General features: G+C 35.7%; 1 protein-coding gene across 1 annotated transcript; it reads left to right on the top strand.

Annotated features, from left to right (window-relative positions):
• The first annotated feature begins 12,416 nt into the window (after window positions 1-12,416).
• On the top strand, window positions 12,417-26,527 carry LOC138713009 (hemolymph lipopolysaccharide-binding protein-like). The gene is made up of 4 exons (XM_069844691.1): window positions 12,417-12,560; window positions 16,050-16,167; window positions 18,159-18,440; window positions 26,107-26,527. The coding sequence occupies exons 1-4, from the start codon at window positions 12,417-12,419 to the stop codon at window positions 26,256-26,258; spliced, it is 696 nt and encodes a 231-aa protein (XP_069700792.1). The 3' UTR covers window positions 26,259-26,527.
• Window positions 26,528-72,089: the final 45,562 nt, after the last annotated feature.

Genomic DNA, 72,089 nt, shown 5'->3' on the forward strand with positions numbered 1-72,089 from the left:
AAAACTAAGTCGCTAAAACACTGAAACGTATGCTGGCAAGAGAGAGTTGAACCATGAAAAAAATATTCCGAACCTTCGCTAGCACATTAATTTTATTAACCTCGTTGTCTGTAGCCTTTATGTCGAGGAGGTCTTAACAGCGACGTCACTACATAATAATCGTCCTACAGTAAGTTAAATAGATGTAATACTAAAAATTCCAGTTTTCTTTCCTACGTCGCAAATATTCATAATGCATTTGTCAGTATGCGACCTTAGAAAGCAATATATCAATACAACGAAATTAGTAAATTATAAAAGCGATATAAAATGTATGACGCTTTTACAGGGTTTCCCCAAGAACTGCCATGGCAGGTCACTTCAGTCCACTACAAATGGCAGCATTCAGAGGCAACACGGATGAGGTTTTGAACCTCATAAAAGATGGAGCTAGTCTCAGCAACTACATCGGAGGAAGCCCTATACATTGCGCCGTCGCCAGTGGGAATGTAGAGTCAGTTGTTATCTTCTTAAGAAGTGGAGTCAACGTTAACTGCCTTTCTACAGACACCATGGAAACCCCAGTCCACTGGGCGGCTCGTCTTGACGAAGAGAAATGCCTCGAACTTCTCTATTCTCATGGGGCCAGTCTCACTGAGATGGACTGCGAGGGTCGAACACCCATCCATACTGCTATCGCACAAGGTCATATTAGAATTGTACGTTGGCTCTTAAATAAAAACGTCCCAGTCGACTCCCTCTCAAGAAATGGAGAAACTGCACTGTTCCATGCTGTGAGGTACAAACATCTGCCTATTGTCAAGTTCCTTCTTGATAGAGGTGCAAATGTCAACGCTAGCATCGTAGATGAGTGTGCAACTCCATTGCATTTAGCTATCACCCAGAATGCAGACGACATAGCCACGTTGTTACTCCAAAGAAGGGCAAATATTGACACTTCCTTTAACGTCCTCGGTTATTCTGCAATGCACCATGCCGCCTACTTCAAAATGCTAGCTTTATTGCAACTCATGGTCTCTCATGGAGGCAGCTTATCTCGCCAGACAAACGACGACAATGGCGATACAGTTATTCACATAGCAGCCAGAGTAGGCGCTGTTGCAATTGTAGAATGGTTGATCAACAATAATTTCCCTGTTGACTGTAAAAACAGAAGAGGATTCACAGCTTTGTATATATCAGTTCTTGCAAGTAACTTTCATATAGCAAGACTGTTAATTGAGAAAGGTTCAAGGCTAGGATGTAACGATATGGATCGCTGGACTGTGAATCGCGTCGTATCGAGTCGCAACATAGACTTGATAGAATCTTTACTGAAAAGCGATACAAAGTTGGAGTTTAACAGAAAACAGCAAGAAATAATCGTACATTGCTGTGCCATGTCCAATAATGTTGATTGTCTGAATAGATTGTTGTATCATGGCGTTGATTTTCAAGTATTTAAGGAGAAGTGTGATGGCGGTGAAACACCAATTGTCACAGCTGTCAAGAATGATTCTGAAAACGTCGTCGAATTCTTGCTGAGATTAGGAATATCTATAAATATAAAGGACAAGAACGAGTTGACACTTCTACATCACGCTGCGAAGCACAATAGTCACAAAGTTCTCGGACGTCTTTTGAAAAAATCAACCAATGTTGACCCAAGGGACTTGAAAGAGAAGACGCCGCTTCATTATGCAGCAAGCCAAGGTTATTCAGAAGCAACGAAACTATTAATATCCGGTAATGCAGATCCATTCGTTAAGTCTACTGACAATTTTGATTCTTTCCACTACGCTGCTGTCAGTGGAAATTTAGAGTGTATGAAGGCATTGTTACATCTGAATGTAAAATCTCTGATGCCGACAGGGAACAAATATGGTGACTATCCCATCCACTTAGCCGCTTCTGCTGGACATCAAGGAATAGTAAATCTGTTGATAGACAGTAGACTGGATATCAATACTACCAACTATTTAGGAAACACAGCTTTAATCAATGCAGCATGGAGAGGACATCACAATGTGGTAGATACGTTGTTGAAAAGAGGTGCTAATGTGAACGCCAAAGTCAGTGATATGGACAGTAGGACAGCACTACATGCTGCAGCCCTCCAAGGCTACAAGCAGATCGTAGATCTTTTGTTGGCGAACGAAGCTGATGTTAATGCATGCACTAATGACAATTTTCGAACACCGCTGCATTGGGCAGCTCTGGCTGGACATATAGAAGTAGTGGAATCTCTTGTCAATAACGGAGCAGATATAAATTGTAAAGACTATTACGGGTGGAATCCCAGAGAACTCGCTGCAGCTAAGGGACATGCCGATGTCGTCCTGTTCCTCTGGAATAAAACTTGATATATACATATATTTTGTTAATTATTTAACTGAGATTTCTTCTTACATGTTTAAACAAACAAAAAGGCAATGGATTTAGTTTTGAGAACTCAACATTTAATTACGATGCACATTAATTGAGCTTGAATCATGTGTTAATATTTAAGTTTACTAATATTTCAGAACTATAGGTTTTTCCAAAAATAGGAAGTAATTTAACTGCTCATGTTTTCCTCACTTTTTAAACAATCTTAAAAATTCTGTCACTGGCATATTATTCAAGAAAAGGGATATTTTTATTAGCACCTATTGCTATAACTTCTTCGTAGATGTTGTATGTGTCCACCCTTCTGTTCTTGTACATACAACTGCCTCTCTTCAATGTTGTATACAATAGTTTTGAATTCGTGTTCTTGAATATCTGCTATAGTGTCTATCTATTATGCAGTCCTTCAACTCATCAATATTGTCATAGATTTGTTCAAGGACACTACTATCCTTCGGATAGCTACACAACCAATAATCTGCTTGATTAATATCTGGTGATCTTGCAGGCCAAGTTACAGGAAAGTGTCTACCGTTAAAACGACCACCAGAACAATTAAATATGACAAACTCGTTGTCAGATTGATGCAAAAAAGTCCCATTTTTTGCGTAATAAGTCAATGCTAGAATTTTTAACATGGTGTACAAAATAATGAAAGTATGAGCAGCTAAATTAGGTTTTTACTTTTGAAAAACCCTATACTTACAGATTGGCCCTGAGAATGTTATTACTAGAGTATAGAATCTGCAAGTCATTTCGAAACAATAAAAATAATTATGATGGGTACACGATTACAAGATCAAAAGTCTTATAAAATTAATTAATGTTCGAAAATAATTATTAAATGACAAGACAGTAGAGGTCATAAATAGGAAGCGTGGTATTTCATTGACACCATGCCAAATTGTGAGGTTCAAAGACTAGATTCTAACACATAGGCTACAGGCAAATAAAGCCAGTAAGAACTGTTCAGAATGCTGCAGTTAGATGTATTGATAATCAATCAGTTATAGTTTGAATTTTTCTCTGTGAGTGGCTAATATTACAGATTAGTTTATATGACTGTAGAATCGAATTTCCGGTTGTCATTTTAAATTTCTTTCTTTTTAGTTTAATTTGTTATAAAATGTTATTTTAGAATAATTATACTAACATTATTCTTAATGGTTACCTTATACTTAAATCCCGTGCTTGCATAATACCAAATACAACAATCTGTAGTTTAATACATGGAAGAAATGTACTGGTATTTGGATATTTTTTTTTACCAATGAAGTGTTATAAATAATGACAAAATAACCATGTTGTAGATATAAAATAAAATGGACGAAAATAGGAAATTTGAGAGATCCTATCGCAGGTTATCCTGCAACATTCGCCACTCTGATGAACTGAATATTGAGTGCAAGGTGCAGACTGATTCGTAGTCAAGAACTGTATCAGATATAATTTTTGTGATGTCTAATATCGATGCATACAACTAAAACTATGCTGCAGTTTGATCTTCAATTCCTACTTGCTAGACATGAATCTTTTTGTTCAAGACGTACCCAACAAATAGCAGAGACTGTTCAGCAATAACAAGATGTTCAATATTTCGATAATTCTCTTTATTCACTAAAATTATATAGGATTGAACTTTCTAATTTCTCATTTTCTCTGACATGATTTGTATTCTTGTGATAGTTAAAAACTTATTAGTACTATCCTAAATTACTATGGAGGGATTCTTATGAAACATATAAGCAACCCCAAAATCAATCTAACTTTCAGTTATACCTGTTTTTCTCGTCTAAGGAAAGGAACATATGATTTATAGGCTTTAAGATAATCTTTAAAGAAAAGTTTGTTTATTCCTTGAAAGAAATATTATGAATGAGAATTGAAGAGTCCACTGCAAGAATGATAGATGTCACTTTTTGTCGAAAATGAACCAAGTCTGTCAATGCATAACTTAAGACATATAGAATGTACATAGAGAGTTACATGGCATTAACACTGATAGTCATTATCCAGTAATGATCGGAAAATCACAGTTAAGCTTTGAGCGCTAAGCATTTCAAACTTTCACTCGCTTCTCTTGCAAAATGTATTCCAAATGACATCCATCATTCTTGCAGTGGACTCTTCAATTGCAAGTTTGTTTTGTATACTATTCAGTTTGTAACTTTTTTTTTTCTTAAAATGTTATCCACATATTTTTGTGTTCAGAAAAAATCATGTAAAGGTGTAATTCATTTCACACATTGCATAATAAAGCAACAAGTAATAGTATATTACGATACAAGGTGGGTAAGTGGTTCTTACAAAATCAGGGAAAAGTTTGAAAAACCAGCAGAGCGAGTGTTTTTCAGTTTCCGAGATTTTGTAATGCACTTCACAAACGTCTATTGTACAGTATTTTTTACATAATAGTATATTTTGAAAACAATATTTTTTAAAATCTTGATATACAGTACGTATATTACACTATGAACAGATGACTGAAGGTTAGTTGTCTGGCCAACGTACAAACGTCATCATCAACTTCAATGTGAAGGAGTAAAGATAATTCAGATACTTCTAATACTTCGTGTTCAGTTGGAATAATTTTGATATCTTTTTGTTAAATAAAGTTTGAATTTGGAATTATGCAAATCTAGTTTTTCAGGTAAAGCTCCCTGTAAAGCAGATTTGAATAATTTCATGAGAAACATTGTTCCGAAGCCGTATATAGATCCCGGGACCTCTGGTTGAACGTACCAGCGCTCCAGCAACTGAGCTACCCAGAAACTCTACCCGACACCGTCTCAATTTTTTTGAATTGTTTAAATAAACTTCAGTACATTTCAAATGCAGTGATTTGTTTCATATAATGTATATTAATTATCACTGTATTTTACGTACCGGTATGAATTTTACATGCATTGTAGGTTTGTAGCATACATAGAAGGCAGTGGCTTTCTTTACAACTCTATAGGAGTTATTTCTAAGATTTCAACATACTTATCTAGGTTGGCAACTCTGAATTCAGTAAAATCAACTTTTAGTCTTGGCGGTCGTTTGCTATAACGATAACAAAAAAACACTATAATGCAAACATAAAACCACCGCCGTCTGGATACCTTCGCCTAGTGTCTCGTTGTTAACTGCCTGCTCTATGCTGCCGATTTTGCGTATCGTAGATGGCAGCAGCTAACACACCCTTCACGCAATCACGTAGAGTACAAGAGTTGTATGAATTATCCGGTAACACAACTTTTTTGTTTTGAATATTATTTTTATGAGCATGCAAGAAAATTAAATTTTAACTAACACACATCCTGTTGGCATAATTCACAGTTTCAGGACCTTCCTAGACAGCGGTTTACTGTAGCAAACATATCGGAACACATTTTCTGTTTCTTTTTTTTTCCGATATTTGATAACAATGGTCTAACAAATTTCACAATGAGTATTTCGCTAACCATCTTTTGATGACCTGAGACACTACACTTCAGTAAATCACACTGAGAAAGGCGTGAAATCAAGTATTTATGCATTGTTTTCAGTATGTGGCTCGATTTCTTACAGTATGGCACAGCAGCTTCAACAAATTCTTGCACATGTTTTATTAGCCCTACAAAGGACTGTTTAGGATAGCGAAGGCCTCCTCTATCTTGATTATGGATTAGTTCCATGAGTGGTGTTGAATTTGACATTGAAATGTTGCTAACACATATGTCACAACTTAATTTTTCATCCACCACACGAATCAAATATCCACAAACCAATGCTTGAGTGGCTGTTTGCAGGTTTATGAAAACCGTAATTTCAGGCTCTCGAATTCTATCGAGGACAGTTACGTAATCTGGAAGAATATTTTCATCAACAGATCCAGCACTGGTAAGCTTTCGCCACAGTAATTTTGATTTCTGCTAACAACGTTGGCACTTTTAGAAGAAATCATGATGCCAGATTTTAGCATTCTTTTTATGGCACATGCTGCTCTACGTGCATCTGTAATGTCATTAGATCCACCTCCCATTCTGACTGCGCTAAATACAGCCTCCTCGGGATCTCCGGAAAATCTCCTAGTAAGGACATAAAAGAACCCGTTTTGCAGCAGGAAAGTCACACATTCTACTGTAGATTTCACTGTAAACAAGAGCGCTTCTACGGTCTCATTGGTTAGGCCCTTCATTTTCGCACGCTTTGAGTCAGTTTGAATTTTCATAATATATTCACTGAAATCTTCGTTTAGCTATTGTAGCCTTTCATCAGCTACGCAATAGAAATGCATGCAGTCTTCATTATTTTGTCTAAGATGCTGAGTTCTGTCTGTGATATCATGAAACGTAAAAAATCTGTAAATTGACTTCATAAATTGGATTGTTGAATCTGCTTCTGAAAAATCGATCTTACAGTTTAACTGGGACTGATTGTTCTTTATGAATCCTATTGTGGCCGTTACATCAGGAGAGAATATCTGAACAGCGGACAGGGCATTCATCTTTTCCAAGTTGGTGGGTTCAACATGTTTTTTTGTTAAATAGCGAACTGGCTTCACAGTCAGATCTCTCTGTAATCGATAAATTTCCTTTAGATATTTAGAACTAATTACACCATTGCCGTCTGTGAGTTCTCTATCCAGGAACTGAGACCTGATATTCTTAAGTACATGGCAATAATCAAAACTGAAGTAAAGTTTACGATTATGATCGCATGGATGAGGGACACACGTCTTGAATTCTCCGCCTCCATATTGCTTAAACATAGAAACATTAGCCCTGTGATTATCTGTCACTATCCTAAGTACATAGAAACCACAGTCTTCTACAGCATTGATCACTTGCTTAACTAAAAGGTGAAGGTCGGAGCCCTGCAGACCTCTAACTAGGAAATAAGCCGCGGGAATAGTGTGCTTTGTAGACAAACCGTTTACCACAAAACAGAGTAGCTTGTTTGCTAACACAGGATATTTTCCTATGCTTGCGTCATACACCCCGTCAGCATTGACTGCTCCAATGAATTTATCAATTGTCCTGTCATAGATAAGGCGTTCCTTTATTGCCATTTCATCAACGATAACTGAGACAATCTTCTCTATTGATTGCAGGTTCTCACACTCAGTTTTAAGTCTGTCCTTTACCAACTGTGAAATTCCCACATCACAGTCAATATGACCCATGTACCTGTCTAGAGTACTTCGTGAAGGAGCTGAAATAAATCCTGAAGTTCTACCGTGCTCATAACCTTTAGGGATGCTATTCTCCACGCAACACAGTATCGAATAGATTGTTCTGACCACTCCGGTTTTTTTCCTTTCGCAATTGTTAATTTGGTCCAATAGGTACACAGCTTTCTGTTTCTTTTCGTTTGCAGCCTCTTTTATCATATTGATTTTCTTTATTTATGGACACTCGTCGAGCTTCTTCTGCGCACTTTCAAGTTCAGATTTTACGTCCGCCAATTGGTTTTGCAGTCTCTGTATTCTGGATCGAAGCCTGCTATTATCTTCTGGTAAACATTATTTCTTGTCGGAAAATCAACTTGAATTCCGATGCCACTCTCTACATGCCTTTCATTTCCACTATTTTCTATTGATGGACCCACTTCATTGTTGATTATTTGTCGTTCTTCTCGATGTATCCTTTCTCGTATTTTCCGAGGAGTATTCTTGCTTTTCTGAACATAGCTTGGATAATCAAGAAATATAGTTGGTACAACACCAGGCTTTAAAATCTTTCTTTTACAATTTTCCCTATAGTCTTCTTCTTGGAAATGAAGGCTACAAACACGTGCATAATCGGATGGAATCCACTTACTTCCTTTGGTATCACCTTGTCTTCTTATAACAGCTAGCCATTTTTCTCGAAGTTCTTCGGCCGAAGGAATTTCATGAAATCTTATTCCTACCGAACTAGATTTTCCCTGTTTGGATTTACAAAAAGGCACACAACAATTAACCATTTTCAATTATTACTACGTTTGCGACTATGTAAATCTGTGCTCAAACACCGACATGTATAGATACACACTGCTATACACCACACCATTGTACTGATACGTGTGCGTTGGGTGGCGCCGATAACGGAGAATTATGTCAATACATGTGTACGGCGGGTTCCATGTTAAACTATAGCATAGAGCAGGCAGTTAACAACGAGACGCTAGGCGAAGGTATCCAGACGGCGGTGCATAAAACATTATTACATTTGGAAGATTTAATTATTTCATGTATTATTGGTTAATTATTAAAGCTTCTTTGAAATTATTGTTTTGGAAATAAGATGTATGTTTTATTTAAGTACACAGACAAATTATATATCTTCAATTATAATAAAAAATCTACCAGCAGCTGATCATTCAAACTTCCAATCAACATTTATTTGTCTATTTATTTATTTGTTTACTTAATTCTTTACTTATTTATTCACTTGCTTACTCATTTATTGATTTATTCACTTGCATATTTATTTATTTATTTATTTATATGTTTGTATATTCATTTACTTTATTATTTATTTTCGTATCCATTAACTTATTCACTTACTTATTTAATGGTTACTTATTTACTGACTTATTCATTGACTTATTTATTCATCTTTATATTGTATCTATGTATTCATCCATCCATCCGTCCGTCCGTTCGTCTTTATTCTACATATATATATATATATATATATATATATATATATATATATATATAATTACTGGATGCATATAGCCTATTTTTACAACATGAGTCTCTCTTTCTATCTAGCTGTCTGTATTTTGTCTCCCTCTGCATCTATCTAGATAGCTGTCTGCCTCTTTATCCGTTTGACTGCCTATCCGTCTGTTTCTGTACAGAGAGGTTCCTGATTTTCAGATGTAATGGAGAGCACATTATGAAACATTTCTTCGTAATAAAATGCAGTCCGGAAATGTTTCCCTTTCAATATACAGTGTGTATCAAAAGGTAAGGTCAAAGAGGTAAGGTTAAAGAGGTAATAGAGGACCTGATTTGGTGCAAAAAATGTTAATACCATTTTACCGATTTCGTACCCATTTTTTAATTGCACGATAACAATTTTTTCTTTGACTGTCGTATTCCATGGCTCCATTTATCGTTTTATTTTTCTGCCGTGTTCAGTGTACTGTACTTTTATAGCCTACATTCGGTTTCTACAACTGGTAGTGATTAGGAACCGTCTAGTTTCTTGGCTATTGCAGTCGCCAGACTTGAAATAACAGAAGGAACATGTGTACAGTTCTCACATTCGCAAAGATCCATAAAACTATAGCGGAGAAAGACAACAGACGACATGGAACTTGCAATGCAAAATAGACTGAACGCTGAATTATTGTGTAGGCCCTATGCTGGAATGGGCTATATTTTGTCCTGAGAGAATTTAATGAAATACCAGAATAGGTTATGCTTATCCATGTACTTACCAAGATTAGGGAAATAAAATACTAAATGTGTCCACAGAGTTTGACATTCATAGGCAAGTTGATCTTCGTGCTACTCAAAAAACGAGCTCGAATTCGGAAAAATTGTATTAACATATTTTGCAGCAAATCATATCCTCTACCACTTCCTTATGGATTGACCTTACCTTTTAATACACCCTGTATAATGATATGAAAGTTATGAAGATTTTTAGGAATCCCAAGGTGAAAAGTGACTTATTTAACTTTGATGATTATAGGCCTATAATAAATTATTGAAATACTATGAAAATGTTCTTGAAAATATTATAAAATGCCTCCTCAAAATTACGACCACATTAACATTGCAATAAGTTGCTGCATATGCCATATGCATGTCTGCTAATTCAAATATTTTTGTAAACCGATGCATTTGTAATAATTGAAAATTTATAAACAGATCTGACAGAAGTTATTTTGGAACTTACAATGAAAACATAACTTCAATTATTTCCATGGTGACGGGAGTAGCTAAAACAGAATGAATACAGCCATAGCCCATAATAAGGTCAATTAAGATTGTTGACTATTACCACATTACCGCGATACGTAAACATTTCCTGATACTACATTATTAAGAAGAAATGATTAATTACTGTACATGCCTTCTATCACATTTGAAAATTAGGAATAGGCATTTTGAAATACCTTGCAGGCCTGTATCTATATCTAAATTCGTGTGTGCTTTTTTCCATTTTTATAAATCTCTATTTATACAAGGTGAACCGTAAATAATGCCATTAATTTCAGGAGGTTATTCTTTGAGATATTTTATATAAAAATATTAATAGAATTGTCTTCCTTTTCGAGAAAAAAATTGTTTTATATGAAACATTTTATAGCGTGTTTTCGGGAAGCCATTGATTTAATTTCCAATATGCTCGGTCAATTTAAGAGAGCATTTTACTGTATTATGATAATAAATTATTGAAATAATTTTAGTTTACTTCTTTAGGCTAAATGTCCAGAAATTTGATCCGAACAAATATATAATATTTTAAAATTCCTTTTCAAAACGAAAAGTTACATTTGTTCAGATCATATTCTGCACATTTAAAGGACAAAACTAAAATTCTTTCAATCATTTATTATCACTGCTCTCTTAAATTGACCTAGTATATTGGGAATTAAATTAATACTTTCCCAAAATACTCTATGAAAAGTTTCATTTAACAAACTTTTTATCTCGAAAAGAAAGCTAAAACGAAAAAAATTCTACTAAACGTTTTACTGAAATATCTCAAAGAATAATCCCCTGAAATTAATGACATTACTTACGGCTCACTTTGTATATCTATATGCTATATATACCAGCCCTGGGCGTAAAGGAGAAGGAAAAAGGAAAGAAGATACCCCCGTTCATGTCCTCTCCGCTTCGCCGCTTTAAAAACGAACACATAGTAAAGCACTGTGCATCAGTGGTGGATTTTAGGCGACCAGCGAGAGCTGGAAACTATGATACGCTACTTGTACAATCCGTCACTCAGTAATGTTTGCGTTCAGATCTACTCGTATTGGTCCGATACATAATTGTCTCTGCGGTAGAATGTGAAGTCGGAAGTTAAGTGGTAGTCTCCAGTACCTCAAATGAGCTACTTACGCCCAAGATTATGAATTTATTTAAAGTTTCTCAGTCACATCATTTATCATTTATTGCAAATTAACATTTGCTGATACATCTTACTAAAGAAAATATATGAACGTTTTCGCCTATACGGCATCATCAGATATTAAAATGTTATAACGACATCTAAAACGTAAATCGAATATAGTATTCACAGTGATAAACATAACAATAAATTAAAATAATTAATATAATGAATTATATGTAATAAGAGTCTAATATCGTAGTAACAAATGTGTTCAGTTTGACTGATTTGTATATGGTTTTGCTGATTTGCCGAAAATGTAATATGTAAAAATAAAATGTAAATATAAAATACATAGAACTTATGTTCCATATTTTGTGTTTGTTAAATAACACTATTAATATTTAAAATTGATAAAAAATGTAAAATATGTATCTGAAAAATCAAATTTAATTGTAAGATATTTACGAAATAGCCTGATATGTACAGTACAAACATGTCTGTTTAGCCATAAACGAACTCATCCTGTCAACCTCACCTCGTGTTTTTGTTTCCCTGACCATCTGTCTACTTGTTTACACTCGCATCTCACCACCTAGATACGTAACTTGCATCTGCATGCTTATCTATATCTATATCTATATCTGCTGACAAACCTACACCTATCCAATCACTCATAACAATTTTCTACTTCTCTATCTTGTTCGCCATAGAGTCATTTTATGAATTTTGAATGTCACACCAACTTAACTAGACTCAAACCAGCGACTATGTCTTCCGCGATGTGACGAATCTCCAATTGGTGTTGAAGATATTTTGAGTGAGGTTGTGTCTGTGACGTATAAGTAATCTCACATCATTAACACACATGTGCTGTGGTAAGTGATCTCGATTGCTGATGTTAATCTGGCCACGTAGGTATTTGCAACATATTTTATCCTCTAAGCGTCGTATAAGCCGCATGACGAGCAGCCTTTGGTACTATATAACCCGCGGGTCCCATGCGCTGATTCAGAAAGCTTCAGGATGAAGTACTCTGCGATTCTATTCTGTTGCCTGTTGTACTGGGTGAGGAACTGCGAAGGGTCATCCTGCAACTCATCACGGTCCTCGGCCTTCAAGTTCACCATCCGAAGTCTCCGAAATGAAACAGGACATTGGGTTGCTCAGGTGAGACATAGGTCTATGTACCTGCTGCCTTGTAATAGGGTAGGATGCAGGAGAATTGACATCTCAGATTTTTTTTGGATCGCTGCCATCAAAGGTGACTTTTCCAAAACCGTTATCCAGCAGCTTTTAGATTTCAAGGAAGATATGGTGTTTTTGTGAAACATACAGCATCTATGGAATGGTATTTTTGTTTTTGACGCTATACTAACAGTTATCTAGATAGAATTAGTGATAGTGATAGCCTATGGTACTTGGCGATATGAGGCGAGAATTCGCCATAGATTATCTGACATTCGCCTTATTGGGGAAAACCTCAGAAAACGCCAACCAGGTAATCGACCCAAGCTGGAATCAAACCCACACCCCAGCGCAACTTCGGATCGGCAGGAAAGCGCCTCAGCCAATAGAGCTACGTGGGTGGTTCTGTGAAAGTTACGACGAGATGAATATATTGTATTATATGTGTGATCTGTTATTTACTAAAACAGAGTGTTGATTTCCGTACATAATTCCGAATCCAGTAGAATACCCCGAATGATGATTTTGCCGAATGACAATATCCCGATTTCCTTGTGTAAGGGTGCAATTTCCCGACAGCTCATTTTCGGAATATAAGTAAATAAATCTTTATTGGGGACATGTATTTCATTATTAATTATAATATAATTACTTACATACGTATGGCTTTCATTGCTGCCCTCACATAAGCCCGCCGTCGGTCCCTATCCTGTGCAAGATTAATCCAGTCTCTATCATCATATCCTACCCTCTCATATATATTTTAATATTATCCTCCCATCTACGTCGCGGCCTCCCCAAAGGTCTTTTTCCCTCCGGTCTCCCAACTAACACTCTATATGCACTTCTGGATTCACCCATAAGTGCTACATACCCTGCCCATCTCAAGCGTCTGGATTTAATGTTCCTAATTATGTCAGGTGAAGAAAACAATGCGTGCAGTTCTCATTGTGTAACTTTCTCCATTCTCCTGTAACTTCATCCCTCTTAGTCACAAATATTTCCCTAAGAATCTTATTCTCAAACACCCTTAATCTCTGTTCCTCTCTCAAAGTGAGAGTCCAAGTTTCACAACCATACAGAACAACCGGTAATATAACTGTTTTATAAATTCTAACTTTTAAGATTGTTTGAAAGCAGACTAGATGACAAAAGCTTCTCAACTAAGTAATAACACGCATTTTCCATATTTATTCTGCGTTTAATTTCCTCCCGAGTGTCATTTACATTTGTTACTGTTGCTTCAAGATATTTGAATTTTTTCTCCTCTTCGAAGGCTATATCTCCAATTTTAATATAATTACGTACTACAATGCAAAATTACATCTAACGCATCTTTTGGTTTGTTTCTTGCAAGTTTGATACTATAAAATAATAATAATAATAATAATAATAATAATAATAATAATAATAATAATACTTTATTGTCAGAACAAAGATAGCCTACATATTGATTTTTTTAACATAAGAACTCTCTAGCACTCCCAGAAAGAGTAAGTTACATACTCATGCTCAGGGGGCATTTCACATACGTTAATGTTAAGACATTTTATAGAATAAGAGAGTAAAAAGTAATAGAAGAAAAGAAGAAGAAGAAGAAGAAACACAGATATCACAATTTTCTCTGTTAACAGCAATTTTAATAATTTTTTTAAAATAAGGGGCATTAGCAAATTGTATGTTTGGGAATTTATCTATTATCATGTTATAAACCCGAAGTTGCTACTGTTGTCTGATCTTTTGGTTTTATATTTATGTAAATATAAATTAAATATATTTCAGTTTTTATGTACGAAATTCAGTAATGTTATAAATTTCATGGAAGTCAAATACTTTAAATTCTGAATACAGCACAAGGATAATAAAGAGGTTTATTAAGGCATATTTTTATTATTCTTTTCTGTAGCAGAGTTATTGGCATGGGGAGGTTCGACTCATTCAAAAGAAACTTAGAAATAAAACTAAGGGAACACAAGGGTGATCCTAGAAGTAATGAACAAACTTATTTCATTGACACGAATTTTATTTTTTCATTCCACTAACATCAAGAACGTTCAAAATAGTCCCCATTCAGCGTTGTGACTACTTCCCAACATTGTGGTAGCTTTTGAGATGCCGCATAATTCTCATTTGAAGTTTATGCGTTGGATAACAGTTGTATTCAGATCTTTTAACATTATAAAAAGTTGACTCCGAAGTGGATTGTTTATTTTCGGGAAAAGATCATAGTCAGGTGGATTCATGTCCGGACTGTAGGCTGGCTGAAGGTTTGTTTCCCCACTTGTAATCGGTCGTAAAGCATTCACTGGCTCTGCGATTTGTGGTCTTGCATTATTGTAGACAAAAGCACACCAAACTTCCAATAGCTGTAGCTGGATCTGACGAATTTTTGGGCTCAGTTTCCTACGGGCTACGTCTAAACAAGTGATCAGTCTGTCTTCTTCCAAAAAATTGGCAACAAAAATTATGTCCGATGATGGTTTCAGTCTTCGAGTGCGTTGGTTGTCTTCTGTAGAAATATGACCACAGATACGTCGAGACTATCGGGAAATGGTACTACGGTGTGCTGTATAGTCACTACACATTTCTATCGAAGCAAATCGTAAATTTCAGGCTCATATCCATGGATATGGGAGCAGATACACAGTGTGCATTACTTCTGAGATTTCCCTCTATTTTTAAAACAATTCTCGTTAACAATAATGATTATAATAAAATAATAATAATTGTTTCAAGTTTCTCAATATATAATAATATTATATATGTTACAAAATAAATATTTAAATTATAAAATTATCATTATTATTATTATTATTATTATTATTATTATTATTACTACTACTACTACTACTACTACTACTACTACTACTACTACTACTGCTACTATTTGTTTGTTATTGTCTCACTAATTATACTTATATATAGTGACTAGATTAACATCGATAAAAAAGAGGACACAAACCTTAAAAAACGAGGATAGTTTTCGAAAAAAAAAAGGAAGAAAAATATATATATTTCTTCCTTACATTTAGGTTTAGGCCTATATTATACTTTAAATTACGTCAATATCTATTTTTAATAATTTCAAGGGAAAAATTGTTCCGCGGCCGGGTATCGATCCCGGGACCTCTGGTTGAACGTACCAGCGCTCTGCCAACTGAGCTACCCGGGAACTCCATCCGACACCGTCTCAACTTTTAACTTTATATCCACACAACTCGCGTGGGCTGACGAAACGCCAGAGACCCACATCGAGTGCACACAAACTCTGTGTGACTTGGAATTGTGGTTTTCTGTTAACGTACATAGTGACGTATATATTATCTAGTCTTTCAGGTAAAGCTTCCTGTAAAGCAGATCTCTGGCGTTTCATAAGTACCTATACTTCAGTCTGGTGGTGATGGTAGTGGTGATAGTGTTGGTGATGGTGATGGTGATCGTAGTGTCAGTAGCTATCTTCTTATCTTACAGGTGCACCTAGGTCATCATGCGCAACAAAAAGACGTCGGCCCGTGGCAAGTTGATATCGACCATTCCACAGAGAAATGTGAAGATACAGAGGCCATAGACATATACGCCACCATTACAGGTGCCGTCCAACATTATAAATGAAACTGTAACAAATACTCAGCGGGGCACCAGTCAAGTGGGCGAGAGTATTTCTTTCTGTGGAATTTGTGGCGAACAGATTTACAGTGGATCTGTGTTCCCTCTCAGTACTTGAATGTCCCCTGCTATTTTAATTCCACCATTACTCCATTATCTGAATAGGTTTTGTACTAACCAGGAATTGTAGAAATGTTAATATATCCTTACTGAACCAAATGTTTTTTACATGCTGGTAATGAAAACAGCACCAAACAAATTAACATGTTTTTATAATCAGTTAGTACACTTTAGGTTGAAATTGGCAGCCCTTCCTTTATCTTCTACCAGCAAAGGGAATTGTTTTTGGCGGTGTTACTTATCTTCTTCGGCTCTGCGACAATTAATCTTATTGCCCAGTCATTTAACGGTCTTGCTAGTTTACGAGTTTTTTTCGCCCCACCCTCCCTGAAAAATTTACTCAAGTCCCATAAGTGAACGAAGTGAGATAAGCGACCTTTAGGCAAGGAGCTCACGTAGAAGTTAAGATGAGTCCCAAGTACCCTTGCAACGACGCAAACTCGTGTATCTTTTAGTTTACTCCTTATTTTACATGGTTATTTAGCGACGCTGTATCAGCTACTAGATTATTTAGCGTCGATGGAATTGGAGGTAGCGAGACGGTATTTGGCAAGATGATGCCGAGGATTCGCTATAGATTACCTGACATTTTCCTTACGATTGGGAAAAATCTAACCAGGTAACCAGTCAAAGTGGGAATCGAATCCATGCCCAAACATACTCCTTCCTCCCTCATCGATCGATCGATCGATTGATTGATTGATTGATTGATTGATTGATTCTTTTGCGGTGACTATGTTCAGAAGCAGAATTTTGGATATTCCACCCAGTCCTGGAACTTAACATGTGTAACGTTTCGGAACTGTATACAGATTCCATCTTCAGTACAAATAAGTAATACCTGAAGAGTCATCTACAAGTTCGTTCCAATAAGCGGTTCATAGATCAGTTCATGTACGGTTCCTGTACCATCTTATGCGCATGCGCTAGTCGAGCATCTGCTATGGGATTGAAACTGGACTTGACGTTGTTGGAACGCTTTCGCGGATCGTTATGTACTAAATCCAGAGATGCTATAACTGTAATCATCTTTGCTAAGAACGGGAATTTTTAATTATTATCGTTTCGCAGATAATTCTAATTGCAGAAAATATAATTTCGATCATTTTCTATAAAAAGATGAAAAAAATTATGGAAGGCAAAAATTGCGCTAATTCAATGCCGTGTACTTGGGGATTCTCATCTAAAAATAGTTTTTTTTTTAATTAATAATTTATCTACGTTATTTATTATACTTTTAATTAAAGCTACATGTTGAAATTGTGATTAGCTATTTCAATACCCAGATAATTGTCATTCCCTTTCTTTTTGTTGAAAATTTAAATTAAATCTCTAGTTTAATTATTCGTCTGCACTGTCACTTTTCATCTTAACCTCATTGATGTGAACAGTCGATCATGTATTTCTTCAGTATCCAGGAGACGTTGGTGACCTTATGCGCATGCGCGTCTCGCGTACTCTTCCGTACATGCCTCAATCCGCGGACTACTTCTGACAGTTCAGAACCCGTGTCAAAAGTTTGTTGGAACGCCCGACTGCAGTACATGTTTCCGGTTCAGGACTGGTTCGGATTGTGTTGGAACGCTTTTTCTGTATTGCGCATGCTCACGATAGTTACGGACGGTTCCTGACTGTTGTTGGAACGAACCTTACAATACACTGCTGGACCCACTATGTCTTTGTGCTTGGCCCATTTGTTTGGAGTAGCCAGACACAGCAGCATTACGGGCCCAACATAATAGGTGACTCTTCAGTTCGCGCTGTATTGACAGCATGGCAGATGTTTTGTTATATTTGTCTGTCTGCTATGGAGACCTGTGTTCAGAATATGAGGGGAGATTTCAATTTCTACAGCACCCACTTCTGCCCGACAAGCGCCCAGGGCTCCGGGATACGAATTGGTTCCCGGGCTTGGATACTACAAACTGAACCCCGAGGTGAGAAGGTGGCACGAGGCCCTCGATGCCTGCAAAGAGGAGGGCACACATCTCCTAATCCTCAACTCCGAAGAGGAAGCCAGAGCCATGAACTACTTCTTTCAGAAGTATCCTAATTACGCCGGTGCCACAACGCAGAACTGGGCGTGGATCGGCTTCCACGACCAGTACAAAGAAGGGGAATACGTCACTGTTTTCAGTAAGTGTGAGTCATTTATTAACTCGTGCATTATTTAAGACAGAGCTTCACAGAGTGCACTGCACTGCGCAATGCACTTTGCACGTGCAATAACAAGACAATACTGAGGGAGTGTCAGTGCAAACTGTATATTTTTTTAGTAGGTTATTTTACGGCGCTTTATCAACAGCTCAGGTTATTTAGTGTCTGAATGAAATGAAGGTGATAATGCCAGTGAAATGAGTCCGGGGTCCAACACCGAAAGTTACCCAGCATTTGCTCATATTGGGTTGAGGGAAAACTTCGGAAAAATCCTCAGCCAGGTAACTTGCCCCGATAGGGAATCGAAGCAAACTGTATACGTGACGGCGAAATAAATAAATGTAAGTCACATATATATTTACAATTTTTGTTTTTATTAAAGTAATATCTGACAGGAAGTGTGTTCAGATAACTTGAATTTTTTTATGGACAGAAACATAACACTTGACATAAAACGTAGCCTATTGATGTTTCTTTCCCTGTTTTTTTTTTTTTTTTTGCGATGGTACCAGTTATATCAGGAGCAATAGTAGACTGACAGAAACCCTGATAATATGGTTTAAATTAACATCTGAAATACTCGACCGCAATTTTGTTTTGTACACTTGAGGACAGAAAAAAATCGTTCACATTTACGAGTTGAGTAAAACTTAAAGTAAACAAAGTTCAGTGATCGATACCACACAATTATCTTTACATGTTGTCACAACCTAAGAGTAACGGTCAGCGAGTCTGGCCGCGAAACCAGATGGTCCGGGTTGAGATTTTTCCACAACCCAATATGATCAAATTAGAGATGAACAACGATCGAGAAAGTGAGACTAACAGCGCCCGCAAAACCGAAAACCCGCACGACAATGTTTTATTACTTCGCGTTCTTGACGTAAAGACTACCGAGTCTTCCGAGACTCGATATTGATCATCCTCCGAAGTCCCGAAGCAGCCTTGAATCGCCACAGTTGTTTATATTTATCTACTTTGGCAACTGTTATACGGGCTCGTACATGTATAAACAATCAAGTAGCCTATTTGAAACATCTCTGCCTTTCAGTGTATACTAATCCGTTCTCCAGTCTTTATTTGATTACTAGGCCTTTATTGAAAGGCTAGGAATTTTCTTTTCATATGTTTGAGATCAAGTGTGCAATCTCAAGTAAAAAGATATTAATGTCATGTTTTATGTTTCTTAAAAATACAAATTTATTTGAGATTTTTTTTCTATTTATATAACCATAGGTAATATATAATAGAACCAGAACATTTTGATAACTAAATACTGTTCTGTTTTGTCTTTTTGTCTCGTTTAAACATTAATGTTATTTATTTCAATGATGTACGAGTATGTTATTCAAAGGTACGTAATCTTTTCAAGCCGACCAAATGCTATTTCGAAAATGACGAGCGAGACTCGAAAGACAAATCGTTGCTTAAGTTTTTAACTGTGCTAACTCCACAAATCTTGATTCTGAGAAAATAGTGATTGTAGGTTATGAATGCTATAATAATTTTTATAGTGAAGATATAGAAAAATAAAATACACAACAATTTGATATTAGTTACGAAATATTTATTGAGCACTTAAACAATTATTTTCACTGGTACATAATGGCTATATTGTAAACAAATGTATTGGAGATAGAACCTATGACAATATAAATGTCAAAATCCTTTAACTACTAGATGGTGTATATCCAAAACACTACTAATGTCTATTTTTAACATGTTTTAAACACATTTTTGTAAAATTGTACATCAACTGTCGGCATATAGGGATACATTGACATAAGATCTTTCACTTTTGCAGAAGGAATACTCACGTGACTGGCACAAGGGGAAACACTGGGCATGGTTAAATTCATATTATTCCCTTCAGAAGATGTCACAAAATGTGTTCTTGTTGATTTTTCTTTAAAAAGCTTTACATCAACAAATTCACTGTTATAGCAAACCTATAGACCTACTTGATTACAAAAATATTTTCTTTATTGTAAACAATATGTTTAAATTTACAGTAAGGTATAGTAGAGAAATTCATGGCTTTCCAAATAGCCATCTTATAGTTAAAGTAGTCTTTCGTCATCATTTCATGTACAATTAGGTGCACTTTGTGAGTTTGAATTGTTTTAATGTTTCTTATTAATGATACTGGGCTGAATATTTCTGTAAATTTTAGTTTGTTTTCAATGACACTGTGCACTGCATCAAACTCTTGCACAAGAATAGACCGGGTTCCGAAAACCTTTGTTCTATGCTGATAATTGTCTGATTGTTACTTAAAAAGTGCAAGAGGGCTATTGACATGATACTGTTTCTATTTTACGGAACACATGAGTCGGACCAACGTTTAATCTTGTAACCTTGGGATTGTTTATTCAGATTTTATTGAGAATTGAAACCAGAGCACTAACAATATCATTCCCGGCTCTCCCGGACTGAGATTCATTCCAAATTGAGCAGTACGTTTTTCTATCCACAAAACAAAAAGCTGTTAAATTATAACAATTTATTTTTCTTTTATAGAAAAAATTTGATACGCTTGCTTTAGGTAATGCAAAAGCATTTTCTAGGTCATAACAAACTAATGCTGTGGTTTGATCTCCTGTCTTAAAATCCTCTTTATCCCTATCTTTTTCTTGCTTCCCTTCATTTTTTCTAAAAACATGGTATGTGTTACATTTGACTTCATCATCAGTAGATTTTACATTACATTTTAAATGCCTCACAATGATCACACCTATCTGCTTTAGGCTTAAAGAAACTGACGTTAAACTCTGTACAAAAAAACCTTTCTACAGGGACATCATTTTATTTTTACTTGCATTTTTATTGTACCTGCATTTCTGAATGTACTTCACTCCCACCCCTTCACTAATGTCCTTGCTCCCGTCAGACACACAAACTTACGGCCGCTGTTGCATTCAAAGTCTCCAAGCAGTGAAGTAAACACTGCAGTGTATAGTGTGTTTCAGAAATATGGTTGCGTTTTCTATAGAAGAAAGAACCTATATTAATAATATCGTACTAAAAAATTATATTCAAGAAACGATAAATTCAATTTCAGAGAATATGCTTCAAAATGTTTTTAATAATATGCGTAAAGAATTGAAGCCTGCATTGTAATGAACGGCAACCATTTTCAGCAACTTGTTCAAAAATTCAGATTAGCTTTTTTTGAATTGAGGTGGCTAGAAGCAAAGGAATGCTAGTGACATTTGTAATAACATGAGTTAAGTGCATCCAGTGTAAGCTAAAGTATCTAAAATTTTAGTGGCAAAGGGATATTTTAATCGCATCACACATTAAAATTTAAATAAAAAATTCACCGATTTTACGAAAGCTTAAATATTTAAACCCCATTTTCTCAAAAGTAGCTTAAGTGCACTTACAGCCCTTTACTTATGAGCTCAACAATTTAAATGCACTCTCTAAATTGTATGTTAACACCAATAATAAAATTAATATGCTAAATAAAGTAGACATTACATAATGAACATAGCCGCCTGAAAAGTTGAGTTTTTGAAAAAAAATGTTACTACTCAACTGTATTTTGATAAATTCCATAAAAGTGATGATCAAACTGAAAATCGTAATATCGTATTTCCCTACAACATAAATGGATACACTACTTTTCTCTCCTCCTATACCTAGTAAAATGATTTGTTTACATATTGCACTAACAACATCAAACTCCTGTAATGGAAGGGGGCAACAGTGTTTCCGAGTATAGCCAGGTTAATGTTAAAAATGTTGGTAAAAATAAAGTGATGTCCCTGTGTAAATATTCTCTTTAACAGGTTGGCTTGAAAACTCTTTGTACAATGAATACATGCGTGATATATTCAAATTTTAATCCAGATAATGACGACTTGATAAGACTCGACGGTAATGAGAATCAATTACTGGAAATGACTTTATATGCTCTCGAACTTTATCAAGTTGTTTTTGTGGAATACCTCTGTTAGTGTGTTTTCCTTCGGTGGTGGAACGAGGAACACCAGTTTCTGTATTTATTACATTATAAAAACTATGATAAAGCCTTTTCTGGTTAATATCAAGGGTGCTTAGGAAATATTCTTTATACACTCTCAGTAACTCCTCATTCACTTCAAAATACATAATCACATGACTGTAGTCTGTACTATGATTGGCGTTTGGAGATACATCCATTAAGAATTCAAATTACTCTTACGTTGGGAGTTAGACCTAAAACGAATTGTAAATTTAAACTTTGTTTTACTACATTTTCATGCTTTTATAAAAAATATATATTCTTTGTGTCCATAAGTCTCGCACGGATACAATAATTAATTTTTTTAATTGGACTTAGAACCATTAAGAACTCGGGCGACGAAATGCAGCGAACACAGCGAGCTAGAGCGGCATTTAGTTTTGTTCATCTCTAGAGCAACTATCTAGAGTAACTATCGGTGCTGGACCCCGGACTCATTTCACCGGTATTATCACCTTAATCTCATTCAGACGTTAAATAACCTAAGTTGTTTATAAAGCGCCGTAAAATAACCTACTAAAATATATATAGCTCGATCGCTTAACTGCGTAACCTATTCACTCAGGTTCCGCCGTCTAGTTCTGCCCCCTAGACTTAACTGCAATAATCGCGGAAGATGTATTTGGGTACCCCACAGCAGTACGCTGTGCCTCGTTGCACCATGCATTGCGCGCGTGCAATTTTGAGCATTTGTGAAGCCCTGATTTAAGGCATTATTATTTATATGTGCTGGTATGGTAATTCATATTATAGTGAAGAGACTTACATGGAAATGCACAGTATCAAAGCTGAATATCTCAATGAAACTTGCTAATTAAATATTTCAAATTTCATTGAGATAATTGACGCATTATTGTTCGATCATTATACAGTATATGCATATTTTGGAGTTTGTGCATATTTTGATATTAAAATCATTTATTTCATGCATATTTTTATTTATTTGGCGAAAACTGTTCTCTGTTTTTATATTCTTTAGTTAAACATGTAGTAATTATTTACTTTAGCTTACGACGCGTTTTCTCCACAAAATTTATTCATGGCTCCTTGATTTGACTTGGAGGAAACGCACAAACTACTAAAATAGAGCGGAAAGCAATAATTCTCATTAAAATTATTTACTTGGTGCTTATGATTTTAAGGTATGCATTATTAATAGACTTCAGTGTACGGTGTAGTTGACAGTGGGGCGACTCAAGTTTGTATGTTTGTTTTTGATGTTCCTTGATATTTTAATCCAGTAGTTCCCAAACTTTTTTGACTAACGACACACTTTACCGAACGTCCACGATATCGCGCACACTTATTTATTTTTTTATTTGTAATAATATTAATATAATAATAACAATCAGTGCTTTCACCTGGAAAAAAGATAATTAGTTGAACTCTGTGTAGAATATTTTGTAGCGGACAGGGAAATGATTACTGTTCACTGCACGGAAATTTTGTCTTTTTCGTCCAACTAAGGCTTTTAAGGTCTAAGCGGAATTAAAAATAAAAATTATATTGAAAACATAGTTATTCACATATATTTTGTTCCATGATAAAAAAAAATTCAACAAAAAGGTGCCGGAGCGTCGTTCCAGCGCGTTCCACTAGAAAAAAGCACTGATAACTTCTATGTGGTGTCGGACAGTCAGTGTTCTAGATATGTCGATGTTAACACGCAATCAAAAATTCTAAGAAAAACAAGCAGCAACTTGAGTGGCATTAAAAAAAACAAAGGTATGTGTCAAAAATCCTAGCCTATTTATGCTGGATGCCCGATAAAAGATTTTTATTATCGTTTTTGAAAACTCATCTTTTTAAATTAATGTGAGGTCTGTACTTGGTGGGTTGCACAGAGTTTCCCTATACGTGGCCTTATAGTTGACAGGCCAACACGTAAATCATCTTCGGTCTGTTCTTTTGTTTAGATTTCATATTTTCATGGTAGAAAATGCTGATACAAAATGATTTCGAAAACGGCAGTTCTAAATGTGTTTTCAGTGTAAGACACTCAGGAGTTTGTTTATATTCATCTCCATGCCACGAAAAACCGTATTGCAAGTATTCATCACTTTATTTACGAAAAGCGGTACGTTTTTGTGAACCCTGAGGGAATTCTCGCTCACATTATTTGAATTAGCATCGCAGTCATCTAATCCAGAACTCGATTCAGATTGTCTTTTTCGAATTCAAAATTTGTCCATGATAAAATCTAAATAGTGCGACGGTTTTATCAAAACTGTTTTATCATCCGCTCACAAATACTAGGATACTGAAACTGACCAATATGTTCTGACGATTCTGAACTCTGTTTATTATTAAGTGGGAAGAATAAACGAATTACTAAGCATTGTTGCAGGTGTTCACATTTCATTCGTAAAGTCTGTCTCAGAATAAAATATACCATATCGAAGACTTCGTTGTAAATAAAAAATGAGTTGTAAAGAGACTTTCTGGATGGCATAAAATTTATTTCTCAATTCCAAAATTTCGCGGCACACCGGTTGGGAACCCCTGTATTAATGAGTTGGTCTCTACTATTTTGTCTTTTCTGTTTAATTTCCGTAGTTTGTACGTATTCCGCAAGTGAAATCAAGGAGTTCTAAATAAATTTTGTCAAGAAAACACGTCGTCAGGTAAAGTAAAGAATGTCAAGTCTGTAGATGAGGGAAATTAGCGAAGTGCTTCAAGGATACGATAGCGAAGTGGATGTTAATCCTGTCGTGTTACCAGATTATAAGCGTTGTCCCCTCACGTCATGTCATCTATCTATCCACAAGTTTATTTTTGCTGACTGGAGAAACAAATTAGTTTTTGAAAACATGGGAAAGATAATTGTGTCACAAAATTTTATGCAGCCATTAAAGAAATGAATTGTCTATATCATATTTATTTTAATGAAATTAGCAATAGCCAGTAAGGCAATAACTAAAAAATTGAAGTACCTCTGTTTTTGTTTATACCCAATAGTTTGAATATTTCCCATTAATGGCTAGTGTTTTATTTTTCGTAATATCTATATTATTGTACGTTCGCCGGCTGTTTTGAGTTTTTAGTGCACATATAAGTGCATATTCCGGTATCTTTAGCTGATATTTCCATGTATATTTTAGGATTATTAGTGCATGTAATAGAAGGGGAGAATGAGATAAGTTCTAAGCCACACAGGCAAAATTCTACAGGAGAGCGTGTTAAATTTTAGAATACAATGCGATTAGGTGCGGTATCATAATTTCTTCGGCATATACTTCAGTATTTTTTTTTTTTTTTTATATTTTAATAGTAGCTTTCTCGTATGTAGAAAATTAACTCGCACAAAAACCATTTTTGTTAGAAGTATCTCTTTGGACTACCTCATTCTCACCCCTTCAATTCCGATGTCACTAAAAGGTCGATTCACAAAATTATTGCCATGTACGTTCATTTTGCGTAAAATACTATTTTTGTAATTCTATATTGTCTTTCTTTTCAAGTAAATATATTAGTTCTTAAGTAAAATGTTTACATGTAATGTGCATCACGCTGGGATGAAGTGTCTCATACACAAAGAAAATTCAAAAACAGATCCGTCGAGCAGTGCTAATGACTCAGTTGCTAATTACTGCCCTTTATCGGAAAGCAACTAACATTACTTTACTACGTTTTCAGATGATCCTCTTGCAACCACCGGGTTCATGAAATGGAGCCCTACCGAACCTAATGGAAAGAATCAAGATTGCGGGCTCTTGGGTAAAAATTTCTTGCTCGCTGACTTCGCTTGTGAAAATAAACAGCCATTTTTCTGCGAGAAGGAAATATAGGGGGGGAGAACAAGTCACAGTTGTGAATGTATTTTCATTACACATACATAGACTACTTAAGTATATATACCTACTCTGTGTGTTATTTTTTTAAAGTAAGATAATTGAAATTACGGTACGTACCTACATCTCAGTCAAATTTTATGGAATGTTATGTACCAGAATGTTTAGTGTAGTATTTAAGAATTTGACAGGGGATTTATGGAAATCTCATTATTTTATTCTATGAAATGTGTGTACTCGATTTAGAGTAATAAAATAAACAATATACTCTATATTTCATTTAACATTTGTATGTGGATTCTTCCTTCACGTAAAAAAAATTGCGATTATTTTGTATATTCCTGTTTCTAAAAGAAACGTAAAAACCATATATTATTGAAATAGTCATTGAAAACCTGAATTGGGTAACACTCTAAGTCCAGTGAAGTAAATTTTTAGGAACGCTAAAGAGCTGTAGGTATACGTTTCATAAATAAGAATTTAGAATAAATATTTGCAAGATTAAAAAACACAGGCTTAGTGTCGGACTTCAGACAAACCTATTCTTTTTTACAGAATGGTAACCTATGCAACACACAACATACATCGGAAAATTTAGTTGGAATGTTTATCAATTCAGCTTTGCACTTATTTAAAAGTCATATTGAGGTTAATATTTCAGATAAGTTTAAAGTAGGCCTGTATAATAAGAAAGACACTCTTTCAGCTTTCCCAATAACGGGACTGCCTCATTGGACAAAGCATAACAAAGACACAGAGCGAAAAAAAAAACAGACCACAAAAGAGAAATGTGGGGAATGAACAAAAAAGGGAAATTAAGTACAGGAAAAATAATAACATACATATAACAGGCCTAAACATAGTAAACAAACAGATTAGACGTTCAAACAAAAGTTCTTCCGTTTTAGGAAACAAAGTACAGGTGGCATTTTAAAATGACAAGTGATCCTCTGATAGCAGTAAGGGAAACATCACGAATGAAGTCGTTGTTCAGCTGGAACGTCTTGCAGAAACTGGCAAAGAGGCGAGGTATTGTGCCATTAGCCCAACTACTTCAGTGGAGGTGAGATGATATTTCTCCGAATAGAATAGAACTGTGGGCTCATAAATTCTGCATTTTTCTGCGTAGACTTCAGCGGGCTGTTGTTTCTGTGCCTCGAACCTGACTGTCGGGTCGATAATGTACAGAATCGTTTTATAATTTCAGTCAACATCTTATCAATTAATACAGAAAACAAATTTCTGTTTTTAAGTTTCACATCACAAGGTTATATATCCACAAATATTTTAGATTTTTTAAAAATCATCTTCAGGTAGAGAGACATAAATTGACAAATTGAGCATCTGATTAGTTAGGAATTTTATAAAATATTTTATCATATAGAAATGACTTGGAAACAAATTTTTTGTCATGATATTTTTAATCAGTTTTATTAATAATGTGTACATATATATGTGTGTGTGCGCGCGCGCGTGCGTGCGTGTGTGAATCTAATTGTGTATCTCGCGTGTCCATAATATTAAACCCATAACATTGTTTTCAATAAATTGTTCCATTTCTATTGTAATGACAGCTAGGAAATTCGTATCGTAATTCTGATGTTAAATGAACTTGGCCTGTAATGCAATCGAATGCGTAACAGTACGAGACGTCAACATTTAACGAAGAATAATCGGGGAAAAGTGAAACGTATTACACTCCTGTTTGCATATTTATTTAATAACAGATGAATTTACTTTTTACTTCATGCATAATATTAACATTTAGTGTATGTGTATATGTAATGCCTACCCACTTCACTTAACGTGGTTCGGGTTCCACATACTGCGGATAGATGGCAGGACTGTGACATATTTTTAAGTTGCACACCACTTCGGCGATGTACTAGGATGAGTGTATGTGGAAGTGTTCGTGTAACTGTACTGTAGGGAATGGATGAGGATGATAATGAATGTGAGGAAGGGAGAAGGGAAAACTCAGTGCCGGCACGTAGCCTACTATCGAATAGCACCAAGAGGGCCGCGAGGCTGTAATATAATAACAGAATAGTTCACTTTGTTCATAATATTAATATAAAGTAACAATATTCTTCAAACTATTCACGACTGTACACAGCTCCACAAAATCATACTGTGCGTTGTTTATATGAACATACTGTGTATCGTCTGTAGCGAGCGGGAGCAGGGCGAGGCGCGTTTGAGATCTATACTCCTCGCTGTATTCAACTGAAATCTATTGTTTTGGCGCAAACTTCCTACCTGTGATTATTATTATTCAAGAGAGAGAGAGAGAGAGAGAGAGAGAGAGAGAAGGGCTCCTATTTCATTATTATTATTATTATTATTATTATTATTATTATTATTATTATTATTATCATCATCACGGAATTTACTGTTCAACCAGCTGCTAAAAGAGACGAACTAACTGTATACGACAGTAACGCATTGTAATTTAGTATTATTTCCAACATACATTAATTATAGGCTAATTATAAAATTATAGCATTTCCAGTACCGATGTTACATGTGGTTATTGTAAGAAGATTGGCCAGAAAGATCAGACAATAAAGGATGTAGTCGTTCATCCAAAACCCCCACAGAAACATTCCGTTATTATAAACTGCTATAATTTTGTAACTATGCGTATTACGAAATTCATACCGGTACCACTAGAAAGAACGGCCCAAAGAATTTCAGGGGATGTGTAAGTTTAATTGTTGACGAAAAACACCATAAGAAAAAAAATACACTGTTATCGCTCTTTCGCTTGTCATTGTGGCATTGTTGGATAGAAACAAATTGTGTCAAATCGTGTGAATGTTTACATTTCAACTTCGTTAGAATTCTGCAGCATTGGGAGAGTTATTGCGAACCCAAAGGAGCGTAGTTTATGTATATTGGTTAACATTCGGCAGGTCTTTGAAATTTAATTGTATTATTGTTTTCAATTTCTTGTGTCGCCACTCCAATCACTCGCCTCAATTTCATTGTTGCAACCAATAAGCTGCTTCCATTATAAAATGACACCTACTTGTCTAATCCATGTGGACTAAAACCGAGGTTGCAATGTCTTGTGCTAAGGACGAATATTCATGTATGTGATTAAAAATTATTATTAAAGAGATATTAAGAGTTAAGAATGTCAACGTACTCGTATATGAAATAATAATAATAATAATAATAATAATAATAATAATAATAATAATAATAATAATAATAATAATAATAATAATAATAATACCCATTTAACAATATGTTTTAAAAGCACACCGCACGTTATTGTATGATGCCGGCATGTTATAGGCATCCAACAAGGAAAATTCAGTGCGCAGAAACTAGCGAGCGTGACTGTCTCGCGCAGATGACGTATGCTCCCGTTGCCGGCATGCTCTCAAGCCTACTGCAGGGGGTAAGAGGGATGTAGCATGCGCTCCGAGAGGAGTTCGAGCTGAGTTTTGCTTGTAGGACACCTGTAAGTATGAGGCCGTGGCGATAATATATTGTATTTTTTTTATATTTTTGATGATTGGCTAATTGATATTAACCCAACACACTCACATTCATACAAATTTCCAGACTCTAGACACCCAGGTAATTTTTCTTTTTCAAGAAAAATTCACAGAGTCGAACCCGGGACCTCCAGATCTGGAAGCCATCATACTGACCAACACACCACTGAGGCAGTCTCACATTGAGTTGGAACGTAAACATTTACACAATTTAACACAATTTACTTATATCCAACAATGCCACAAGAGCGTTTCTTTTCTTATGGTGCCATCTATTGTTTTCTGTCAACAATTACAATTATACATCCACTGAAATTCTTTGAGCCTTTCTTTCTAATGGCACCAGTATGAATTTCGTAATATGCGTAATTACAAATTAAATTATAGCAGTTTATAATAACGAAATGTTTCTCTAGACACGCTGTGTATATACTGTTATTGCAAGTTACCTTGAACTTCATGAGCGGGGACAGAGCAGAGGGAAGGAAGCTCCTAACGTGGGTGGAGTCAAATGAGTTGTTTGTGCATGCTCCGCATCATAATCTCTTGTAAAGAAACATAGAACTATTTCCTTCACTGCGTACCAGTGGCATATACTGGTAAAGGGTTTGGGCTACCACTGACCCTATTATTACATAAAATATCCCTATAATAAAATTCCTATCATATTTATGTGAATTCCAGACGTCTTGATTGGGACGAAAATACGTTGATGACTTCGTCCTTGAAATTACAGTTGGGCCACTTGCAAAGTTTATGTAGAAATGACTTTTCAGTGGATATTAGTGCCAAGCCGGATAAACGTTCTTGTGTATGAGTTGATCTACAGTAGGATTTTATTCTCTTCAACGCAGAAAATGTTCTTTCTACCTATACTGACGTAGCTGGTATTGTCACAATTAATGTTGCCAATTTAAGGACTTCAGGAATAACTTGGTTCAGCTGGTTTTCATATATGGCAGATAATATTTCATGGATAGGTTTGTTCGAAAAATCAATGACTTCTGCTGAATATATTACACTTAATTCGTTTTTCAAACGTATTTGATCAAAGTGACTGTTATAGGACTGAAATAATTTGTTTAGTGCCTCATTCGGGAAGTTTTTTCTATAAGCAGAAAATTTTTGAGAATCTAGAAGATGTGTGAACTGAAGCTTTCCATAATCAGAAAATCTGTCAGTAATTTCCATGTGCATACGATCTAGTATGCTGTAATACAGCTGCCTGTATTTCAATTCATCATCTCCTTTTCTTCGCTTTAATGGTGGTTCCATTGTATTGGCTGAAGAATTTTCATTTTCCATATTACTCCATATGGACGGAAACCCACTACGTCTGAACTCGGATATAGTATTTTTTTTTTTTAACTTTGATACTTCTTGCAAGTAGTATGCTATGTCTAGACTTTTTGTCTGAAGAATATTGTGGAGCACATCTGTATGTGCGAACACTCTAGCATAGACTTCAAGAAGAAATATATTCTGAAACTGTGTGAAAAAATTCAAATATCCTTGAGCCTGCACATTTACAGCATCATCCCAGTTTTCTTCAGAGTCATTACAAATGATATTTTTAAAGAAAGCAGTCCGTTTTTCTCTGTATTCCTTTACTGTATTTACAAGCCGAGATGTAAAATTCAATCTAGTTGGTGCTACTTTTGGGAGTCTCTTGTTCATAAATTCCTTGAGTTTTCTGATCTTTTAGGAGATGATGAGAAAAATGCAGCTAAACTCGACAGTGTTTTGAAAAAATGCGGCATTCTGGAATGGTTGAAGTAGTTTGTTGCAAAACTAAATTGAGAACATGGCTGTAACAATGGACAAATAGCGCTTGAGGATACTTTTCTTGAACTTTTGTTTCTAAGCCATTAATATTTCCCGCCATAACTGAAGCACCATCGTATGTCTGTGCAATTAACTTATTGCCGACATTGTATTCTGCTATAACACCTTCCACATGCTGAAACCAAGCAGCAGCAGTTTTGCCCGAACTGACATTTGTGAATCCTATAAACCGTTCTTGAACATTGGCAGTACTGTCGACGTATCTTAAAACAGTGGACAATATACTCTGATTAGAGCAGTAACTTGTTTCATCAACAACAATGGCCACAAAAGGTTTTATGTTCATTATCATAACCCCACTTATAGCAAATATTAAGTCATTCTGAATTGCGGGGGAAGTACCACGAAATACTGTTGAACTCTCAAGATGATTGGCCAGTAAATGGTCAAATTCACTTAAAGAACTTAAATATTCAATATAATTTCCTATATTGTCTGATTCCACACTCTCGTTATGACCCCGAAAAGCCAATTCTTGTTTTCCTAGAAAGCAGACTGCGTTAATAAGATGCAGTAAAATCTCCCGATTTTTTTTTTTTCACAAGATCATTGTGTTGGTTGATGTGTAGAGCTTTTTGCTTATCTAGCTGTAAATTAATTCTTGTCTTCCCAAAGTTTGCAAAGTTCATGCTACTACAAATATGAGCTTTTGATTTGTCGTATTCTAGGACTGCCGTTCGAATGGAGTTCATATTAGAAAACCCCTCTTTTGACCACACATTAGTTTCGCGGCTAAATAACAAACATAGCCAGCAAAATAGTTTAGACAGTTTAGAAGTACCACACAACCAATTCCACTTACTATATGATGTTGAAGTGAAATGGCGTGTGTACTCTCGCTGTTTTTCTTTTACGTCCATGGACAAATTTAACTCAGGAGTTGGTCTTTCCATTTTCACTATTTCAACTTTCTCGTTGTTATGTACGACGGTTAAAAGCCACTTTTAATAAACCTTCTATTGCACAGTCATTTTCAACACAAACCTCTCCAGAAACTTGTTCTGCCATATTTTTCACAATATCACTTAATTGGGAAATTAAAAACTTAATAATTCACAATTAATATAACTCTTAGACACTCAAACAAATCACAGATTTAAAATAATGCACTGCAAGAACATAACCACATTCAATTGCTAGCGTATTAAGCGTATTGCTGCTTCGCGCCTGCGAAGAAACCGATCACGAGAGCGGCAACTCGCCCGGCCTACACTGCACGATGGTAACGGTAGGGAGCGGTGGGGGGGGGGGACGGGCAGTTGTGCGACAGGACAGCGTGAGCGAAACGGTCACAGGCTACCTCACGTAGCAAGCGGTTTCTCCAGCGATGCCGCCTTGACAACTTGTTTCTTTTCGAGAGCAGAGAGCGCATATAAATCTAACAATTACTTTAATTTTAATTACTGTGGTAAAACTAATAACACAAAATTATTACATTATGTTATATTATAAACTTTTTCTTTTGTAATTTCCTTGGGCTACCGCCGGTAGCCCCGGTAGTCCGCAAAATACGCCCCTGCGTACCAGTAATGTTAACATGTAGCAGCAACCAGAATAGTAATTATGGTGAAATCACACCACCACCGCGGAGAAAAAGTAACTCTGTTATCCACAGCGGAGAAAGAGAAATTATCGCAAGTATAATTAAGTGTTGCGAGGAGGAAAAATTAAGCAAATATTGCTGAAACCTCTTGATAAGGAATATGAGAGAGCAGCTAAATACTCTGGCAAAAGTATTAGTTCCGTGAAGAGAATTAAGAATAATATTGAATTACAACCGAATGAACCTCACATTACTCCGGGAAAGAATAGATACGTAATGTTTAGAAATTATTGCTATAATAGTTATCTACAATAGTGTGTGTACTGTGAGAGACATAATGAATTACTGTAGTAAGTTATTGTTTTGTTATAGTTCTACGAAACATATTATTTCATTCCAGAATTAGGATTTTTGTAAGGTTGAAGTGGACGACTTCGATCAACATGTCATTCGGGACACAATCGAAGAATTCTATCTTGTTCAGAAAGTAGTACCTACGATTAAGAAGATAATTCCGAATAGATTATACCATTGACGAAATAATAATTAATTTTGGACTAAGCCATGAAGACGACGACGATGATGATGATGATGATGATGGCAGCAATGATAGGGATATGGATTGTATATAATTGTAAATTAATGTAAATTCGAACAATAAGCCTATAAAATATTGTTATAAAAATATGTACATATCAGCTGTAGGTAAGTCCTGTAGGCCTATGTAATGTATAGAAATAGCTGTAGTAATTCCGCCATTGCCGGTCCCCAGCCTGGATGAGAGAGTAGGAGTGTACACACGATTATATTTAAATACTTACTCATTACAGGTTAATTAAGACTTGCTACGAAACCATGTTCTCCTCTCAAAACCGGGGTGCTGTGAGATGATTTCTGTATTGAACCAAGTTCTTTTACAGTAAAGTGAGCAGTTCGAAAGAGAGACTTACGGGATGTAAGGTTCAAGATAACTTGCAATAACAGTATATACATATAATAAATAAATAAATTTAGCTTCCCTTATGAAAAGGTTGCCAGATTTGACAAAGCGTGTTACATATAATTTGGAAACACACCCTAAAAGGTAAAATGATATACTTTTGAAATCGAATATACAAAATGTCAGAAAAATTTACTCATATTGGGACGAAAAATCTGTGTGGTCGTGTGGATAAACAAATGATCAGATGAAACATTAAACAACATTTTTATTTATGTTGGAAATTAAGGGCTAATAATACATAACAGTGAAACAGAAAATATCTTAATCAGCGTAATTGTTGCAGGTTATGTAACCTAAGTTATGAATGTTTAATTGTAATAAATTTAAGAACCTCTGTAGTAGAAAATAGGTTTTTCTTTAATAAGAATATGAATTCAGTTTTACATTTACTGTCTTTCTTATTAATCCCCCTTGCTTAACTAATTAGTTTTCCGATTTCAAAATCAGACGAATCAATTTCTTGTGCAATATAGAAGTCAGATATTTAAAATATTTTACATCTTATTGAAATTACATCCTATTCATCTGAAGTTATTGTGAATGGTCTGTCCTAAATATTATGTACTGTTATAAATTAAGTTAAATAGATTGTGTACAAACAAATTATCAGTACTACTACGCCTATGTATAAAGAGCAATGGTATCAAACCAATTTTGTCCACACCTGTGGAGTAACGGTCAGCGCGTCTGGCTGCGAAACAAGGTGGCCCGGGTTCGAATCCCGGTCGGGGCAAGTTATCTGGTTGAGGTTTTTCCCGGGGTTTTCCCTCAATCCAATACGAGCAAATGCTGGGTAACTTTCGGTGCTGGACCCCGGACTCATTTCACGGGCATTATCACCTTCATATCATTCAGACGCTAAAAAACCTAGATGTTGATACAGCGTCGTAAAATAACCCAATAAAAAAAACAATTTATAGTCTACTAACAATTCCTCCTAACGAGATATTAAACTGATTTACGAATAAATATTGGAAGGCAATTTCCAAGAAAAGTCCAGTGTCTTCGCCTATCAGCTGTTCTACAGTCTGCTATCCCTGCTTCATTACCTATTGCGATCAAAATACAGAAAAGTACGCCACATGCTGACGGTGAAGCATGAGTTTGAGGCAGTCGTATGTGGTTACGAAGGACGTTGATAGAATTCGGGAATGGCTTATTGATCACTTTCCACATAGGTTATTTGAAGAGGTCGTCCGAAACGTTTCCAGCCAACACTCGATCGTCGTACTGCAAAACAGCTGTTCAGTGCTTTAATCAACATGTGATGTTATACAAAGGTAAGAGTACAGTATTTTTGGGGAACATCGACACACAAAAGGTATAATTGAGGGGTTAGCTGGAAGAAGGGTGTAACTCAGAAAACATAGTTTTAAGATAAGCAACAAAAACTATCTGTACCCTGCATCTCTTGCGGGATTATGCCACTATTAATATATATTGTAGGTTAATACGTTCTCCTGTAATTACAATGAGTTACATTATTAATGTTTAAATATTGTACGAGAACGAACCATTCAACCTTTTTAATTACGCCCTTCTTCCATAGAAGAGGATTGAAAATACTGTAATACTGTTAATTTTTCTATATTCCTAATATTTCTATAGGAAAGGCTAGATATAGGTCTACACCAAAATAATGAAGATAATTACAATGTACTGTATGTTCTACAAAAAATACATATAGCCTGTAATATGTTCGTTTACTAAAATATTTATCACAAAAATAATTAATCCCACTTATTTCACTTTATCATTTTAACTGAAAGTACCTCTAGAATATACCACTTTAAGTGATCTAATAACCTAACATAAACAACATCTAGAATCTTGTGAGGCCTATTGGAGTGTTCGCCTCTCATATCTGTCATTACAGTATCACCTAGTTTCACTATATTTTGTACAGTTATCACTCGTTTCTTAGATATTTTAAACAATGACAGAATAAAGGACGTGCATAAAAATTGTTCTCAGTCATGTTACTGTATACCCAAGAACATTCTCGGTGCTGTGGTTTTACAGTTGTCTGACGTTGCTTAATGGTCCTCCTCTCCAAATATTCCATAAGAAATGCATCCTGTTGGTTTTTTATTCCATTTCCCCAAAATCCTCAATGAAAAATGGCTTGTTCCTCTGTAGACATCTCATATTTCTTCTGGCAGCAACTGGGTAAATGTTTTGCTACTAACCTGTCAGAAATATGGTCGTTCCTAAATGACTGACTGCTAGCCTGGATCTATCATTTTATAGCACTGCTTACGCCTACATTATTAGTACAGTACTTCATATTCATTCTCCATTAACAAAAATAAATAGTGATTATTGTTTCCTTTCCCATAATATAACAAGTAATCTCCTATTGGTAATATGCCATTCTCATCTAACCTAACCGCCTGTACTTCCACAAAGTCTATTCTATATCTAGCTAGTTCTTTTGGTACTAATGTTACCCCTCCTATTCTATGAAGACTTGTAACATTTCCAGCACTATATCTCATAACCTCATTCCTTTGCTGTGGTAGTGTCAAAGAGTTAGTCCCATTCCGAGGTTTAAGGTTGAGTTTCGTAACAAGCTCCTTCTTACTTCGCACTTCGCCCAATCTTCAAGCTGGAGGACCACCCCCTATCGGCTGTCCGCGTTTGCTCATTCCTACTGTAATTGGAACATATGTTCTGTAATAGTGATGAAATAAATAAATAAATAGATGGATGGATGGATGGATGGATGGATAAATGAATAAATAAGAAAGCAAATAAATAAATTAATTATATATTGATAAGTAAATAAATTAAATAAATAAATATTCGCAGCTATCCTCCATATCTGGAGGCCGTCTTCTCTATCCGCAACCTGAGGACGCGCCATACCGTGGTGATAGGGACCCACAATGAATGGTTTCAAAGGGGCCATTGTTGAATATTGAAAGTTGCGATCTTTTGTGTTAAGACATTTTATATTATCTGCTTATTCTGTTTATGGAAATTGTGGAATAAGTGAGATTTTGTAAAATCGAGGATCAGTGACAGGCTAGATTTGGTACATTTCTCGGTAGACAGATACAGTAGAAAACGGGTTTTCGTAAGGTCGAGGATTACTGACAGGTTAGGTTTGGTTTGTTCAGGTTTTCTGGTACTTGTCTTGCATTTACGATTTTTTGTAGATAGGTACACAAATATAAGCATAATGTGTTACATTTGTAATAAGTAAGTCATTTTGCCTTAATTCCCTAGAAAAAGTTAAAATTATGTTTTGTTTAACGACGCTAGCAACTGCCGAGGTTATATCAGCGTCACCGGTGTGCCGGAATTTTGTCTCACAGGAGTTCTTTTACATGAGCACTAGTAAATCTATTGACATGAGCCTGTCGCATTTAAACACGCTTAAGTGTCATCGACCTGGGCCGGGATCGATATTTTCATAGAATTAACCATTTTCGGCATTATTTAAATTTAGGGTTTATAATATTTCATGAGATTTTAGACATGTTTACGGTGTTTTACTCGTTTTCCAGTAATTTTCGTTTCTGAAAACCATGAAATATGGTAATTTTAAAAAGAAAAATAACAAAAAGAGGCCATCATGACGGGCTACATTTTTACTTTGACATGATCTGCAAAACAAACCACATTTCGTGAACGAATTTGATCGGAAAAACTCTCAGAAGCATCCAGTCCCAATAAACTTCACACAATTTCATCTGCCGTCGCACACTGTATCGGGTCGGGACGGACCGGAGGGGATCGCGCGCTAAAATTCGTTTGTCAACCGATACGGCTATGCGACTTGTTCCCCCCGTCATCAAAGTGCAATAATTTAGTTCATATATGGTACACCAGCGATCCGTGTGGATTTTTGCAATGCAATGGGATGCCGTCCGTCCTAATGTGCATTTATCTGTAGATTATTTAATTCATATAGGTCTACTCTATTTATTTGGTATATTTTCACTATTTAACTTATCACTTGACCTTTACATTGATTTTTACGACATTAGATACCTAACGTTTTCGCTCTAGTTTTGAGCATCTTCAGGTCTATCAGCTGCAGATCGTTCCAAGTTACAATTACCATTAGCGATATGTTTATTTCATCTCGTGTCAATAAACTTGAGATACGGCAACGGTGTTTCGTACTCCACGTGGAACTGGTATCGGTAGGGACTATATCAATTAAAAATGCTAATGCATAATTGGTAGTCGTATGTTACCGCTTATTGTCAATGGAGTGGCATCTGGGAAGGCCTAAGTAACAAAAAAAAAACTCTTATCTTATCTCTTGAAAGGAAAGTGTCATCTTTGATACTGGCTGGGTATTAATAAAACGCGGGCACTATACTTGAACACATGTAATAAAATAAAAATTATATATAGGCCTACACGATATAAAATTTTTAAAATGGTGATAGAATTACAATAAATACAAACAGATTATAACAGGTTATGTTATGCCATATAGACCTATTTAGTGGCTAGAGTACTGGACTGGTAATTCTGTGGTCCCGGGTTCGATCCCCGGCGTACTCCCGATTTATAATTTGTGTTGGGTAAGCCCCTGATCCAGGTAGCACAAGGATTTCTCCGGGAGATCCGGTTTCCCTGCTGCATCCCAACAAATTTCCATCATCTCATCTCATCGCGGGTGTAGCCAGGGCCTGATTTAGGCAGGAGCCTATGGTGCCTCTACTCGGGGCCTCAGGATTCACGAACAATCTTTTTAAGTGATCAATAAAAGTTGAAACAGATAAGAACTCTGTCAACTGAAAATCAAAATTGAGGAAATAAGTATGTCTAATTATTAACAGATAATTACGTAATTAATTAGACTGTTATGTTAGAAACAGGGTCAAAACTTACTTTATTGCTTTAAGTTTACAGTGATAAGCTGACTACAGAGTTTACTGTGTTCAACTTGTAACAGTGTAACAGATCATAAATGTAGCAGTCAAAGTCAACAACATTGCCTGTTCTCTTTGCAAAGAGTTTTGAACCAAGTGCCTAGTGCTTGTGTTCCTTGCAGGTTAACTGATTTTTGTTGGTATAGGATCATTTACGGTGTATAGTGGTAGTGTAAAAGTGTATTTATAGGAATGACCATAACTAAAAATTGAATTCTCAACCAAATTTGAGTTAGGGTCCAATAAAAGAAAATGGAAAGTTACTGAAATATAAGAGGAAAAACAACGTTGATCACTCAGCAAGTATGTTTCTTCAGATGTTACCAGCAGTAACTCTCCTTTACCCACAGAGATTTTCAGTTACAAAAGTTAAGAATATTTTAACATAAACTAATGAAGAAGATTTTGGCATACAAGGACAACAATCTACCACAGCTACTAAACTGTGGAGAGCCAAAGTAAGCCTAACTCTGAATATAGGAAAAATGAAAATTCCTCTCAAATTTCTGAATTTCACTACAAGAAACAACCAAAGCAATCAGCCTTGACCTTGCCTTTTGGCACAATTAATCACTGATACCTTATGGGACCACTTTCTTTTTAATCCTTCTCCTCAAAATCGAGAATGTATATAAACCTCGGAGAAAGGAGATAAGTGATAAGTGATATAATCACTCTTATATCTTAGTATTAGTGTAAAGTAATTTCAAGACTGACTCATTTATTCGCTTAAAATGGCAGTCTTGAGTATATACTGTTACATTTGCAAACCCTTTAGTAATAATGGTGTAGTCTTAAGTAAAAATGGCTTTTCAAATTGGAATCAAGCTATTATCAGATTAAAAAAGCATGAAATTTCTTTTTCTCATACATAGACTGTTTTCTCTGCTATATTAGAAAAAAAACAGTCGTATTGGCTATGCTATGATTTCAGATTATGATGAAGAATGTACCTAAATATTGGAGGGACGTTTTAAAAAGGGTTATGGCTGTGATTAATTAGTAGTAGTGTGACTTCGTTCTGTCAAAGCCCTTAGTTATGTTTAAATTAAGTAGGTAATATAGGCCTAATCGTCACATGTGAAAAGAAGAGGCCACATGAAGAAAATTATGCTCCAGGCCCCTGAAACTGTAAATCAGGCCCTGGGTGTAGCGTAGACCAGCCTCCCATGGCGCACCCTGGGTAACGACTGTAAATTGGTCTGCACAGCTGGATTCGATTGAGTGAATGACGAACAGTTAAATACACGTCATTATAAAAATAGACATATTGTAACTCCTTTTTTTTCTCAAGTTTTTCCATAATATATTTAATATTTAGCCTCTATCTACTACTACTACGTCGCTACATCCGATATCGTGCCTTGACCTTCCGAATGAAGTCCCCTCAATTCCTCACTCCTAAAATCTAATTCTCATCCTCTTCCATCAGCATCAATCCATCTATTCTTTGGTCTTCTACTCGCCTCTTACCTCCAATATTGATGTATAAGATTTTCCTTGGGATGCATTCATTTCCTATTCGATGAATAAACCCAGTCCATTGTAGTCTTTTGAGCTTACTATTATGTAGGTACAGCTGTCAAAACAAAAAGTGGGCGCTCTCTGGAAACTAAGTTCCCTTCGGGTATCTCCGCTACAATTCGGAGACAGCGATGTTACATGTTGATGGACCACGTTTCCTGATATATACAGTTATAATTAAAGTGTTCTCCGTGTAACTGTTACAGCGTAATGGTAGCGTTTTGGGCTGGTGTTCGTGAGGTCGTGCGTTCAAGCCCACCCAAGTTTTTTTTTTTTTTTGTTTTTAAGAGACAGAGAAAGAACAATTGTTCGTATGCATCTGTAGTTTGACTAGTATAATATGAAGCTAATCGGCGATGTTGCAATGGAGGGGGAAAGGAACTGGCCACCCTACCCCATTACCTCCTGGCCTAGTTGCCTCATAAGTGGTGTCTTTATGGTGAGGTTCAGATGTCTTCGGACAGTTGACTAAACAACAACAATAACAGTAACAACAACAGTGTTATTATTGAAGTTGTTTCAAATATTCCGTAGCAAAGAATCCAACGGTGAGGAAAATAGGTTTTCTGTAACAATTTATCATCAATTATTGATTCGTTATTTACATTCTTACTCCATTTTAGAATTGATTTATTATTTGAGGTACAGTATGGTTCGAAATCTGAAATAACAATTACAGAATTAAAAAATATCAGTTTAATGTATAAACTAATAAAGTTCAGTTATATTAAAGAAAACTGTTATCGGATATTGTAAGAAAAGGTAACGTGACGATTAATACTGGTAAATTCGTACCACAATTCATCCCAAGAAACATATTTGTCCTACGAATCATATTCGTCCCTCCATAATTCGTCTGACCACAATTCGTCCCACCAGAATTAGTTGTAATTTTAAGGAAAGATCAATATTACTGTATTTGTAGGAACAAGGCAGAAATTATTTGGAAATAATTTGAAATCGTCCCACAAATTTTCGCCTTTGCTTAACAACAGTCATGAATAATAATTTGAAAACAAGCATACAGCATGTTCCCATCTTTGCTTAACAACAGGATTTCATAATCGATTCTATCTACAGAAACTCCAAAATGAATACCTTTGAGCTGTTGGACATGCCATCTCTGGAAATCAATTTTAAAATTAACTTGTGCACCAAATATTATATACACGCGAAGGTAAATTATTACTTAAAGTTTCATTTTACTCAGTACAATACACAGCATACTTAACAGACAAATATGTGGTATAAAATATTTCTCCGAAAACTGAGACTTTGTCGATACAAATCTGGGACAAAATTTGAATGAGACTAATTTTGTAATGTGGGCTACAGAATCCCCTTGTGACTAATTGCTTGGGGCGAATTGTCGCGGAATAAACTATCCGGGACAAATTGCCATGCATTCGTAACAAATTGAGTTTTTTTTATTCCAAGTAAAATAAACTAATTTTTAGATGAAGTATGATTCTGAGAAGCTTTTTGTGCTAATAGAAAAACGTTCGGCTATTTAGAATTTTAACTTGAAGGCTCACAGCAACTGTATGTTTGGGAATAATTTGTTTCCTGCAGTGTTTTGTTTCGATAAGCAACAAGCTGTTTGCCGCTGTGTGGCCGTAGTCTTAGACTACATGTTATTTTGGTTAACTTCAGCAGCAGTTCACACATCTACTGTCGCGTAAACTCTAAGTCGCATATTGTAAAGTGATCGTGTTATAAGATAAAGAACCGAAGAAGTGTTATAGGCATCCAACAAGGAAAACTTAGTGCGCAGAAATCAGCGAGCGTGACTGTCTCGCGCAGATGACATATGCTCCCGTTCCCAGCATGTTCTCACGCCTACTGCAGGGGGATAAGAGGGTATAGCATGCGTGCCGCGAGTAGTTCGAGCTGAGTTTTGCTTGTAGGATACCTATAACTGTAGCTTAGTAAGGAGAAAACTGCAGCATAAAATAGAGGCAGTAGCCCATCGTTAGCGTGCTGGTCGTCCATCGGAACTGTCAGGGTTCGATCTCCGGCCATGCCGTGATGAAAATTCTGATAGACAAAGCAGACGTTGCAGAGAGTTTTTATCTGATTACTCCCGTTTCCCTCTGTCACTCAACCAACACTTTCCACCTTCCCATCATTTCCTCTGTCATCTACAATAGTCTTGGGAGATAGTATGGGTTTCTGATGCTTAAATAGGACGGGCTTAATGCTCGGACACGTGTACTCTGGTTAACTATGTTTTGTGAACACGGACCATTCTGCTCTGTCGCGTTGATTGCAAGTGATTCGGTCATTGCGAAAAGGGGTCATCTACGATTTATTTTCCAAAAATTCATTTTTTGCTATATTCAACCTACTGGAAGTTCATATCATGCATTCCACATGAAAAGAGGCAATTTATTCAATTAACTCTGTATCACGATTTCGTATTTTTATTACTTCGGAAATAAGATGTTTACATTTTTTGTTTCGATGTTGTTGCTATTGGAGACGAGATTAGCCGCTGCCGACTCTGTGCTTATGCAGTCTGTGTTGAAGCGTCATTGGGTCTCGTAATCTAAACAGAGATAATACATAGTGTTACAATACAACATCAAATTCTCACACATACACACTCTGAATCTTCACCCAGCCCTATCACAAGAACAAATTCAATCCACTGTAGAATTTGTGCGGGTAAAGCATGTGTAAAATGGGCTTCCTTCGAGTAATGGGACATCTCTTACTGAGTGACTAATTGTAGGAAATTTCAGCTCATTTTACTGGGTGAACTATAATAATTATTGGTATCCCGTCCGAAAAACTCTACGTTGACTGCTGGAAGTTCACTTCCACACTCCGATTACGGAGAAAGAGCAATATCGATTGCTTTGATAAACCACGAACTCTTAATGTAAAATAGTATTAAATATTCGTATATTCTTCACACCCATAAGCAGTGCTGACTAGATCAGACGCTATGGACAGTACTCTACAACAAAGTCGCCAGTAAGAAAGGATAATTCCAAGCGTTTGGCGGGAGACGAACTCGATAGCTCAGTGGTAGGAACAGGAAGTAGCAGGTTCGATTCCCGCTCGAGGTTGTGTAATTTTTCTTTCATACCATGGCATGATTTTGACTATAATAGTATTTAAATTCATTAATATGTCACATCAACGGACGTATATACGTCACCAAACATCGTATGATGAAGATTACATTCGTATAAACATTTAAAACCCTTGAAGAAAAATGATATTAATAGAATCCAGTCAGCGGAAATGAAATTTTTCAGAGGAGTAAAAGAATGTACAAGATTGGATAGATATAGAAATGATGACATCAGGAATGAACTAAACCTGCTCCCAATTATAGATAAAATAAAGGAATATAGAATTCGTTGGTCGAATCATTTAAGAAGAATGAATAAGGAACGAATACCGGAACAGGTGTTGGATTATAAACCACAAGGAAGAAGAGATATTGGTCGGCCAAGAACAAGGTGGAAAGTTGAGGACGGAACAGGAGACTCTCCTACGCCATGAAGAGAAGAAGAAGAAGAAGAAGATGATGATGATTTAAAACGTCATTTACTTACTAACATTAAGAAAGAAGCAGACATATTGTTGTCTTCTTGTTCAAAATAATTTTGCTACCTACTTCAGAATTAAGAACAGAGCTCTCAAACTGTTGTCCTGTTATTCGAAATATTTTTTCGTATCTACTTCAGAATTAAGAAAGGAGTGCCCAAATATTTCGGAAAACGTATTATTTGTCTTTCTTGTGTTAAATTTTATAGGCCTATTACCTTGTTAACATTGCTATTGGCCATCACCAGAATTGGTTATTCCTATTCTTGGCGCCTTTTGTTTTGTTTCCTGTGGGGGTGTGTTTGTGTAGTGTAATGTGGAGTCAAAGAGTGTGTGTTCTGAAAAACACACTCCTACGGGGAACAAAACAAAAGGCGCCAAGATCAGCAACAACCAGTTCTGATAGCAAGCTGAAACATGTTAATAAGGTAATATAAAATTTAACACAACAAATACAAATAATACGTTTTCCGAAGTGATATAGTGTTAAAAGTTGTGTAATCAAGTTATATATCCAAATATTTTTTGGTATCTACTTCAGAAATTAAGAAAGGAGTTCTCAAATAGTTGCCCGGCCCCGGAACAATTTTTCCCTCGCAATTATTCAAATCAACTTTATAGGAAGTGATACCTGAAAGTTTGATTTGCATAATGCAAGTCACTGTTCGTTAACAGAAAACCACAATTTAAGTCACACAGAGTTAGTGTGCACTCAATGTTGGTTGCTTGACGGTTGTTAGCCCACTTCGAGGTCTGTGGATATAGATGCAAAAATTTGATCGGTGTCTGGTACAGTTCCCGGGTAGCTCAGTTGGTAGAGCGTTGGTACGTTTAACCAAAGGTCCCGGGTTCGATGCCAGGCACCGGAACAATTTTTCCCTAGAAATTAATCAAATCAACTTTACAGGGAGTTATACCTGAAAGTTTTATTTGCAGTTGTTCTCTTATTCCAAATATTTCTGGTATCTACTTCAGAATAAAGGACGAAGTTCTCAAACTCATATCTTCTTACTTGAAATATTTTTGGTTTCTACATCAGAATTAGGAACGGAGTTCTCAAATTGTTGTCCTCTTATTCGAAATATTTTCTGGTATCTACTTCAGAATTGAGAAGGGAGTTCTCAAACTGTTCTCCTCTTTTCGAAATATTTTCTGGTATCTACTTTAGAATTAGGGACGGAGTTCTAAAACTGTCGCCGTCTTCAAAATATATGTTTTGTACTCTTTCAGAATTAAGAAAGCAGTTCTCAAATTGTTGCCGTTTTGTCCAAGATGTTTTGGTATCTACTTCAGAATTAGGAAAGGAGTTCTCAAACTGTTATCCTTTTGTTCAAAATATTTTTTGTACTACCACAGTTTAGTATATACAGTTGCAAAGCTCAATACTTACTAAATATGCAAACATAGACAGTTGAAATATGCATCCATAGATAGTTCCTAGCCACCAGGATCGCTACTATCGCCTCATCACAGACTCTTTCCCTAGCAGACGATAAAATGTATTGTACTTTTGATATCGTGTTCTTTTAAAAAATTAATACCTTCCTTCCACTACTGAAATACGAAATACATAAGATTTATATATTATTTTCATTATATATATATATATATATATATATATATATATATATATTATTTTATAAACTCATCTTCCTGGATCTTTCGGAAGAATAACTCTGACCTCTTTTTCTTAGAATTTATAGTACAACAAACATCTCCTTGTTCCATATTATTACTCAAATTATTGTATTTTAGCCATTTACAGTTATTACAGCCGATAACGAACATTTCACAGTTTACACAACTTTTCACAACAAAGCGAAATACGGCACAGTCAATGCTTTTTCGATCTAGACCAGGCCGTAATATATGTTCGGGTTTTCTATTTCAGTGTATGGAGCTGAGTGAATTATTATATTATAATTTTATTGCGTATCATAGCTAAGTTTTATTTAGTGTAATGTGTCCATAAGTTCCCTTTACTTCTTGTTGCATAATATGTTGCAGAAATAATTACAAAACAGTGTTATTTTAGTGTGAAGAGAATTTTACATGTTAACATAATCTTTTCGCATCAACATTTTAAGTTTAGAATGGAAGCTATATTGGGTTTTATAAAAATGAATTTATATTGTGATTTTAATATACCACATCTACCTTCCTTGATAAAGACAGAAAATTTATCATACCACTCTTATGAAATTAGTGTACGTACGATTGTTACTTCGTCTCTTAGGTAGTAGATAAATACAATAATTCAATACTCAATTGTAGTATTAAAATACAGACAAATTGAATGTGCGGAGTATCATACATGACATTATGCTTAATTATAATGTATAATTGCGAATTTAGGAATATAAGATATAATAAACATAACCTATAATATTTCCATATGAATGGCAGGGCACTGGAGACCACTAAAATTAGACAGAAAGGGGCAACTGGGACAGTAAACATAACCTATAATTTTAGCATATCTAAATATTCGTGCGGTGCAACTGAAAATTATTGAATCGTGCATAAATGAATGTGCAATAATTTCGCAATATTTAATCGAAATAAAGGAAGGTTGGTCTATTACACATACGAACAACATAATTTTCACACCAAAAATAATATTACACCTTTACTCGCAAGGAATTATGTCTGAAGTGTCTCCTAATCATTGTTTTAAATTTTATTAATGCAATTACACTACATTTTAGAGAAATATATGTTACTCTTTATGCATTCCAATTAATTTATATGGTTGAAACGCCGCCCTTCGTTATCGGGTTAAGCGAGTCACATGGTGTGCCTTACAGCTTGTATTAGATCACGATGGCAGTGACACAGTCTATTGTTCCTAGTACACACAGAGCTCCAAGCGGCTAGCAACTATCGCGAGAAATGCAAAAAATCACCCAAAGCTTCGCGACTGTATATAATAGACTGTGGTACTATTTTAGAAATAGGAAACGATTTGTGGATGTGTTGCCTCCTTATTGAAAACTATTTTGGCGCCCACTTCAGTATTAAGGAAGGAATTCTCGACTTTCCGTCGCCTTCAAAATATTTTGGTACCTACCAACTTCAAAATTAAGAAAGGAGCTCATACACTTTTTTTCTCTTGTTCAAAATATTTTGGCACCTATTTCTGAATTAAGGAAGGAGTTCTCAAATAGTCGACTTTTGAAAATATTTTTGTACTTCAAAATTATGAAAAGAGATGTCCAAATATACAAATCTGGCTTTCAGGTAGTAGCTCCCTGTAAAGCAGGTTTGAATAATTTCAAGGAAAAATTGTTCCGGGGCCGGGTATCGATCCCGGGACCCTTCGCTCAGCGCGAAATTGAAATTATTCAAACCTGCTTTACAGGGAGCAAGTACCTGAAAGCCAGATTTGTATAATACATTCGTTACTGGAGGTACTTTAACAGAAAGCCGCAATTTAAAGTGTGCACTCACAGTTGAGTTCTGGCGTCTTATCAGCTCATGTGAGTTGTGTGGATATAAAAAGGAAACATTGTGACGGTGTCGTGTATGGTTCCTGGGGTAGCTCAGTCGGTAGAGCGTTGCGCGCTAAGCTAAGGGTCTCGGGATCGATACCCGGCCCCGGAACAATTTTTCCTTGAAATTATTCAGTTGTCCAATTGTTGTTTTTTGAATGAATTTAGAGCGCCTGACCGGAGAACAGGAAGTCGCAGGTTCGATTCCCGCTCGAGGTTGTGAAATTTTTCTTTCATACCATGGCATGATTGTGACTATAATAGTATTTAAATTCATTAATATGTCACATCAACGGACGTGTATACGTCACCAAATATCGTAAGATGAAGAATACATTTGCTGTTTTTTGTTCAAAATATTTGGTACCTACTACAGAATTAAAGAAAGAAGTTCTCAAACTGTCCTCTCTTGTTCAACATATTTTTGGTATCTACTTCAGAATTCAGAAAGCAGTTTTCAAACTACAGTATTTTGTGTCTCAAAATATATTTGTATCTAGTTCAGAATAAATTAAGAGAGAAGTTCTCACACTGTTGTCTCTTTGTTCAAGATAATTTTGGTGCCTACTTCAGAAGTGACGCATCACACGCTGCAATTTTCTGTGCGAAATGGCATCGATATTTTCTCGCACGCTATTTTTCAGTTTTTTTTTCTCCAGAGTTTGAAGATCTTTTTAGGTTTCATCTATTAAAGTTCTCTAGATTTAGAAATCGAGTAGAAGGTAGACAGTTTCTGAATATCTTTATTAATTTGGTTGAGTAAATGACGACGTTTCAACCCTGTTCCAGCCGTATATTTTGGGTGTAGCCCAGAATCAAACACGAAAGCTCTTGGTTTTTAGTTATGCAAACAAAGGAAGTGCTCCAATCGCTACATACAGGTAGGTTAGTGGAATTCTTGAACACAATAAATGGAAGTAGATGAAGACATCGGAAGAAAAATTAAGCTGTGAAAGGAATATGATATTTTCAATTTAAATAGCAAATGTAAAATAAATAAAATGAACAAACCGTCTAAACTAGCAGTCATAACGCAACAGGGTACAATAAATATCACTTACAAAGTGAATGGAAATGACAGCGTACTGAGATTTTATGCAATTGAAATACTAATCAGTTTTCTTTCCCTGAATATGGTAGTAAATTGTATTATTCATATAATATATACGATGTGCAGGTAAAACACTCGAGCTATGGATATGTTGTATGGAATATTGCACCCACATACAATAATTAATATCGTGTGATGTAGGCTTGTATGTAAAACCCTGAAGAATTTTACAGTTCATGAATAATGCCCCAACGTAAGTACAACTACAAATTTTGTCTAATATCATATTCTTTCATTATCGTAAAATTTTTACAGTTTTTACTTTATATGTACAGTACCTGAATAAAGTAATGGACCGAGTCTCGTACCCTTCTGTACGTAGGGAACAAGTTTTGCACGGCTGTCCACAACTATCATAGCTATATACAGGCTCTCATGTTCATTGCACATGCACAATGCGTTGCTGCCCATTTATTTTTTCTGAAACTGTACGTCTACAATGTTGTGTACCGCAGCTAGCATCACTTTAAAGACAGTCTATCATCCATGTCCTAGCGGTCTAAGCTGTATTGGAACCCACAGCCGTGGCATCCTCGTCTATTCCTTAACTGCTGGATATACTGACATTCTAAGATATTACCCTAAGTATTCTACAAGGAAAACTCAGCTTAGACTCCTCGCGCCGCGCATGCTATACCCCTCTTACCCCCCTGCAGTATGTGGGTTCTTTGATAAGTGGCTATAACGGCTACGGTTGCGGACATGTGCACTCAAAGAGCAGCTGTAACAATAATCAATTAAGTGAATATAACATTACAAGATGTCAACATCGTCTCTTTCTAAGTCACAATCGGTATCTTCATCACTGAAACTGTCCTCATATTTAAATTTTAAATATTTAAATTAAATTAAATTAATATTTAAAATAAAACAGTATGTCACTCCCTGACTTTGTAGCAAATAACACGTGTTCAGTTCAGCACAAGAAGATAATATCATGTATTGCACGTGCGCATGCGCATAGTGTCGGTGTGATTGGAGACAGGGAGCATGCTGGGAAAGGGAGCATACGTCACCTGCGTGAGACAGTCACGCCCGCTGGTTTCTGCGCACTGAGCTTTACTTGTCGGATGCCTATAGTAGATACTGATTTTTTGTTCGTGTAAAGTGATGTCATTAATTATTACTTGTACGAATAGATGGCGTAGTTGACAGTCAAATGCTAAAAAGATTTGGAAAATGTTGCTGGTAACGCTAGATCTATTTTTTTTTTTTTTTTTTACTGTCGGTTTTGACAACAGGACTGCAAGATCTATGACGTTGACATGATGCCCTGTCCTCCACATGTCCACAATGAGCCCTAGGGTAATTTCGCTAGTATAACTAGAACTCATAACGGCAGATGTAATAATGAAACTCCTTACGACAGGTATCTTTGAACGCCAATGTTCTGTACATCACGGTTTGTGAGTGATCACTATTCAGATATTCATATAATTTCATAATCTTACATCAGATTGAGACACCCAACGATGGCGTTATTCCAGGTTGCTGCTCTTTAGGTCTGTAATTTCCAGTTCACCGTCAGGTTTCATTGTGAGAACGGAGCCCATGCCTGCTGTCGATTCATTGGGTGCCTGCAACAGAAGAATATAACAGTTTAGTTTAAATGTATTTGTGTTTATAAGTATGAATAGGTTGTAATAGTTTGTCTTATTTCATCTGTTGTATCAGTGAAGCGTGGTGAGTCAGTGAATTTATGGTTTTACAATGCAGCGAATAGTTTCGATCACTGATAATTTATTCTGTCAATGAAATGTGTTCTATAGTGTCAGTGAAATGTATCATAGTGCTAGTACAGTGAGTCAGATGAGAGTAAAGCAGCCGTGGCGAAAATGTGATCGTGCGCCGAGCCACTGTGTAAGCTGCAACGTGCATAGCACCTATGGAGGGAGGCGGACACCCGAAGGGGAAGTGAAGCAACTGCCTGACTTATTAACGGATTTTCATTTTCCTTACGTCAAGTACTTAAATATAATTTTATACAGTGCAATGTTTAGTACGTGTAACGAAGAAAGAAATTAACAATAAAACATAGGACACATTATCACAACGTAAAATTAACTGTCTTCAGAATGCCTCTGAGACAGAGTTTCAAAATCAGGAATTATGTTACTTACTGCCAGTCGTAGTTGATCACGAAGGTATTTGTCTATCAGTCGTGATCTAAATTTGGTTTTTACTATTTTCATTGTTGAAAATAATTTTTCACAAACGTAAATTGTAGCGAACATGGCTTCAAAAGAGCAAGCCAAAGAACGAAGCTTCGGATATTTATCTTTTGGCAAAGATTTGAAAAGTTAAACATTCGTCAAGTCCTTACATCTACTTTTCATTTAACATCACATTGTAAATCTGTGAGTTTAAATTGAAGATCTAACCACATTATTCGTACATCTGCTGAAAAAGGATCGACGTAAGAGATGATGATGATGATGATGATGATGATGATGATGATGATGATGATGATGATGATGATGATGATGATGATAATAATAATAATAACACAACCTATTAATGTTTCATCAGTAATATGTAGTATAATGCCGTTTTATGTTATACAACCGTTTTCCTCGTAACATTTGTGAACAAATCATACATTTAATATTCTCATCATATTGGCACCAAAATAAATGCGTCCTCCTATCCTACTTGAAACTTCCGTTTTTGTAGAGGTACATGGTTTTGAGAGAGACATTGCGACGATACGCCACTCGCAGGTCAGAGACAAATACAAATGGAACGGAGTTTGACTCCAGTGACTGAGAGGGTGGGGGCTGGGGGAGGTAGGAAGCAAGAGAAAGGTACAGCTATCATTGCAAGCCACAATGTGATCGTGAGTCACATTTTCGCCACGACTGGAGTAAAGTGAACGATTATTATCAGTACCAATGTGAAACTTATGTAGGGCTTATATGTTGGTAGGTTGTAATGTAAAATTACAGTAGGTTCACTTATTAATTAGGTTATTTTCTTCTTCTTCTGCATAATGGAATTAGGCCTTAGGCCTGTTTCCACATCAAGAGATCGAGTCTCTCCACCTTGTCGTCGGACGCCCAACATTCCATCTACCTTTAGTTTGGTAGTGGAGTAAAATCAGTGGAAGTTGTTGGGTGGCATTCTTTCTATGTGCTGTAGCCAATAAAATCTTAGACTTTGAATTCTTTCTGTCAGGTTAAAAATATTCAGTTCTGATCTCTTTGTTATATTTCTTGTCTAATAATGTATAGCCTGCTACTGAACGTAAGAACTTCATTTCAGCTCCTCTATTCTTCTTTTATTTATCTGTTAAATATCCAATTTTCGCAGGCGTATGTCAGCATTGGTACTGCCATTGTTTTATAAAATTTTAACTCTGTGGATTTCAGTGTTTTATTTTCCAACGTTCTTCTTATTGTTCCGCACATGTTATAAAATTTATTTAATTTTATGTTTATATCGTTCTTTTGACAGTAAGATATGTTGAATCCTAGATAATTGAAGTTATTTATCTGCTTTATTAATTTGTTAGTAATCATTATTTTACATCTTTTACCTTGGTTTTCTTCTCAGAAATACTCATATTGTATTCACTTGCGAGTTCATTCAATTTATGAACAGAAACTTGTAATATTCGTCCTCAGTGTTACTAAATATTACTTGATCGTCTGCGAACAGTATAGCGTGGGGTTATTTTATGAATTATTATTAATGTACTGTAATTATTGTGTATAATTGTATTGTATATTCTAATTGTCTTGTGTATCTAATTGTATTGTGTATTGTATAATTTTATTGTGTATTGTTTTTATTGTGTATGCCACTGCCACCGAGTGCTTCCCCACTTGCAGTGTAAATAAATACATAATGGTAAACATAATAAATACTAAAACATAAATATCTTGTAGGCTAATTTATTGAGTGCATTAGCAATATTACTCACTTTATAGTATTTTGTTACTTAAGGGCCTATGTTCGAGGTACAAAAAAGAAAAAGTGTAACGCTTTGACATCAAAAATTTATTTTGACGTCGCTCGTAGTATTATGCAAACAGAAGCGCAAATGGTTTGTTTACCATGCAGTCCGTTCATCCTATGAATTTTTCTTACAGATTTTCTTAGAATTGTTTGAATTATTGCCGTTCACGTTCTTCTTTGGGCTCTCAATTCTTCGGGAATTGGTTTTCCTATCTACCCTGATGTCTGACGAGCGGCCTACCCTCTCCAGGTTCTTACGTGTGCTCACAATGTAAAATCTTATAAACACTATAGCGCTGACTTAATAATGCCTACTGTTATATATTTAGGATGCAGACTTCAGCTTAACGTATTACTACAGCCACCCATCATCATCATTGGCATTACGGCCCTTATAGTTTAGCCTTAGCCTCCCTCAGAACATCCGACCAATCACTCCTGTCTAATGATCGTGTTCTCCATCTTCTAATTCCAACTTTTGTTAGGTCAGCCTGAACATCATCCAACCATCTCAATTTAGGTCGTCCGACTTTCCTTCTTCCTACTGGCAATGCATCTAGTAGAGCTTTGGGTGTGCGATTGTTCTCCATCCTGGCTATGTGTCCCAGCCACTCTAACCTTCTGAGTTTTATGTCAACAACAATGTTAATATCTTTATATAATTCATATAACTCAGCATTTGTTCTGCTTCGCCAAAACCCTTGCTCATAAGTAGGTCCAAAGATTTCCGTAATACTTTCCTTTCCCAGGGATTTAAGATCTTTATTGCCCTTTCAGATAGAGTCCAGGTTTCACTTCCATATACTACTATTGGTTTAATAATAGTTATATATTCTTATTTTAGCTTTTCTTGAGATACACCTGGACTTCATAGTTTTATTCAATGCCCAAAGATCTCGATTCCCAGCTGCAATATTCTCGTTTATATCAGTCATAACATCATTATTGTCTTTCACCATGGAACCCACATACTTAAAACAGGAAACTCTATCAAAATTAGTATCATTTAAATTAATCTTATTAGTATTGCCATTATTCATATTATACATGTATTTAGTTTTATCATTGTTAATTTCCAGCCCGGCTTTGATTGCTTCAGCTTCTATTTGTTTGAGTATTTCACCCATTGTACTTAAATTGCGTGATAGATAACAATATCGTCCGCATGTGCCATATATTGTGCCGTTCTATTGATGATAGTACCTCTTGGGTTTATGGTTATCTTTTGAACACTTCTATGTAATCCAACATTAAACAACATAATTAATTGATAAGGCATCACCTTGCCTAATGCCATTAAAAGTTATAAAGCTTTCAGAGAGTTTATTCTGTATTTTAACTTTATTTTGAGTTTGTGTTAAAGTTACTTTAGTTAAATTGATCAGTTTATTGGGAACTCCAATTTCGCCTAAAGTTTCTAGAATATAATCTCTGTTAATGCAGTCAAAAGCTTTTTTAAAGTCATTATATAATTGGTGCTAAGGTAAATTAAATTCACAAAACTTCTCTAAAATTAGGCGTAAAGAAAATATTTGACCTGTTGTTCATCGACCCTTACGGAAACTGCACTGGTATTCTCCAAGAGTTGCTTCTATGTATGGTTCTAAATACTTAGCTAAGATATTAGTGAAAATTTTATATGTAGTATTTAGCAGTGTTATGCCTCTATAATTCTTACACTCCAGTTTATTGCCTGTTTTATGTATAGGGCACATGACAGCTACACTCCAATCACTAGGCATTTGTTCTTGATTCCATATATCCACAATTAGTTTATGAATACATTTCCACAACTCCTTTCCACCCTTTTTGATTAACTCTGTATTAATCGAATCTTCTCCTGGTGCTCTATTGTTTTTCATTTTCCTTATTGCATCATATACCATAGTATTCGTTGGTACTGGCATGTAAGGGTCAGGTCCAAAATAGGATACATTTATATTATTTTATATCTTCTTGTCCTCCAGAACTCAAGAGATGATTGAAATATTCAGTCCATACTTTTAGTACTGTACCTGTATTGCAGCCACCCACTAACACTTTAAAAAATGTGTTTCTTTATAATAAGAAACCGAGCGAGGTGGCTCATGCGTTCCGCATGGGACTCGTATTCGGGAGGTACGTGGTTCGATTCCCGTACCGACCGACCAACCTGACTGTGGTTTTTCCGTGGTTTTCCACAGTTACTTACGCAAATGCCGGGTTGGAATTTTCATTGCCACATTTCCCTTCCCTTCCCGTGTAGAAAAAAAAAAATTAGATTTCATATTCATCTTCTTCATCTCATTCCATAGACATACTCAGGTCAAGAGGCATGTCTTCGTTCGCTTACAGGAAGGGACGTCCTCTCTGCAACCGTCCCTGGATTCTCAGCCTTCTGCAATATATCTGCAGGATTCATTCCTTAAGAGCACTTCCAAGGGCGCTTCTACACCTTGGATGAGCCTTAGGAATGAGTTCTGTGCTGCTTGGTCACTTTCAAGGTATAAACTTAAGGCGGGGCGGTAGGAAGCCCCCATTGGGTGAGTAGATGAGGGGTCACTGCGGCCGGTGGATTGGTACACCTCATCCTCACTCATCCCATAAAATTCAGGGTGCAAAGTAGGCCTCAGTATGGCCGACGTGCAATAGGTCGTCCCTAACCAGCCCCTAGCCACCGTTACCTAACCTAAGCTCACCTTATAATAAAACATAAATATAAATAAATGAAAGAAATAAACTACTAATTCACAGAACAAGCAACTCTTCGCGTGTTTGTACCTTAACTTGCACACGATGTTCTTCATTAGATTGTGTTAAATTAACTATTTCTGTCTTTATGCTCCCCGCGTTTAAATTTAACAACGCACAGCCTTTTCGTAAACTACAACACAATAGCACAGTCTAGTATATACAGTTATGAAGCTCATCAAGTAGGGAATATGCATCCGTAGATACTTGCTTACCATTAGGATCGCTAATATCTCCTCATTATAGACAATGCGAAATAGTACCGGCACAGTGTATTGTTCCTAGTGCCGTCAACATCTCAAGCTTCGTGACTGTATATACTAGACTCTGACAATAGCTTCCTCATTCCATGAGATCTAGTCAAGAGACAACAATGCAATCCAAACGATTCACATCAATCAGTGTTGCCAATTTGCTTGGTTTACGACTAAATCTGTTCTTTTCAATGACAGATTCGTCCTGATGACAGTTTAGTCGCAAAGAAAGTCATTTAATTGTTGGTGGGAAATCTAGTAATTTTAAAATGTTATTTAGTTGCAATCTAGTTTTTTTCTGTGTCTTTAAATAACAATTGTTAGTTTTTGGTTGAGGCATTTAATTATCGTGATGTATTTTAAATAAGCAGAATTTTTATCTTCAAGGTTGGTTCTTCTTGGTGAAACTCAGAAATTTAAACAATTTTTAGTCATTTAAACCATACCGGTATTAATAGAAAATCTAGAAACAATCAATGCAGACATGGTGAATGCAGTTTTGGAAATCCGTGCTTGTTTACGCAGAAGAAAATCAGTTCTGCTACAATTACAAAGTTCCTGCATCGATTAAAAAATAGAAACACTGAAGATTAAAAATAAAATTATAACATACATCATTTTCTACTGCTGCTTCAACTTCTGGAGTTCTACCAATTCAATCCATGAAAGTCACTGATGATAAATATGGTGACTTGCTAACCACTGATTTTTAGATGAAGTAACAAAATATTTCTTTGTTTAATATACTTAGACCTATGTTATTTATATGATAATTACAGAAAAAATGAATTCTAGTTGTATGTAGAGCATTATTTTACTTTTTTCTAACTGGGATATTAGTTGAAAAATGTTTTCACTGTTGGCAATTCTGATTCACATAACAATTAATATGATACCAGTGAGTTGTTTGAAATTATAATGAATATAGGGAATTGGATTCATTGGATGATGGATAGCTTCTGCAACGGAACCCGGGGAAGACCTTCTCGCGGGAGGACTTCTGCCTCGGACCGTTAAGGGAGCCTTGGGGAGGAGGAGTTGCCGAAGCAGGTGTGGTATATGGACTCTGTTGGCTGTAGGGACCGGTCGTTAAGGGAGTCAAGTGGTTGGGTTGGTGCGCGTAGAGTATCGGTGGGCACGCATCTCATCCCATATAGGGGGGTGTACAGCAGATCTCAAGGTCGTAGTGCGTGGGATGTTCCCTCCCTCCTAACAAGAAAAAAAGGGGATAGATTACGAACGCTAACCAAACAAGTATCCGACAAAGGTTGTGTTAATAATTTAGCGACGCTAGCGCTTCTGTCGAACACGAAATTGATTAATTCAGTTTTTGGCCGTTCAAACGGCACAGCTCAACTCTTGTTGAACATAATTTAGTTTTACTTACATTCGATATACTGACAGACGTGTTGGGAGTGCTGCTGAGTACATGCTGCGACCTAAGGAATTTAGTCAAGTTTTCCGCGGTGAAATCCAAGGCGCTCACTACAGCTTCCGAGTCGATGGACTTGATGTCTTTGAGGAGGTTCTCGAAGATGCCGCTCCTCGCTCTGGCGCGCAGGTCGTCTGCCATTGCGTGAATGAGCCTGTCTTTCTCTAAGCACTTGTTCTTCAAGAGCTTGATGGCGGATTGCAATCTGGACACAGTGTTGGGAATTGCAGGATAGCTGACGTCCTTATCAATTCCCAGGGTCTCCTCCTGCGGTTCTCCGAAGGAAGAAGTCGAGCTTGACCTTCTGGCCATCTCTTCCTGTTCCCGGAGCTGCTCCTCCTTTTGAGTACTTCTCACTTCCACAAGAGACAAGGCCATTCTCACATCGACGAATTCCGTCAACTGCAAATGAGACAAAGATTTTGTGGTGTTTATACAGGCGATACACAAAGATCTCCCCCCCCCATTTAGGGAGGTGATTTGTGATGTTATTTGGAACAAAAATCTAAATAAACTAATGGAATCTTGAATAATTACAAGGGAAAAATTGTTCTGTGGCGCGTACCGAACCGGAGACCTTTGGCTCAGCGTGCCAAAGCTCTACAGACTGAGCTACCCACGAACTCTACCAGACCTCGGCTTAATTATTCCCTTTTACATCTACATACGTCAGTTGGATTAATTAGGCGTCAAAGATCCAACATTGAATACACACTTTTGCTGTGTGACTTTTTTCCCTTGCAATTATTCAAGTTAGTTTTACATGGTGCTATTCCTGAAAAATTAGCTTTGTATAGTGCAATCATCTTGTCCATCATTAAGGAATTATACTAATTTTAAATCGGGAGAAAAACTTTATTTTTAGGACTACAATAAAAAAAATACAAATAATAACAAGAACACTTCATCTCTATATAAAGTAGCATTTGTTTTAGAGCCTTGATTTTGTGATTTTTGTTTGTTTTAACGTAAAAATTGTAGCTAAGCACTCACTTCTATCGATCCGTTTCATTTAAACTATACTTAACATTTTCGAAAATGTCTCCCTGCATTCAGCGAAACAGGTCGCACGGCTATAACCCGCGCTCGTAGCAATTCGCAGCTTTACACAACTGGTTCTTATTGTCACAGCGTCATCCAGAACGCGTGCAAGCAACTCTCCACATGTTTGTATTTTAACTTGCACACAATGTCCTTCATCCAACCCCATATTCAGTAATCTAAGAGTGTCATATCTGGCGATCTGGGAGGTCAGGTGATTGGGCCCCCGCGACCAATCCACCGCTGTGAGAATTGCTGACCCAAGTAAGCCTTTATAGCGCGGGAGAAGTGAGGAAAGTGAGGATGTGACCCAACATGCTGAAAGTACAGATACGAGAATAAAATTTGGAGCTCCTTTATTATATGTTTCGCTTACATTATTCTGCGCATGTGCAGTAAACAAGAGTCACTGTATATATGCTGCTTGTGAACAGTCGTGCTAAATACAGTGGACTCCCATCAAGACACGCCCCAAATTTTAATTCATATCCGTAGATTTGACATCGTGTTGCCAGAGGAATATCTTAAAGAAGCTATACAAAATTTTCTTCTAAAAAGTGGAGGTAAATCTGACCAAAATTTTACCTGACCGCAGCACCTGGGGCAGGGATTATATTGAAGGAGGGCTAGGAAGACTATGCCTCATGTCGATGTAGATTTTGTTACTCTGACAGTGAAAAATTAGAGATGAGAAGAGATTGCGGATAAAATATACTCCAATATAAATGTCTTTTTTTTTTTTTTTTTCAAAAATTTCAGAGGGGATTCAAGCCCTTTGACCCCCCTTGCGTAACCCCCCCTGAGTTGAACGATCCTTCCTTTCTCACAACATAAAGCTTAAAAATGCAGGTTTCTCAAAACTTCAAATATTAAGTTAAAATAACTCAAAATGGGCCGTCGATATTATATTCCTGTTTTGACTGTCTGCACACTTCGATAAGAAACGATTTAATACTATGATATGATTATGTTTACTGTCACTGTCTTATTAAAAAGATAGAGAATTTTATGTTAAAAATGTTAAATTAATGTTCTTTCTGTCAAGAACCTAATATGTTTAACTTCGAACATTTAAGAACAGGTTCTGCAAACTGCGACAAATTTAACAAGTGAATATGACGACTGGTGAGAACTGGCTGAATGACACCACTGGATAAATATCCTGTTCGCTACCAGTCGTCATCGTGTCCTCCTTTCGGAAAGTCGATTCCAAATATGCCTCCATTCGTCTCTACCTTCCCAACCTTTTTTCCTCTTTACTTCATCCCACTTATATTCCCGTTCTTGTAAGTTCTTCTGAATTTGATCCATCCATATTTCCCATGATCTTCGCATTGGTCGTCTTTCTGTCACTTTTAATATAATATTCTCTTTGGCAGTCTCTACCTTTCCATTTTTTTAAGGTTCCCAAACCTTTCTGATCTCTTATTTTCTAATTCCCGAGGCAGCAAAGGCTTTTATCCTCCATTACTATGAACACCCTTCAGCCTGTCTCTCTCAACAACAAAATAATTCCTTTCAGTGCTACAGTAAAAAACCTCGGCATCTATTTCGACTCTCATATGAACTGGAATACGCAAATCAGATATATCTGTAGAAAAGTTTTCTCTATCATGCATTCTTTGAAACGCCTGAAAAATTTCCTTCCTACTAAACTCAGACAAATTCTAGTACAGACTCTTGTAATGCCTCACTTTGACTAGTGTGATGTTTTCTGTAGCGACCTAAGTGCTGAACTTTCTCAAAAACTTCGACGTGTACATAATGTCTGCGCCCGATTTATTTTCAATATCCGCCCGACATGATCATATATCGCAATATTTTCTACGACTCTCCTGGCTCCGCTTGCAAGATCGACGTTTAGTACATTCTCTTTGCCTGCTATATCGAATTATACATGATTCCACACTCAACTACCTTGACTCTCGATTTACTCTCCTAGCTTCACATTATAATCGTAATACACGTTCACAGCACAATCTGTTGCTATCAATACCACGTCATCAGACATCTCTGTACTCAAGTTCTTTCTCAATAGCCATGGCCCGCTCATGAAATTCGCTGCTTGTTTAGAAATACTTTAAATGCGCAGAATTAGTTTTTTTAGGTATAATTTTTATTTACTATTATTATTATTATTATTATTATTATTATTATTATTATTATTATTATTATTATTGTTACTTTACACAGTCATTACTTTATTTTTTCATTAACACTAATATCTAGGTAATTGTCATTGTCTCAATGTAACCCGTACTGTGCAGATCTTACTAATTGTACTATTCCTTTAGTTGTGAGGTTATATTCATATGTATTAATTTTTTTTTTTAAGTTAATGTATACTAGAATGCATTTTCCTGTTTGTGATTATGTATTCAATCTCTTTTTTTATTATATATATATTTTATTATTATTATTATTATTATTATTATTATTATTATTATTATTAGTATTATTATTATTATTATTATTATTATTATTATTATTTTAAAGTTAATACTGATTGTGTATATGTATTCAATCTCTCTTTTTTACTTTATTATTATTATTATTATTATTATTATTATTATTATTATTATTATTATTATTTTGTTAAGTTAATATTTTTATACCTGTATGCGTTTTTCTGTATGTGATTTGATCCTGGTTGAGTGCCACAGAAAATAAAATTATTATTATTATTATTATTATTATTATTATTATTATTATTATTATTATTATTATTCTTTCTGTATACATATATTGAGATCGTAAATTTTAGGCAGTTTCTATAAAATATTAGTTTATAAATGGTTTTAAAAATATTATTTTCTGAGTTTTTAGACTTCAATAATCCCAAAATGAAAAACTATGTACATTGTGTCGTTAAAAATACGAATTCCTTTGCACACGCCTTATAAATAAAAAAAAATCCTTTTTGAAAACTTATTACAAATGTTCATTTTTTTCATCCTCTATAGTGTTGTGTGTATAGAGATTGTTCATTAAATTAAGAATTGAAAAGTTACGTCCTACACTCGGTATCCCATACTTCTTAATCACCTTAATTATGTTACCGGTACTCTTACTGATGCTAATATTGCTATCACTGCCACTGTTAATATTGATATTGTTGTTGCTACTATATTGCTGGGTAGTTCAGTTAGTAGAGCAATTAGCTACTGATTAGATTGTCTCGGGTTTCATTCCAGTTAATGACGAGATTTTTGTCGATACCAAATATTCAGATCGATCGATCGATCGATCATCAGCCTCTTGTTGAATTGAGGACCGGGTCTTTCCCGATGGTAAAAGGCAGTCGGAGCATGGTGTCGACCACATCACCTCATTCTAGTTGCGAGGTCATGAAAGCATGGAGCTTTGCCTCTATACTTACCCCGTATCTTTATACAATCTTAAGGAATAGCTTTACTTTTTACTAATATTATTACTAATTTAGCTACTCTTTCACAGTTGAATTTATGGTCAATACTGCTGTAATACTGTTCCTATTACTACTGATATTCTTGCTGCTGATGTTAAGTTACTAATGTTACTGCAAATACTTATATTACTACTACTGATGTTAGTGTAGTTGCTGATATCATTGTTACTATGTAACAACTGCTAATATTGCTACCAATGTTGATAATTACTATGACTACTTGCGACGGTCGGTCGTCGTCGGGGTCGCCATGTCTGCGACGGTCGTCTGTCGTCGTCGTTGCTGGTGCCCACGACGCCTTTCCTTGCCCTCGGCTGCCAGCTCCGTCATATATGGAAAGTATCTCGAGGAAGCACGTCGATGTCAATAATTAATTATATACACTGATTAATTTGGGCGCCAGCCTCCTCGAGATTACTCCGGTAGAGGTATGAGATTCCCAGGTCAGCTGCAAAACGGTCGGGACATGGGGTTTGGGAGACGTGCTCGTAGGTTGAAATGATGTAGGCGCACACCAGAAGTTGTTGGTAAGAACTATGAAAACGTTTATTATTATTAAGTGTTCGTTTCAGATTAGCAGAAATGCGCGTCCAAGTGTATAATATCTCGCTCTCACTTTCCGCAAGTTGGTATACTAATTTCTGAGTTCACGTAATTATATATTTCGTACTATAAAACACCAGTAATATAACGGACAGTTGATAACGTGATGAGAGGAAAGAATTCAGACTTATAATAATAATGCAACACACGACTTCTTACTACACCCACTAAAAAATTCTAAGTCCGTAGATTGTTATACTTCCGAGTTAGGTTTGCCGAGAATATGTGGAGTGCAACTTCTCCGTACGCGTTCTATATGCCTTCTGTCTATCTGCCAAATCTATCCCCTACTTTCAACCACCAAACATAGAATTTCGCCCTCCTATCTATATATCACGTGTCTCTATTAAGAATCCTGATTGGCCATGATTACACTTACGTCACTTAAGACGCGTTCTTCAAAAATTGTTCGTTAACTAGAACATCCTCTTACTTCCGGCGTCCTGACAATCCTCTGACATATACCAGATCATCTCTTTTGGAACCTGGCTTGGCGTCATCTTACTGACCACCCGCAGGCAAAGTCCATACATTCCCTCATCAGTCAACTCCACGCCTGGACACATGTTTCCTGTCCGCCTAGCTTCCTTTCGGTCTTCCTGTCCACCTGTTACTTCCGTCTCAGATTTTGAAACTAACTTACACGTCCGCGCATCCTATCCATATAAGAATATTAACACGAAATACTAATCTAATGAAAATCTCCTTATCCTATACGAGGAACCGTCTCATACTTTACTAATGTTGCTGCTAATATTTCTATAGTCTCTAACGTTTCTGCAGCTACTGTCGATCTTACTGATACTAATATTGCTATAACTACTAATATTACTACTGATAAAGTTGATACCTTATTTATTACTGATGATACTACTATCACTGATGTTATTGCTGCTAATAATACTTATATTCCTAATGATTTACTGCTGCTATTAAATTTTGTAATTATTTTGCTACCAGCAATGATATTGCTTGTATTGACATTTGCTCTCACCATCGATATTACTGCTAATACTAATATTTACTTCACTAATGATGTTATAGCTTACATTAATAGTATATACTACCACTACTGCTATTACTACAAACAAAATTAGTGCTGATATGAATATTTACAGTACTATCACAACTGTTATAACAGGTATTACTACTACTAATACTATTGACATTACTGGTTATACTGACATTTTCGTTACTGCTGCTATTATTATTGCTCCTAATACTGCTACCACCACTGCGATCACTATTGATATTACTTCAACATAATATAATTGTTAGTATTACTACAATTACTGACCCTACTGTTGCTGGTACTATTTTCTATTATTTTACTGTTGCTATTACTACTACTGTCAGTACTGATATTACGTCTGCTGTTTTTATTTTATACTGTAATATTATTATAATATATTTCTGCTGATACTAACTTTTGCTATGGACTACTGCTGTCAGTAGTGTTTCTACTGCTTCTGTTTATCTTTTCTATCACTATTGCTATTTAAACTGGTAATATTGCTTCTAATATTTGCTACCACTACTGTTACTACTACATACAGAGTGATTCACAAGTATTTACCGTCCCTTACGAAACTTTTTCCGAAGACATTATGAGCAAAAAAAAAAAAAAAAAAACTATATAAACATATGTCCTAATCTCAATATTTTCAGAGTTGCACTAATTTGAAATTGTTAGTAAAATACCTTTTTTTCTTTAGTTTTAAGGGTAAAGGAACATTACAAATTGAGAATGAATTATTCAGAAGTGTAATTTCTTTAATTGTCTAGTGTTCTGAACCTAAAAATGTGTTGTTAATTGCTTTCTACAGATTTTTTTTCAATTTTTAACTAAAATTTACACCATTCTTATGCACTTATCACAAAAATTTTTACAAATAATACGACTTTAGGAACTTGATTCTTTAGGGTGCTATTCATAGACATTTCACAGCACGCGCTACGAGCGTACTAAGCTAGCTCCGGCTATCCACTGGTTACTTGTACAGAATTCAAATCATATTCTATCGCTAACACTGGTTTATGAATACGAAAAACGCTGATCACCCACCGGAAACCCGCGCTAAAAATGTCTATGAATACGGCCCTTAGAGTTTAGTTATGCATCATAATATGCAGTCTTAAAGAATTTACAAGAGTGGCGTGATTTGAAACAATTTTTTGTGATAAATGCGTAAGAAAATCTAATTTTGTAGTTAAGAATCGAAAAAATCTGTACCAAGCAACTATGGAATTCACAATACATTTCTAGCTTCAGAATATTAGCTAATTAAAGAAATGATATTCATGTTTAGGAAGTAGTTCCAACACTACAAATAGCAGTACATTTAGTAGAAGTAGTTGTAGTAATAATAGCGGTAGTATTAATTAAAATAATAATTCTTTATCTGTAATATTTTTTACCGTTAAAACTCAAGAATAACAACTTCAAATTAATGTAATTCTGAAAATATTGAGATTAGGACAAATATTTATATGACTTTTTTGCTCAGAATGTCGTCGGAAATAAGCTCCGTAAGGGACGGTAAATCCTCGTGAATCACTCTGTATATTACTCCTGTAAATTCCTACCAACACTCTAATTACTACATTATATTACAGAAAATTAAAATGAAAGAACATCTGAACAAATTTGAAATCTACGAGAGAGAAATTGGAAGTGTAATTAAGTAAATTAGATATTTCATGTTTTTCAGTGTTGTGGATTGGGAGTGGTATCAGGGGTACTATAACTGTAGGAGTATCATAGAAATAAATTTATGGAAAGAGGTAATAAAAGAGGAAATTTAGGAGTGAAGTGAAGAGAGAAAGTTAAATATGTAAATAAATAGAAGACAGAATAGTAGGGAAATAGTAAGTGATGTATTGTAAAATAGAGAAAATGGCAATGTTAACAAATAATTTCGGAGAAAATAGCTGGAAAATAATGATTAAGATCAGGTGGATTTGAGAATAGAGAATAAAATAAATAAATAAATAAATAAATAAATAAATAAATAAATAAATAAATAATATCAATTATTAAGGAAGGGAATATGTAGGCCTAATATTTAATACAAAAGCAAGAAATGGAAGGGAAACAGTCTAGATATGAGAAAGAGAATAGAATAGAATAGAATAGAATAGAATAGAATAGAATAGAATAGAATAGAATAGATAGGGAAGAATAGATAGCAGTTCATTTAAAACAGAAGAATATGAAGTAATCGGAAAATACTTTGCAATGAATATATTCATAGAAAAGGATGGTATGTATTAAAGGAGGGATGGTGGGTCGAAAAGCAAAAATGTGATGGTCCACCATAACCATGAATTGTAAAGTTGCCTGACTACATTATATTACTTCCGATAGTTTACCACTACTGTCATTACTATAGATATTACTTCTGTCAGTTTACTTACTGTTATTGCTACAGATATTACTGCTGCTAGTTACATTGCTACCACTAATATTATTACAACATATATTACTGCTGCTGTAAATGTTGCTACCACTAGTGCTACTACTACTGATATTATTGCTACTATTTATTATTTACATTACTACTACTGCTACTACTACTGATATTACGATACAGATAGTTCATACAATTACTGATATCACTACTGCTATTTCTGATCGTTCACGTTATTCGTCATTATTACTTCTATTTCCAGCAATTCTGCAGCCACTTCTGATGTCACTCCTATTTCATATTACTTATTTCTCTTACTTTGTTTCTAATATTAACATAACTAATTTCTGCTGCTGTTATGTTTTCTGATATTGTTAAACTGCTATCATTTATTATTGTATTAATATTACTGCTGTTATTTCTAGTTTTATTTTTACTACTGTTATTCACGCTTCTCTTCTTATTACTGGTGATATTTATAATGCTACTGCCATTCTCTTATTATTCCTGATGTAAGTGCTTTTACCGATATTATTCCTGTTACTGCTATTCTGTTGTTTGTGTTGCTGTTCTTTCTGTTGCTACTGCTATTACTGTTGTTTTGTCTCTTAATCCTGTTGTTATTTAGTTCATTACTACTGTTATTACTACTGTTCTGTCTCTTGCCACTATTGCTGTTCCAGATGCTAAATAACCTGAGATGTTGATACAGCGTCGTAAAATAACCTACTAAAAACTATTGCTGTTCTTTACGGCTCTACTGCTATTACTGCTCTTGTCTTTGCTGATAATGATGCTATTATGTTGCAACTGATATTAATGTTGTTTGTGCTGCTACCGTTGTGTTATATATCCGTGTTGTTTGGGTAAAGAGAGATAAGTCATAAAAATGAGTTTGTAGATAAATGAAAATTAAACTTGGAACCCTTATTAAAATAATTTTCTACAGAAATAAAACACTTCACTTGAATATGCACACTCTCTTGTATAATTTAACTTGTGTATTCATCTGGGGAACAAAATTCCATTTGCACAATAAAATGACTTATCCCCCTTTATCCGAACACCAAAGATAGGCCTATGTTGCTACTGTTATTACTGCTACGTTTTTCCTTCCGATATTGCTATCCTGCTAATATTACTACTGTTATTCCTGCTCCTACTGTCATTGCTTTTGTTTTGCTATTACAGCTGATATATTCCTGCTACTACTGCTGTTAGTCTTGCTGCGACTAATATTTATACCATTACTTTAATTAATACTGTCGATATCATTACTAGAGCTACTACCACTAATTGTACTGCTATTTGTAGTGTTGGTACTACTTCCTAAGCAGTGAGTAATGATACTTTCACCACAGTCTAGTATATACAGTCACGAAGCTCAATACATAGTAAATATGCATCCATAGATAGTTGCTAACCACCAGAATCGCTACTATCGCCTCATTACAGACAATGCGAAATAGTACCTGCACAGTCTATTGTTTCTAGTACTCTCATAAACTCAAGCTTCGTGACTGTATATACTAGACTGTGCCCTCACCTCGAAGGTGGCGTGCTGCTCCAAACTAAACACCTCTTTCTCCAGATCCTCCTTCTCCTTAATGAGCGTCTGTAGCTTTATCATCTGCTCCCTCACAGTCTCCTGCAGCGCTTCTTTGTTCGGTAAACGCACTGTCTCCATCATCGTTGCCTCCTCTTCAATCGTGATGGTGCCCGGTTCTTCTTGGATGGAAGCTGTGTGGGTAGCACTCAATGTAAATTGTGCAGTGTGTATTGAACATATTTTCTCTTTATATACTTCATTCCGTAGCATTAACTTCTAAATGTATTTGATTTTAGCCCAAGTAGCTGGTCAGATATGAAGCCCTCCATTATGCATCTTTGTGAACACCAGATCATTCAAAAGGAAGGTAAATACAAGTTTGTGCATTGCACAATCTTTCTCATCGTATTTTTATTCGGTGGTTGTATTTTATATTTTTCTCTTAATATATGTTCATATCGGTTTTTTGGCTGAGTTTGAAGCCATTGTTGCTTGCTTTTTTCACAAAGAATGCACTCTTGTTTAAAAACTAATGAAAGTAGATAGAGTCTTGTACTACATATCTGGCGATATACATTTTTTTAAGCTCTGGATGACGTTAGAATTAAAGTAAAAACGGGCGCTCATATAAGGCAAACTACAGTCATTCATGAAATGCTTCGTCTGATACAACTGATGTGTTGCATCTACATTGTATTAATCAATGTAATTGATGTGCAATACGTATCAACCAATTCCAATTTACCTGCCGCTATCGCTCAAGTTATACCAAGCAATAACATTACAGGAAAGAACTTCTTACTACTTGTTAGATAGTAGACACTTAGTCTATTTCTACTTCGTCATTTGCATGTCTTGAAGCAGTTGGTTGGTCTATTATTTACATATTTTCTAGTTTTCACGCATACGGTTACTATAAACGATTTAGAAATATTCACAGAAACCTGTGGATTCGTCAGTCTCGTGACATCTACAACACAGAGATATTATTAGGGAATGTTAGTATCGTTTCTCGTTAGTCACCATGAAACAACTTCGAAAGTTAGCAGATGGAAGGGTCTCCATTTCACAGTAGAAAATCTACGACACAAAAACTTTTTGTCCTTCCTTATCATATCGTAAGATTCTTTCTTGTGTCAACCATTATCGTTCGGAAAATCCATCTCTCTCATAAATCTACGTAAAGGTTAATTTTTGGTCCTACAGAATATATCTGTTATGGTAACAATGATTATTAGAGGAAAAAATTCGCTCCGGCGCCGGGGGTCAAATCCGGGTCCTTGATTCTACGTACCAAGGGCTCCAACCACCGAGCTACGCCAAAGTTCAATCCACAGCACCGGATCGAATCCCTCTCCTCAAAAAGAGAAAAACACTAGAATCCCTCTCATCAAAAAGTGGAAAAGGGAAAAACACGTACCAAGTGTTAGGCCTACCCCTGTCACTTAAATAATATCCGAAACTTCTGTAATGCTCTTACATTAAATATTGGTGACAAACTTAGGATGATGAACGAGCTGCAAACTGCCATTATGACGCAAGAAAAGCTGAACGATAGACGTTGCTACGTTGCTGATGACTTAATCATTTCAAATACCAAACTAAGTTCTAACATGTAAGTAATGAACATAACTAGGCTTCGTATTCCAGCTACCTAAAGACTGAAGTTAAAGACACATTGGGTATATAGTACGCCGAACACAGGTAATGCAACGGATAAGGATATAAACAAACAGGTCGTCGCTGCGTGTTCGTGGAGTACAGTCAACTCCCGACATTCGCAGCTATAGTAGTAAACACATGCTTGAGCAGTGATGTTCATTTTTGTCGTGATCTTTGCAGTGAATAATAACGTGTATTCGTAAGTTACGGAACTTGAACATATGCGGATGTCACTTGAAATGATTTTATATTGCAATAAATTCTTTCAATAACTGGCTTTAAAAGATATCTGACCTACGATTTTGTGATCGTGTAAGCGAATTTTCCAACCACGGGATAAGTCAGAACCAAAGATAGAAATAATTGACAAACTTTGAAAGAGTTCCTCTAGTTCTCAATAGGTGGCACCATTATTGGGGCCATTAAAAAGGTACCAGGGAAAATTATTATGCAGATTAAGCATTAATATTTTCTCATAATTGACAATATCAGCGGTTTCCAGCTGCTTTACAATGAGTAAAGTGGTATGAAAAATTGAATTCTATAATGCGTGTATATTTATGTACGACTATTATCGTCGCCATCTATTCAGAGAAGTAATGACTAAAGAAGCTACACTTACATCAACAAATTATCGATCACTACCGATTAGTAGGGTCAGATATCTTTGAATGTCGTGTATATGACGTTATTTGTGCATGATGTAGTACAAGATATTCCTATTGTCTGATATTTTTTCGTATTTCATTAGAATATTGCATATTTCGCTTATTACTGAAAACTCACTAATTTTCTATGTACTTTTCTAGAAATTCCATAAAATGTAGGTTATTTAATTTATTATACATATTGATTACACAATTATTAATTGGGATGTTAGCACTGAACATCATAGTAGGCTACACTAATCCGTGCTGAACGTCGAGTTAATATCTTCATAATATTCAGATTGTAATAGTATGGTCCTTTTAGATTACGTTCAACACACTTTCTGTGCCTCTTGGTATTGCAGTGTCTTTCAGTGCACTGTTTTTGTCATGTTTACGTTTATTTTTCATTTTTATATGTAATGTTGTCTATATTGACAGTGAAAATATTATTTTAAATATCCACAACTGTGGCCTGCAATATTATACGCTTGAGCGTCTTACCTAAGGCATTCTACCTCTGCAATGAACCTTCAATCAGCCACAAAGATGTAGTTATTTAAATAATGCGACTAGTCAGAGCAGTGTTCGATAAGACTCCTCACTATGACTGCGTCACGGTTTTGATTTTCTAGAGCAGGGATGTCGAACAGCACTCTCAAGCTGTGAAACAATGAATGCTGTTTCCTACCATAGCTGAGCTGAAACGACAGTCAGTACGGTCAACCTGAGCTCGCAGTAGCAGTGTTCTGTACGCAGTGTGTTTATCAACTCTGGCGGCTGGTATGAATATGGAACGACGATTCAATAGTAAGTGGGTAGATAGAATTTCTTTATCTTCAAGGACGGAAATGCACATTGCTTAATATGTAGAAAGGAACTTGGATACCTAAGCCATCATCTTATATTAAAATATATTTTAATTCAGCACATGCTGAAGCTTATGGACCAGAAAAGTTATCCGGTTCCGCTCGTGAAAAGGCTGTAGAGAAATTAAAATCAAGATTGAATTCAGAAAAACCTTCTTCATCATCATCATCATCATCATCATCGGTTGTTAGTATAAAAGTTTGGTTCGTGCTAGCTACAAAATTTGTGAAATTATTGCAATGGCTTTAAAGCTATTCACTGACGGAGAATTTGTGAAAGACTGTCTCATAGCTGTTGCAAAAGAAAGATGTCTGGAACACGTAAATGATTTTAAATCTATACGTTTGTCTCGTAATATTATTGCAGAGCGCATATCAGAAATGGGAGATAACTTGGAGGGACAACTGATAGCAAGAATGAAAACTTTTACTTGTTACGCACTAACTATTAATGAAAGTACCGATACCGACCGCAAAAATACGGCGCAGCTAGCTATATTGATAAGGAGTGTCGATTCAGATTTCAATGTTCATGGAGATCTTGTAGATGTCATTTCACTAAAGGATCGAACTCGAGGAGAAGATATTTTTGAATCTATAACAAAAACTATGAACAAATTTCAAATCACGCTAAAAGTAATTAATTTTATACATCAAAATAGTTTATGTTTCTGAACTAGAAATTGCTACAACACATGCACACAAAGTTGATATTTTTAACATGATATTAACAACATTATTATTATGATTTATTTCCGTCACTAACGAATATTCATGGAATGACCAAGTAGATAAAACGCTATTGTTGTTGTTATTATTATTATTATTATTATTATTATTATTATTATTATTATTATTATAATCATCATCATCATCAATCCTCATGTAGGCCTACCTCAGGACAGTTACCAGTTCCGGGAATATCTGGTCATGATCTTATTTTTGCCGAGTACTCTCTTCAGTGCCCAAAAAATGCAGCTAAGGTAATTACTTACAGAGATCTAAAAGGCATTGACAACGACCAACTAATTTCTGACGCCCTACAAATGCCATGGCATACTATTTTTAATTTAATCACAGTTGACGAAAAAGTTGCCACCTTTAATGACATGGTAATACAATTATTCGACAAACATGCACCTTTAAAGAAGAGACGTGTCACTCACCGACCTGCCCCATGGCTGAATGACAGTATTCGTAATCTTATGACGTCACGTGACGCTGCTTTCCGGAAGTACAGACACAACAAATCTGCCGAAAACTTTAACAACTACAAAAAACTTAGAAACAAAACCACACAAAGCATTAGGAATGCTAAACGCCGTCACGCCCTGAGTCTCGTCGACCCGTCCATTCCCCCTCGGTGTCTTTGGAATAACTTACGTGATATGGGAGTAGGGAAGAAAGCATCAGAAGCTGAAGTTATAAACATACCGCTTGATAAACTCAATGAATACTTTACCTCACCTCCCACTATACGACCTGAAAAACAGTCAAAACGAAATACAATTAATACTCTCCTAGCTAATCCTCCACCTTCTCGCGAAAAACTTTTCTTCTCGCACATTACTGATTCTGAAGTAAGAAGGGCTCTTAAAAGCATTAAATCTAAAGCACAAGGCTCTGACAACATAAGCATAGTCTTTATCAATAAGTTAGTTGATATCGTGCTTCCTGTAATAACCCATATTTTCAATTCTTCAGTTATCACGTCTGTTTATCCGCAACTCTGGAAAACAGCTTTGGTACGCCCACTTCCTAAAGT

This window comes from Periplaneta americana, chromosome 14 (assembly GCF_040183065.1).
Source record: "Periplaneta americana isolate PAMFEO1 chromosome 14, P.americana_PAMFEO1_priV1, whole genome shotgun sequence".
NCBI classification, from domain to species: Eukaryota; Metazoa; Arthropoda; class Insecta; order Blattodea; family Blattidae; genus Periplaneta; species Periplaneta americana.

Coding starts and splice junctions, on each gene's coding strand:
- LOC138713009 (XM_069844691.1), top strand. CDS start 12,417: ATGAAGTACTCTGCGATTCTATTCTGTTGCCTGTTGTACTGGGTGAGG. Junction 12,561..16,049: donor CAGGACATTGGGTTGCTCAG/GTGAGACATAGG, acceptor CTTATCTTACAG/GTGCACCTAGGTCATCATGC. Junction 18,441..26,106: donor GGAATACGTCACTGTTTTCA/GTAAGTGTGAGT, acceptor CTACGTTTTCAG/ATGATCCTCTTGCAACCACC.